The 72,089-nt window shown below is 35.2% G+C and overlaps 4 protein-coding genes across 9 annotated transcripts; 1 reads left to right on the top strand and 3 right to left on the bottom strand.

Annotated features, from left to right (window-relative positions):
• Positions 1-17,568: 17,568 nt before the first annotated feature.
• LOC140824096 (uncharacterized) lies at positions 17,569-19,972 on the bottom strand. Its single transcript, XM_073185696.1, has 5 exons — positions 19,852-19,972; positions 19,388-19,737; positions 18,426-18,532; positions 18,013-18,273; positions 17,569-17,923 (listed from the first exon to the last, which is right to left on the bottom strand). Exons 1-5 carry the CDS (start codon positions 19,970-19,972, stop codon positions 17,569-17,571), a joined length of 1,194 nt encoding a protein of 397 aa, XP_073041797.1.
• A 402-nt stretch (positions 19,973-20,374) lies between these two features.
• Positions 20,375-21,898, bottom strand: LOC140824095 (uncharacterized). Its single transcript, XM_073185695.1, has one exon. The coding sequence runs from the start codon at positions 21,896-21,898 to the stop codon at positions 20,375-20,377; it is 1,524 nt and encodes a 507-aa protein (XP_073041796.1).
• A 17,039-nt stretch (positions 21,899-38,937) lies between these two features.
• Positions 38,938-46,859, top strand: LOC140822942 (probable protein phosphatase 2C 60). Of its 5 annotated transcripts, none has more exons than XM_073183951.1 (11): positions 38,938-39,049; positions 40,072-40,194; positions 40,964-41,027; positions 41,713-41,821; positions 44,148-44,292; positions 45,073-45,189; positions 45,318-45,441; positions 45,535-45,611; positions 45,845-45,897; positions 46,312-46,366; positions 46,457-46,859. In XM_073183951.1, exons 2-11 carry the CDS (start codon positions 40,078-40,080, stop codon positions 46,655-46,657), a joined length of 1,062 nt encoding a protein of 353 aa, XP_073040052.1. In that variant the 5' UTR covers positions 38,938-39,049; positions 40,072-40,077; the 3' UTR covers positions 46,658-46,859. The 5 variants fall into 5 exon arrangements, with proteins under 5 accessions (XP_073040052.1, XP_073040050.1, XP_073040054.1 ...); XM_073183949.1 differs by having other exon boundaries at positions 38,966-39,077; XM_073183953.1 differs by lacking the exon at positions 38,938-39,049 and adding an exon at positions 39,449-39,522.
• Positions 46,860-53,267: 6,408 nt separating this feature from the next.
• LOC140822941 (magnesium transporter MRS2-1-like) lies at positions 53,268-57,786 on the bottom strand. Of its 2 annotated transcripts, XM_073183947.1 has the most exons (7): positions 57,671-57,780; positions 57,108-57,190; positions 56,404-57,007; positions 54,771-54,899; positions 54,355-54,690; positions 54,219-54,266; positions 53,268-53,873 (listed from the first exon to the last, which is right to left on the bottom strand). In XM_073183947.1, the coding sequence occupies exons 3-7, from the start codon at positions 56,986-56,988 to the stop codon at positions 53,643-53,645; spliced, it is 1,329 nt and encodes a 442-aa protein (XP_073040048.1). In that variant the 5' UTR covers positions 56,989-57,007; positions 57,108-57,190; positions 57,671-57,780; the 3' UTR covers positions 53,268-53,642. The 2 variants fall into 2 exon arrangements, with proteins under 2 accessions (XP_073040048.1, XP_073040047.1); XM_073183946.1 differs by lacking the exon at positions 57,108-57,190 and having other exon boundaries at positions 57,671-57,786.
• Between the last annotated feature and the right edge of the window lie 14,303 nt (positions 57,787-72,089).

Below are 72,089 nucleotides of genomic sequence, written 5' to 3'. Positions count from 1 at the left end.
GTATTCTGTTTCTGCAGTAGACGTAGCTGTAGAAGTCTGCTTCTTACTAAACCAGGAGATCAACCTATCACCAAGAAATTGACAAAAACCACTTGTGCTCTTTCTATCAAGTTTTCAACCTGCATAATCAGCATCTGAATATCCAATAAGATTAAAAGATGAATCATTAAGATACCATAGGCCGACATTTTGAGTGTCCTTCAAATATTTCAGTATGCGCTTAACAGCAATGTAATGTGACTGCTTAAGGTTAGATTGAAATCTTGCACAAATGCAAACAACAAACATAATATCAGGTCTACTGACAGTAAGATATAAAAGTGAGCCAAAAAAATAACGATACTGAGTTACCTCTACTGAAATTCCATTTTCATCCTTGTCAAGTTTAGTAGATGAGCTCATAGGAGTAGAAGCAGCAGAACATGTTCCATGCCAAAATTTTTCAGTAGTTCTTTAGTATACTTAGCCTGATTTATGAAGATTCCAGTATCAAGTTGTTTGATCTGCATTCCTAGGAAGAATGTTAATTCTCCCATCATGCTTATTTCAAATTGTTCCTGCATTAATTTAGAAAACTTTGCACACAATTTGGGGTTAGTTGACCCAAAGATAATGTCATCAACATAAATCTGTACTAACAGGATGCTCTTATTTTTAACTAAGGTGAACAAAGTCTTGTCTACTGTGCCGATTGTAAAATCATGATTGACTAGAAATTGTGAGAGCATGTCATACCAAGCTCGAGGTGCCTGTTTTAAACCATACAGGGCTTTGTGTAATTTAAATACATGATTCGGTAAAAAATGATCGATAAAACCTGGAGGTTGTTCAACGTAGACTTCTTCTTGTAGTAGACCATTTAGAAAGGCGCTTTTCACATCCATCTGATAAACTTTGGTGTTCTTGAAAGCAGCAAAGGCTAAAAATATCCTGATTGCTTCAAGCCTTGCTACTGGTGCATAGGTTTCATCATAGTCTATCCCTTCTTCATGTCTGAAAACTTGAGCTACCAGTCTTGCTTTATTTCTGACCACAGTGCCTTCTTCATTTAATTTGTTCCTAAACACCAACCGGGTTCCAACAACAGCTTGATGAGATGGTCTAGGTACAAGAAACCAAACTTCATTTCTTTTAATTGATTCAGCTCTTCTTGCATAGCTTCGATCCAACTGGGATCTAGAAGAGTTTCTTCAATTTTCTTTGGTTCATCCTGAGAGATAAAAGCAGCATGCATATATTCACTAATAATTTGCCTTCGGGTTCTTAATGGAGCTGCTGGATTACCAATAACCAAATATGGAGGATGAGATTTTCTCCAGACAAAAGGGTTTAAAGAAATTTCTTCATGGTTTGATGGATTCGAATCAGGCTCAGCTAAAGCAGTAGCAAATTCTGGAATGTTCACTTCTGGTTCTGGTATATCCTGTGTCTGAACAACTAGTTCTACCAGAGGAATGTCTGGTTCTGGATTTTGAGCATCTTTAACACTAGGTTCTGCATCATCTTCACTGTCCAGTTCCAGATGAATCATGTCTAACCTGTTACTTAGATTTGACGTGTTAGAAATTCCAGGAGCACTATTATCTTCATCAAAAACAACATGAATAGATTCTTCAACATTAAGAGTTCTATTATTGAAAATTCTTAAAGCTTTGCTTATTGCTGAATATCCAAGAAAGGGTTCAGCATATGATTTTGAGTCGAATGCGGAAAATAATTTTTACCATTATTGTGCACAAATCATTTACAACCAAATACATGAAAATAAGATACATTAGGCTTACTCCCTTTTCATATCTCATATGGAGTCTGGTTATGCCTCTTGTAGATCATAGTTCTGTATTGTATGTAACAAACTGTGTTGATTGCTTCTGCCCAAAAACGCTGAGAGATGTCTGCATCTGCTAGCATTGTTCTAGCAGCTTCTAAAAAGAGTTTTGTTTCTCCTCTCAACCACTCCATTTTGTTGAGGCGTTCTGGCAATTGGATATGAATGATGAATGCCATGTTCATCCAAATATAACTCAAGAATCTTGTTAGTAAACTCAGTTCCCCTATCACTTTTGATTTTAATGATAGAAATTGATTTTTCATTTTGAATCTTTTTCAGAAACATGATCAGGAGGCAAATGGTTTGATATTTTCCAGCAAGAAATATAACTCAAGTAAATCTAGAAAAGTCATCAACAACAACAAGTGTGTACTTCATTCCCCCTAAGCTCATTATAGGGATTGGACCAAATAAGTCCATATGCAATAATTCCAAACACCTTGAAATTGATTTACTACATTTATTCTTGAAGCTAGATCACACTTGCTTACCAAGTTGACATAAAACACATACATGATTCTTAACGAAGTTTATATCAGGCAAACCATCAACAATGTTCTGCTTCTTGAGGTTATTGATTGATTTGAAGTTCAGGTGATTCAATCTCTTGTGCCATAGCCAAAGTTTATCACTAAGAGAAGCAACTAAACATGTAGGAACATTAATGTGATTTATTCCATGAAACTTTGTATGTGTTGCCTTCTCTTTTTCCAGTTAATACAGTAGACTCATTAGCGTTTTTAACTGTGCATGTGTGCTTCTGAAAAGCTAAAGAGTAACCATTATCACACAGTTGGCTAATGTTAATCAAGTTGTAACAAAGATTTTCAACTAAGAGTACATCATTAATAGTAATGTTACCATGGATGATCTTATCCTTACCCACGGTTTTACCTTTTGAGTTGCCCCCAAATGTTATCTTTGGTCCAGTAAAACTCATTACTTCTGATAGTAGATTTTCTATCCTGTCATGTGTCTGGAACATCCACTGTCCAGATACCATGTGGAGCTGCTGATTTTGGCTTTCATATCCTGTTCCTGCAAACACAAATTTTAGTATCTGGTACCCAATCTATTTGGGTTCGATCCTTATCAGTCCTTTAGGAACCCAAATTTGTACAATTCTTGGTGACCTTGTACTTTGGGTATCCAAAGAGGTGTGTGCACCATAAGGTCTGTTATTTCTAACAGAATGCATCTTAAAATTTTTTTCTTCCCTTCTGTTTTTGTTGTCTGACCTGTATCTCTTCTGAACAGGTCTAGAATTATAGTGCTGGTAGTTTTTAACCTTCATAGAGGGTTGTCCTCTTGAATTGAATCCTCTGCTGGATTTAGAACCCCGGTGAACTCTTCCCTTAGGTTCAACATAAACTAGACCATAATGCTTCCTTCTGTTCGTCTGATCTACAGTCCTTTCAGTTTGAACAGTTGGTACTACTGGTTCATATACCACACTGGATTTAACAAAATGAATGTATTTCCCTTTGTTTGTATTCAGTTCTGGCTTAGTACTTGTTTCAGAAGTGCTTTATATATTGTTGAATTCGAGACCACTTCTGTCACCGGATTGCTTTTGCAATTCTTGCATCTTCTCTAAAGAAACAGAAGACTTGTTCCAAGCATTTACCAAAATAGATAACTTTTGATTCTCAGATTTCATCATCTAGTAATCTGCATTAACCCTATCATTCTCAGTTCTTGACTTACTCATCTCAACTTTTAAATCATTGCAGCTATTGTCTTGCAAGCAAGGGAACTTACTGACTTGATCCTTTAAGTTTTATTTTCAATCTTAACTTCCTAGAATGACTGAGAAAGTTTCGAGTACCTTCCACCATGTCATGTAGCGCTTTAACCAAATCAATTTGTGTAAATTCATTCGAGTCAAAATCAAATACCTCTCCAGATGTCGAGTTGGATTCAATGTCTGCCATGAGACATTTGATCTCTTCTGTATCACTATCAGTAGAATGACTTTCTGAGTCAGAAGACTCAGAGCTGGAATATGCCCATTTAGATTTGCTTTCCTCTGCAATCATCGCTTTGCTATCTCTTCTGGATTTCTTGTCATTCCTCTTGTATTCCTTTATCTTCTGATCATCTTTCTTTGGCTTCCGGCAATCAGCAGCAATGAAGTGCCCAACTTTTCCACAATTGAAACATTCCATGTCACCAGATGGTGAATCTTTCTTAAAGTTTTGGTTGGGACCCTGGTAAGATCGATGATTCTTCTTCATGAATCTGGAAAATTTCTTCACAAATAGTGACATTGCATCGTCGCTGGATTGTTCAGCAGTCTTCTCATATGTTCTTTTAATGGCAGTAGCAGATTATGTACTTGGAACAATTGCAACAGTAGTAGTAGTAGTAGCAGTGAGAGCCTTGGTAGATAAATTTGTTGAAGGCTCCTCTCCGCTTCTTACTTCCAGTTCAAACTCATTGGCTTTTAAGTCTGCAAACAAGTCATGTAATTCTAACTTGTTCAGATCTTTAAATACTCTCATAACCATAGTTTTTACATCACATTCTCTGGATAAAGCTCTCATAACTTTGAGTGTTAATTCTCTGTTGCCATATTCTTTCCCAAGAGCTGCCAGCTCATTAACCAAGCTGCTGAAACGTTCATCAAACTCATTCAGAGTTTTTCCAGCTTTCACTTCGAGATTCTCAAATTTCTGCATTGCTCCAGACAGTTTATTCTCCTTCGTCTGTTCATTTCCTTCACAGATTTGATGAGTTTATCCCAAATCTCTTTAGCAGTATAACACATCTTGATCTTATTGAAGGTATTTTTGTCGAGAGTTTTGTAGAGAATTTCCTTCGCAACATTATCAATATTGGCTTTCTTTTTATCTTCGCCATTTCATTCACTTCTGTGCTTCTCAACCATCTGGGGTGCTCCCTCAGTAACAAGAACATCAGTGTTAGAATTTAAGATCTTCAATTGACCATCTGTGATGACAAACCACATGTCATCATCTTGAGCTGCAAGATGAGCTTGCATCCAGATCTTCCAGTCATCAAAGTCTTCTTTTGAGAACATGAGAACCTTGCTGAAATGTGCCATATCTATTGTAAATATAGAACAAGAAAAATCTGCTCTGATACCACTTGTTGGAGATCGATATAGAGTTTAGAGGGGGTGAATAAACTTGTTTCCTTTGTTGGTTGATTTTGCAAAAGGTGCTAGAATCATGTAAGAGATTATAGCTTATCTTGTTCAATAGTAATTCCAGCAGATCGCAATAATAAGTGCGAAAACAATCCAATGGAGTACGGTGAAACACAATAAAACAGTATGCAGTAGAACAGTGATTGTTTCTGGAAGTTCGAAGATAAAATCTTCTACGTCTCCCCTTTTTCTGTTTCCAGAAGTTATCACTAAAAGATTTTGGATATTACAGTACAACACTTGTACACACCCACTTCAGTAGGGCTTACCCTTAGCCTGCTCAACTCTTAGTTACACAACTCAGTAAAACGAATACAACACGGTTCTGGAAAAGACTCTTTTCCAGTTTAAAACTCTTTTCAAAGATGTAGCAAAGTGTTTAGCTTAAAGAGATTTTACGAAACAGCAGCACAATATGATCTTAGAAGATCGGATATTGATAATGAAGCGTGTGCTGCTTTTCTGCTTGTTGAGCTTGAAGATAAGTAGTTGATGATAGCTCAAACTCACGTTGGAATAATCGTTGTTTTGATAAAGATGATAACATTGTTTTTTATATAGGATTTAACCTAATATATATAGAAAATAAGAGTAAAACGTCTATATTCAGAGACGACTTCTGAAACTCTTGAGCAAGATCAGCTTTAGTACCTGAAATAGGTCATGCAGAAAGCTACGAAACAATCAGTCATGTTTCATACCAAAACTGGTAAGGAGCGATAAATGTCTTTGTTCAGGATTAATGGTGCAATAAATAATCGTACTAGATAAAGTAACGGTAACATTTAATAAAGTACCGTTCATTTTTAAGTTCTGATCTTGTATAAGCCGAGTTCTACTCATATTTATCTAAGTTGAGAAGTACTCGAAGAGTGCTGCTTTGTTAAAGTGACACGAGAACTTCTGCTTTTATACTATCTTCTGATTTTACTAACGCGATCTACTGGTTTTGACTCTTATCACCACAATTATATTAAGTCTATCACTTATTAACATTAATTTAATTGTTTATCTAACTAAAATTAAAAATAAAAATATATACAATCTATCTTTTTTAAAAACGAACAAATCCTTTACTATATAAGATCATAAAAAAAACTTTTTATAACCAAAGAGGAAATCTTGTTTGATATTTAACCATCATGATCTATCTTGATCTTGAGTTCTTTTGGATCTTCTTCTGTAAATGGGCTCTTTTTAGGGTTTTTTCGCTCACAGGCTTTCTCATGCTTCATTACACATAATATCTTCATCCCTGGAAAATGAGTTGTTTTTGCCTCCACAATATTTAGTATTATATTCATTATAAATATCATTAAAATGAGTTTTAAGAAATTTTCAAAATTCCATTAAAAAATCTTATCAAAAGAGAGGGTCAACTGATGACTCCAATGCCTGTTTCAACTGTGACAAAACTGGCAACTTCATAGCAGATTACTCTAAACCAAAGAAGGATGACAGGAGATCATCTGATAAGGGCAAGAGATCTTTTGACAAAAGAAATCCAAATATAAAAAGAAATTTTAAAAAGCATGATCAAAAGGTGATGATAGCTGAAGAAAGAAAATCAAAATGGCCTGATTCGGATTCTGAATCATCTGAATCAGAAAACTCAAGTAGCTCTAGTGATGATGAAGAAGTAAAGTTCTTAATGAGAAATGATGTTGAGCTGGAATCTAACAGTAACATGTATTTAACTTCAACTAAAATGATTTTTCACGAGAAGACCTTATCAATGCACTTTTATAACATGGTAAATGAGTACCAAAAACTTTCTCTATCATTCGATGAAATTAAAGCCAAGAAAAATGAATTTCCAGACAACACAACTGAAACTGACTAGGAATAGTCTAGTGAAATGTTGAGTCTAAAGGCAGATATTGCTAAACTAAACATGGATAGTGAAATGTTATAGGATGAGAACCAGGAGGTTAAAACAGAAAATTTTAAGTAAGTGAACTAGTTTCATCATGGAATAAGTCTTCAGTTACTTTAGTTGAAATGCAAGAATTGCATAAACATGTTGGAGACAAAACCGATCTCGGTTTCAGCAACAATGAATGCATTCCTGAAACCAGTACTAAAAAAAACTGAATGTATGCAAAAGAAAATATATTCACTTTGTGAGATCCAGTATGATACATGAACATCAAGAACGTTTCCATCAAGTTAAAAATCTTATTTAGGATATGAACAAAAATAGAAAATTTGGTATCGGTTACATACCTGAGAGTTCCAATGCTAAGCCTAACTAGAATCCCTTTCAAACCAGTTCAGCCAAGTATAAATCAATGAAAGGTAAACCTAAAAATTATTTTAATTGCAAACATGTTCAGAAACGATATAGCCTGACCAATGAAGTTAAAAAAGTAAACAACATGTGGTCTCTACTGAATGGAAAACACATAACACACATGTCCAATCACAACCTATTTGGAACACACCAATGGAATGACAGTTAAGTTGTTCCAAATTTGGGCTCCAAAAAGACTAATCCCCTCTCTGGACCCAAATAGGTATATGTACCAAAATGTTTATTCATTTGTGATTGCAGAACACCAAAACTGTACCAGCTAAGAAGACAGTCTGGTACTTTGACAGTGGATGTTCAATACACATGACTGGAGAAGCTAAACTGCTAGATGAACTGACTCTTACTGGACCTAAGATCACATTTGGAGATTCTTTTAATGTAGAACCATGGGTAATGCTAAGTTTATACTTGGTAAAATTATCATTGAAGATATATTACTTGTAGGAAATCTCAAGTATAACTTAATCAGTATAAGTCAATTATGTAACCATGATTATTCGATTGAGTTCAGTAAGCATAATTGTACTGTCATAAATACTTTTGGATGTATTATAATGACAAGTGACAGATGTGGTATCACACACAAAGTTAGTTGGACAACTCAACCGAATGAATCAATAGCTTTCTAGCATCCAACTCTTCAAGGAACTAGCAATGACACAAAATGTTAAATAATTTAAATTTCAACGCCATCGTAAATCAGAGTAAAATGATGTAGTCAAAGGTCTGCCTAAAATTGATTTTTCAAAAGATAAAGTCTGCCCAGCATCTCAGTTTGGGAAGAAAGTTAGGTTATCTTTTAAAAATAAATGGTGTAACTCATCAACCTGAGGCTTAGAACTGTTACACTTGGACTTATTCGGTCCTATCTTATTCATAAGGTTAGAGGGAATAAATACATTCTAGTTATTGTTGATGACTTCTCAAGATTCACTTGGATCATCTTTTTAAAATCAAAAGATCAAACTGCTACTCAACTGGTCGGTCAAAATTTTCAAAAGACTTTTAAATGAAAAATCTCAAGGAATTGACAAAATCAGGTCTGATAGAGGAATTGAATTTTTTAATCAATCTTTTTCTGTATTTTTAAAAAATCATGAAATCCGACACGAGTGAGGAACCTGAGATATTTGGCAAACAAGAACAAATTAGACAAACTGATGCTACAGTTGACTAGTGTGTTGACCTACAAAGAAACGATGAGATCCAAACTGACACAAATTAGACTGATGTCAACACAACTGAACACAATCTAATTGAGGTCAATCCACTGATTCAGTTCCACAAAACACTACAAATTAACTCTATTATAGGTGGAACAAGAATCATCCTCCCAATTCAGTAATAGGTAATCCACCTGCCCCCATAAGAACCAGAGGGCAGATGATCAATCGATTTCTATATGCTGCATTTATTTCTATTATTGAACCAAAAAGGTTGATGAGGCACTAACATACCGTAGATGGACTGATGCTATAAAATAATAGCTCAATCAATTTACCAGAAATATTGTCCGAGACTTAGTTTCAATACCCTCTCATCAATCAGTTATAGTTACACGATGGGTCTAGCTGAACAAACTCGATGAAGATGGAACTATGGTAAAAAATAAAGTAAGACTGGTGGCTCAAGGATTCAGGCAAGAAAAAGAAATTAATTAGGATGAAACCTATGTACCAGTAGCCAGACTGGAAGCCATTGGAAGTTTCTTGAATATACCTCTACAAGAATTTCAAAGTGTATCAAATAGATTGAAGATTGCATTCTTGAATGGACAATTGCAAGAAGAGGTCTATGTGAAACAACTACTAGATTTTATAACCATTTATTTCAAAATCATGTTTATGGTTTAAAAAAAGTTATATATGGTTTAAAATAGTACCAAGAGTTTGATATGAAACTTTATCTAAATTTATAATAGGACATGATTTTGTTATAGGCTCTGAGGATAAGACACTCTTTAAATTCTCAAAAACGATAACAAACTTTATCATTCCAAATCTATGTTGATGATATCATCTTCAGGTCAACTAACCACAAACTATACGAAAATTTTTCCACACTAATGCAGAAAAAGTTTGAGATAAGTATGATGGATAAACTGACATTTTTTCTCGGAATGCTAGTGAAGCAATTATAAAATTGTATTTACATCAGCAAAACTAAGTACACGAAGGAACCGCTCAAGAAATTTGGCATGGAGACATGCTTTGCAGCATCGACCCCAATGAGTTCATCAGTCAAACTGGACAAAGATGAAGGGGGAATATCAGTTGAGGTAATCATGTGTCAAGGTTTAATAGGTTTCTTGTTGTACCTTATTTTCAGTCGACCTAATATTGTCTTTGCTAATTGTATATGTGCTTGATTTCAGTCTGATCCTAAAAAATCTCATTATTTAGCTGCCAAACGTATTCTTAAAATCTTAAAGGTACACAAAATGTGGGCCTATGGTAGCTAAAAATTCCTAATTCAATTCTGTGGGATATTAATATCCAAATTATGCAAGATGCAAGCTTGATAGAAAAACTATCAGTAGATCATGTCAATTTCTAGGAGATAGACTGATCTTATGTCTCGTAAATAAGCAAACTTCTATGGCCACATCTTCAATTGTAGCAGAATACTTAGCAGCAGGCAGTTGTTGTAGCTCAACTACTTTGGATTCAACAACAATTACAAGACTATGGAATCACAGCACAAGAATCTCCAATCTTCTGTGATAATACAAGTACCATAGAAATCACCTACAATCTAATCTTACATTCCAGGACCAAACATATAGACATCAGACATCATTTCATAAGATATCATGCATTAAAGAAGGACATAAAGTTGGAATATGTCTCGATCAAACAACAATCGACGTATATTTTCACCAAACCTCTCCCTGATACTAAGTTTTCTTTCTTTAGAAATGTCTTAGGACTCATTAATTTATTTTAATATGGTGTTTAGGGGGAATTTTGGGTTACTGAAATCGATGTATATTTTGTGTCTTAGGAGCATCAAGTTTTGTGTGACATTGTAGCCAAGTCGTTGTTGGCCAAGGATAGATCCTTTGATGCGATTAGTTTGGAAAAATTTCAGGTTATGACTGTCATTATCAAAGAGATTCAAGTAAACTGGTCTTCTGTTCTCTTTACTATTCTGAAAGCAATGGTTCAGTCGACCAAGCAATCTTGATTTTCCTACCAACCATCTCATTGAAGAAACTGGTGTGATTCTAAGTGAATCACAGACCCTTAACAAAAAAAGACTACTGAATGTGTCGTCAATATTCACTCCCATGCCCAAGGGTTTTACCGCCAAACTGGTCAAAGTGAAGAAGTAATTGAAAACACCATCTAAACCAGCAGCTTCCACAACCAAAGCTGGTCAGTCTAAGGCTGCTAATCCCAAGCCCAAGAGGAAATCGTTCATGCCTCAGAGTGATACCGATATTACACCTCTACCAGTGATCAAGAAAGCTAGAACCACAAAGACCAAATCGATTTCTTCACCTGGTAAACTGGTCTCAGTACATACTGAAAAGGATATGCCACAGAAGATCTTGACTAACTCTCAGACTACTGCTGCTGAACCAACTGTCAAAGGCGCATATAGTCCGCCCAAAGAAAAGCTGAAGCTGGTTGGATTGGTTGCTCCACCTACCATTATACTAGTATCTAGACCCAAAGGAGTAGTTATTAGAGACCCAATTGTATGTACAAGATCCGGGCTAGCTTATTCTTACTCATCCAAACAACTTGAAGGAAAAAGGAAAGAGAAACTGGAAGAAGCTGAGTAGTTGCTGCCTCAATCTGTTATCCAGACTCAAATCGACCTCTTAATGGATTAGGTAAATGAATATGCATGAAAGCAAGGATGAGTTTTATGATTAATGGTATCAATTCAAGACAGTCACTCCTTCCAGAAAACTGAAGAATAAAGACACACTGAAGAAATTTATTTCTTTGGAGAAGATGGTCATGAAAGCTGTGAAAGCTATCTCAGTCACGCATGTTATGAAAAGACAAAACTACTTCTTCAACCTCATGTGCATCAAGAGACTGACTATGATTTGTGAGGAACTGAAGAAGAATTACAATCTCATTTGCCAATTTCTCACGATGACAGGGCCACATTCACTCAGCTGGATGTAGATTTGAGCTCTTTTCAAATGCAAGTCAAATTATGAGAAATGTACTAACAACTTTTCATTCCAGTTGACACCAAGAGCAGCAAATCCTCCAAGAAATCATTGGAACTGGATCCGAACCATCCAACAGCAGCTAAAAGCTCATCAACCCCTTCATCCAGCTCCACTCACAAAGATGTTATCTCAGCTGAAGTCTCAGTTGAACTAATTTCAGAAGCGCCGGTGTCAACTGACATAATTGTAGAAGCCCCATGGATTGATGTTGATCGGATCATTCAAACCATGACAGCATCACACTTGCTAAATCAACTTATGGGGATAAGGACAACATCCAAAGAAGCAGTCATTGAAGAATCAGCTCCCACCTACCAGTGTCGTGATTTCAGAGACATTCTTTGTGGTTGAATCTCTAATTCCTCGTCTTGCTCCAATATCTTCAGTTAACAAAGATTCAGCTACTACAAAAGTTCCTTTAGTTTCTACAGAGCCCGAGACTGGACCTTCTCAACTGGTTGAATCATTGGACATTACTGAACCAAGCAACTAATTGATCCAATTTTCTACGCCCAAAGAACACATTCCTGCTGGATCACCAGAGATGGAGGGAGATTGGAGAAGAGTTTCAAATGGATGACATTCTTACTAATCTCACCAGTATATCAGCTCTCTTTCTCAGGTCAAGACTGAACAGATATTTACTGATACTGACATTGAAAATCTGAAAGACAAAGTGGTCAATGATCTCAAGAATTTATCCAAAGATGTCCATTCCTTGTTCATTCAGCCGGATTCCATGAGAAAAAATTGCGCCTCAACTTCTCAACCTATCTAGTTCTCGTTATGCACTTTCACAGAAAATGGATTTGGTTTATATCCACCTATCTTCCAAAATTTATATTCAGTTCACACACAGATTTTCTCTAAGATCGACAATATGTTAGCCTAGATGGATTCAGTTGTGCATATTGTATGGCAGTATGTAGCTACTCCTAGTGTTGACAAAAAGAGGGAAGAAAAAACAGAACGGTCTGGATCAGTACCTGAGAACAGAAATGCAGAACACAAATGAATTTTGTGTATAAGTTTCGTATAATATATTTTCATCAGTTGCTTTTCAGTTTTAGTTGTCTACATCAGATTTTTTTTATTTTTGCATTATTTTGTGAACACCAAAAAGGGAGAAATTGTTGGATCAAGAATTTGAAATATTTTGGTGCTTAACAAATAATATTAAGGCAAAACTGATTTAAGAGAAATTTGTATAGTTAAACAAAACTGATACACTTATAAACTGAATAAATAAGTATAAAGGATTTCAGTTTATCAAACCTCGGTTTACCCAGAATCATTCTATGTCAGAACACTAAACTGATGTCCACATCAAGCAGTCTGAACAAATTGACCGCAACAGTGTACGAGTCAATGGTTGATCGCAACATTGTAAAAACTATCAGAAAAGCGTTAACATAGACTAAAAACAAGCCAACAGACACTTTTGATTAAACGGGTCTATTTCTGAAAGTATAAATAGAAGAGAAGTTGAGTTCAAGAAAGAATCGATCATTCGTTGATAAGATTAAATCTTCAAAATCCTTCATATACCTGAGCGAAACCGAACCAGTTTAGCACACCTTAAAAGAATTTTATCTGATCATTTAAGGATCATTTCGTTCTAAGTTAGTATCTTTGTGTATTACATTTGTATAGCAGTTTGCAGACTGTCTATTATTCTATTAAGATACTAGGAGTTTCAATTTGACAGTGTTTATGAACAAACTGAATTAGGATCTTGCAAACTACTTGTATTATCTAACATCTTCCAATGTGAAGCTTCCTAGAGGAAAAAAGGTGACATATGAGCTTCAGTTATCCGAATATCTAGAAAAGTTTACCCCTTCTCATTTATTTTGTGATTTGTTCTAATATGTCTAACTAGCTTCTTTCCGCATTTATATGTTAGAAAACAGACAGAGACACTCGAGGATATTCAGTTTAGTTGTCAACCCATTTAAACTAATCGAAGAAACTTACATATTGTGTCAAGTGTTTATTCAACCTCCTTCTAAACACTCAGTTGATCCTACAACCACTTTTCAAACCTCTTTTTCATGCATAAAATTCGTTTTGCTAATATGTCATCATATGGCTTCTGCATATGAGCATAGTTGAAACGACCGCTACTTTTTTTTCTAATCTTAAATAATAAATTCTAAATTACTAAATAAAATAGTTTAACATAATCATGAACCATCGTAATAATTTAGCATATGAAATCTCAACTGCATAAAAAAATCATAAATCATCCACTAATCAATAAAATAAAGCATAATAAATATCTCTAATAAAATCATGAGTATAAATCTTTAAATCATAAATCTATCTAGCTAGTGCGGAAACATAAAGGTCCTCGGGTGTGTACTGCTGCACTAGATCCACTCAAGCGTCAGTGCCCCCATAAATCATCAAATCTTGCATCATACAAACCTAGTGAGTCTAAAGACTCAGCACGTTCTAAACATGGATATCAAATAATACATATACATGCACATGCATTTAAAAATCATATTTTTATTTAAAATAATCTTTTGAACATAAATAACCATTTAAAAATCATTTTAGCATAATTAAATCATAAATAGTAAAATCATTTTAAACTAAATTTAAGCATAAATAAATCCATTAAAAAAATCATTTAAAAATAGCTTTAATCATCATCATAAATCATATATCATAAAAATAATTTTTTTTATCATAAACTTTCAATCATATATCATTTTGGGTGAAGTTTGATCCTTGAAAGTGACTAGTTTTTATCATCGGTCGACTAATCAGTCTTCAGCTCCACATGGCCCATGGGGGTGTGCACTAGGCTCCACCATGGAAATACGATCGTCGGGGTTCCCTCGAGGGACCTTCTCCCATAGACGGGCTCCCTCTGGGGCCTTTTCCCATATATGGGCTCCCTCTGGGGCATTTCCCCTCATGACATCCCCATAAAATTGTAAGTTCATCGTCCTCAACATAAACGGATCTCCCACAAATCATATATCATATCTTTTGTCACAGTCAATTCACATCACTCATAATATTTTTCCTTTTTCTTTAAAAGTCACAAAATACGACAGCTTTCCAAAAATAGCATTTTAAACAGTATAAAGTGCACAGCTTTACCATAAATTATAAAAATACATATTATCATTAAAATCATCATTATAAATCATAAAATATCATTTTACAAGCATTATGATCCTTCGGAATGCTGCAAAGCGTTTTCGTATTTTTCTAAGTGTAAAAAGATTGTTTTGCCCATGTACGTAAAAATTCTCGAATTTATATTCTTCTCACATTTAATGATATGGAATTATTCTAAATAATTATTTAAGCTTACATGAATTTTCTCATATTTTTATTTGGTATAAGACAATGACTTTTAAATTAATCTTTAAATAAGACATATTAACGCGTTTTAATCTCGAATTAAACCAAATCTTAATATAAAATTCTCAAATTAAAAACTTAGACTTTTAATAATTATTTAAGCTTAAATATAATTTTTCATAATTTTATTCCGCATAAAACTAGGTGTTTCAATTAATTCTTTAATTAACGTTTCGTGCGACGATAAAATCCTGAAAAATTCCAAAACTCATTATTTTGATTCCCAAATTTTTAACATAACATTTTTAGTATTTATTCTACCCTTCCAAGTCATGAGTCACACCCGTGGACCCATGGATTCAATTTTTATTATTAAATTCGAAATATTGACCCATTATCGAAACCACCGAGCCATTTCCCAATTTACTCTAGCCACCTCGAGCCAAACCCTACCCAACCCACCTAGGAACCCTAATGACCAAGCCCAGCTCCTGGAACCTAGCCCTAACTCGCTCAAACCTTGCTGGACAGAAGACCCAGAACCTGCGCTCATGGAGAATCACGCTCAAGAATTCTTAGCCAAACCTGGACCCTTCCATCCGAGCCACCACCGAGCCCACACGTCCCTAACCGTCCCTAGACCACGTCCAGACCCTACCCAGACCAGCCCAAGCCCTGGAACTCACGTGCGAACCACCAGAAGCCAGCACCACAACCTGCGCACCATGGAGCTTCCTCGCGCTTCTCACATTTATCTCGAGCCAGCAGTGGCCCAAGCCACCCCAGCCCCTGGCTCGAATCTTACCCATATCCCAAGGACCTTGATGAACCATGTAGCCAGACCCTAGCCGAGCCACAGCCCCTGGAACTTTCGACCACACCAGAAACACGCGTGAAGACTCCCCTCATGCTAGGACTCTTCCAGCCCACCTAGCTCGAGCCCTAGCCACCCTAGGACCCAATCTAGCCTTCTAACCTGACTTTAGCCAAGCCCTCAACTAGCCCCCAAGCCCCATGCAAAACTCTCGAGCCCCTTGAACAACAACCAGCATACACACTTTTTTTTGTTTTTAAAAAATCTCGGCCCTTCTTATGAATTATTGCCCACGAATTCTAGCCTTGTTTTCTCTATTATTGTCACGTCCCGATACCGAGGTGAGTTGACATCCGGCGTTGTTTTACAATAAATCAATCCTAAATCAACAAGCCTCTTAGTACAGTGTACAACCATACCAGTCTTTTTCATAAAACATACATTGTCTTTACAACGTAATCAACTTAACAAACGGGTGCGAAAGCGAACAACGTAAAAATAAAAGATAGTCAAATTCCAAAGTATGTCTTGATCAACTGAAACCTTGTTACCATCCCCAGAAATGCATTTGATCTTCTTCTTCAACTTGCTTTTCATTCTTATCTGGGAGTGAGAGGTGTAAGGGTGAGTATTTTGTGAAATACTCAGCAAGTGGGCACCGATCGATCACAATAACACAAGGATATACATATGTAGATCTTAACAATTCGAAATTTTCCGTGTCTCAACAAACGTCGGAACAATAAATAGACAAAATGATAGATACGACATAACTTATATATATTTATTTAAATATTAAATGAATTTCATGTCACAATAATTATTCATAACAAAATCAAGACATGATATTAACAATGAGCAAACATAACTTATCATATGCATATAGACATATCATATATTATTCGTATTGCACTGTTATTTCATCTTATTATCCATGTTGTTACTGATCAGTACCCTATATGTAATTCCTCTAAGGGGTGAGGCCATATATCGGTTATTATTACCCACCGCATCAGGGCCATAACTTGTCATATCTTATCATGTTTTAGGAAAATTTTCCTTTTTACCATTTCTAATTTGAATCATAACAGTGCCTTTAAACATAATTCTTAGAATATACCAATTTGGTGTTTAAGAATATATATTAGAATATAACATGAAACGAAGACAACATAATTTTGAAACGAAAGGAACATGTACTTGAAATTGATTTAAACATGCTTAACAATTTATCGAAACGAAATATTCATATATCAAATCGAAGAAATACATCATTTCGATCGAATTTTCGAAAACATACTTAAATACTTTAAAACATAAGCCCACTTACAGAAAGGTGCTCCAAAATTACGGAAGAAACAAGCTGGAATTTATCGTCCGAAAATCCGTAAATTAGCTAAACTCGTTTGAAATCCGAGTAGTTTTCTTGCCAAGTGTTTCACAAAATTTGACCGTATGGATGAGGCTGAAATTTTGATACGATGTTTAACACATGTGAAAGTGTAATATGAACGGTGGAGATTAGATTTGATAAACTGTTGGACTGGAAGTTTCTCTCGAAAATGAACAGAATTTCTAGCTCGAAAATATCACTCAAGAAAATGCTGATGGTGTTCAAGCTTCATTCATGCTCTAGTTTGAGAGGTTTATGGTGTGTCTTCCCTCATTCTCAAAACATCTATTTATAGGTAAGATTGGAGAATAATTCTTATAATTTAATGAATGCTTTAAAATATTTTAATTATTTTAGTCAAAAATTTGGGCACAATTATTTTTCAATGTTTTGAACTCTTGTTTTTCAATGTTTTGAACTCTTGTTTTTCAATGTTTTGAGATCATGTTTGTCAATGTTTTGAACTCCATAATAGCTAATCAATATAATATTAATACTAATAATTAATAATAATAAATCATATTCTTACATTCCTCTCTCCTTATTGGAAGTTTCGTCCCTGAAACTTGAGTTCTCTAGATTTTCGAACAGATAGGGATATTGCTCGAACATCTTCTCTTTTAGTTCCCAAGTAGCTTCTCTTTCGGTATGATTAGACCACTGTATCTTAACATAGGAAATGTTGCGTCGCCTTAATACTTGTTCTTTGGTGTCCAAAATTCGAATTGGAACTTCTTCATATCTTAGTTTTTCATTCAGATTACTTTCCATCAGGAGCGGTTCAGTTTCAAGAACATGACTTGGATCTGGAATGTATTTTCTCAATTTTGAAACATGAAATACATTATGAATTCTTGACATATCTGGTGGCAATGCTAGTCTGTATGCCAATGTTCCGATTCTTTCTAAAATTTCAAAAGGTCCTATGTATCGAGGATGTAATTTCCCAGCTTTATTGAATCGAACAACTCTTTCATGGGAGAAACTTTTACGTAAGCTTTTTCTCCAACGGTGAACTCCACTGGTCTTCTCTTTAGATCAGCCCAACTTTTCTGTCGATCTTGAGCAATTTTGAGTCTTTCTTTAATGATTGTTACTTTGTCCACGGTTTCTTGGACAAGTTCAGGTCCAGTTATGGATTTCTCTCCTACCTCATCCCAGTATAGAGGTGATCGACATTTTCGGCCGTACAGAGCTTCGTATGGAGTCATTCCAATACTGCTATGATAACTGTTATTGTAAGCGAACTCAATTAAAGATAGATATTCACTCCAATTACCACTAAATTCTAAAACACATGCTCGTAGCATATCTTCAAGGGTTTGTATTGTTCTCTCTGTTTGGCCATCAGTTTGAAGGTGATAAGCTGTACTGAGAGTAACCTTAGTCCCCATAGCTTGTTGAAAACTTTTCCAGAACCGAGATACAAATCTTGGATCTCTATCAGACAGAGTGCTTGCCGGAATTCCATGTAATCGCACAATATTGTCTATGTATATGGTAGCCAATTTTTCTAGATTATAATTCATGCGGACAGGTAGAAAATGTGCAGATTTTGTGAGTTTATCTACGATTACCCATATTCCATTATGACTTTGCCTAGACTTTGGTAAACCTACTACAAAATCCATGGAAATATGTTCTCATTTCCATTCTGGAATTTCCAAGGGTTGAAGAAGTCCTCCAGGCCGTTGATGTTCAACTTTAACTTGTTGGCAGACCTGGCATCTAGAGATGTATTCTGCAACATCCTTCTTCATTCCGCTCCACCAAAATTTTTTCTTTAAATCTCTGTACATCTTTGTACTGCCGGGGTGGACCGAAAATTTTGATTTATGTGATTCAGACATTACTTCCTGTCGAAGATTCTCGATGTTTGGTACACACAATCGTCCTTTCATCCATAAACCCTTCTCGTCTATATGAAGATCTTGTGACTTCTTTTATTTTACTTTTTCTTTAAGTTTTGTCAAAATAGGATCTTGATTCTGTCTTAACTTGATTGTTTCTTGAAGGCATGGTTGTGCAGAAAGTGAAGCTAGGATCACTTTATCCATGTTTTTCCTACTTAAAGCATCAGCTACCTTATTTGTCTTGCCCGGATGATAGCTTATTATTAAATCATAATCTTTTAACAATTCAATCTATCTTATCTGCCTCATGTTCAATTCTTTCTGTGTGAACAAATACTTGAGACTTTGATGATCTGTGAAGATCTCGCATTTGGTGCCATAAAGATAATGCCTCCAAATTTTAAGGCAAAAACTACCGCAGCTAGTTCGAGGTCGTGAGTAGGATAATTTTTCTCGTAGGGCTTCAATTGTCTTGATGCATATGCGATTACTCTTCCTTCTTGCATGAGTACGCATCCTAAACCCTCTTTTGATGCGTCACTGTAAATGGTAAAGCTTTTGTCCTTAGTGGGTAGAACCAGTACTGGTGTAGATGCAAGCTTTTCCTTGAGCGTTTGGAAGCTCTTTTCGCACTCCTCACTCCAGTTAAATTTTGAGTTCTTTTGCGTGAGTTTTGTAAGAGGCGTAGCTATTGAAGAGAAACCTTCAACAAATTTTAGATAGTAACCTGCCAATCCCAGAAAGCTTCGAATTTCAGTTACTGTCTTAAGAATCGGCCAGCCAGTGATTGCGTCCACCTTTTTAGGGTCCACAAATACCCCTTCTTTTGAAATGATATGGCCTAAGAAAGTCACACTTTTTAGCCAGAATTCGCATTTCTTGAATTTCGCGTATAACTCTTTTTATCTTAACATCTGAAGAGTCAGTTGAAGATGTTCTTTGTGATCATCTTCACTTGGGGAATATACGAGAATGTCATCGATAAATACCACCACAAATTTGTCGAGAAATGGCTTGTATACTCTGTTCATGATATCCATGAAAGCTGCTGGAGCATTTGTCAATCCAAATGGCATTACCGTAAACTCATAATGGACATATCTTGTTCTGAAAGCTGTCTTTGGAACGTCTTCTGGTTTGACCTTCAGTTGATGATATCTTGTCCTCAAATCAAGCTTGGAAAATACTGTGGCTCCTTTGAGTTGATCGAAAAGATCGTCTATTCTTGGAAGAGGATATCTGTTTTTGATTTTGATCTTGTTGAGTTCTCTATAATCGATACACAATCTCATATTTCTATCTTTTTTCTTTACAAATAAGACTGGAGCTCCCCAAGGAGAGACACTTGGTCTGATTTGTTTCTTGTCTAACAACTCTTGGAATTGTTCTTTTAGCTCATTGAGTTCTGCTGGAGCCATTCGATAGGGTGCCTTTGATATTGGTGTAGCACCTGGTACCAAGTTAATCTCGAATTCTATCTAACGGTCCGAGACCATTCCAGGTAGCTCTTCTGGAAAGACATCCGAAAATTCTTGTACCACTGGAATATCTTCTATCTTGAGCTCAACTCCTTCTTTTACTTCATATACCATTGCTAGATAGACTATTTCTCCAGACTTCATGGCTTTCCAGGTTTGAGATGCAGAAAGGAAGGATTTACGTTTCTTAGCCTTGCCATGGTATGTGATTTCTTTTTGGCTTGGAGTTCGGAGTTTGATAATCTTACGCCAACAATCTACTATTGCATGACTCTTGGATAACCAATCCATTCCCAGAATAACGTCGAACTCCACCATGTTGACTTGAATCAATTCAACGTTGAATGTGTGTTCATTGATATATACTATGCAGTTCCAATATATCTTATGTGTTTCAATTGTTTTACTGGTGGGAGTAGCAATTCTAAAAGGTTCAACAAGTATCTCTGGTATAAGCCCTAACTTCTTAGTGAATCTCTTAGAAATAAATGAATGAGTGGCACCACAGTCAAACAACACATAAGCTGCAATTTTAAGGATTATAATGGTACCTTCCACGACATCGTTTGCATCATCTACCTCTTCTTGAGTTATGGCAAACATACGAGCATTGGTCTTATTCTCCTTTGGCTTGTTGGGGGTAGCATTAGTGTTTGACCATGTCATTTTCTTTAATGGTTCAGGACAATTAGCAATTCGGTGTCCCATATTCCCACAATTGAAGCAAGCACCAATGTTCCTTCGACATTCTCCAATGTGTTGGTAGTTGCATAATGGACAAGGTTTTATGCTTGAGAATGTCGTAGTTGAATTGGAAGGAGTTCCCTTGAATGGTCCACTCGATTGGTTTGACCTTTTAACTGGTTGTTTACGTCGTTTATTTTTATTTTCATCTTCTCGTCGCTTGATATCATTCTCAGCTCTAATGGCTGCTCCCATTAAATCATCAAAACCTGTGGGTTGGTAAACTGCCAGAGATGATTGGACACGGCTGTTCAGACCACGTTTGAAACGATGCATCTTCAGGATATCATCTGCCATGATGGCAGGAGCATAGGTTCCAAGGGAGTTGAATTTAGAATTGTACTCCACAACAGACATATCTGGGGTTTGAGTAAAATTCTCGAATTCACTCAACAATTTTAATCTCAACTCTGCTGGATAGTATTGTTTCAAAAGTGCTTCTCGAAATTTTTTCCATGTGATTGGTCCGACTTCTGTCATATTTGCTGAGATTGTCTCCCACCATTTGGCCGCCTTTTCTTCTAAGAATGGTGTCATCACAGTCACTTTTAGTTCATTTGGCACTTCAAGAAATTGGAGTTGTGTCTCAATATTATTGAGCCAGCCTTGACCAACTTCTGGGTCAGGGTTGCCGTCAAACGTTGGGACTTGATTCCTCCGAAGAGATTCATAATGGTGTTTGATTCCATTCGATGGTGGAGGTGGTGGTGGCTGGTTAGTGTTGGTATTTAAATGGCTCATTCCTTGGAGAGTTGTTGCCACAATGGTTGCTATGGCCATTAAATCTTCTCTGCTAAGGCCAACTCTTGTTGGTGGTGGTGTATCTTCGTTGTTATTGTTGTTGCAATCATTGTTGCAATTGGCATATCACGGGTTGCGGTTGCTACGATGTGGCCTCTCTGCCATTTCCTACACGCATGAGAATTTCTCAGAGGTTTGAATAATTATGTACAAAAATATTGAAGATTATCTCAAATATGAAATCAATCAAGGAATAGATCAAATAAACTTTTTATTGATTCCAATGAAAAGGAAAAGCAATACAAATCAAAGTTTTCAGAAGTGCAATGATTAGAAGTAAAAGAAAGGAAATGGATTATCAATCCTTATTACAAATAGTCACGACACTAATTACTCAATCATCTAAAATCTCGTCATCTCCTAGTACTTCATCTTCCATCTATTCTTCTACCGGTTCTACTTCCGGCTCCAATGCTATAACGATGGCATTCTCAAGATGATGAACATGATTCTGTAATTGTTCATTTTGCATAGTCAAATTCTGCACCGAATTCTGCAGTTCTTGAATGGTTGCCTCATCTTGCTGACGGCGTTGTTTTTCCATTAGTAACATTTGTTGAATCTGAGACTGTAGTGCTTGGGATTCCTTTAACATTCGTTGGCGTAATCTATCCATTTCAAGGGCTATTGTTTGGGAAGCCTCTAGTTTGTTCTTGGTCATTTCGTGCTGTTTTTCTTCTGAGTTAAGATAATAAGCAAACATTTGCACGTCAGCCTGAAGATGATCTTTGATATCTTCTAGTTCTTGTTTTTCCTTCTTCAAGTTTTCATATACCAAATCTTTGGCTAACAATTGATCGTGATATTTTTGTTGTTCCTCGTAAAGTTGCGCTCTAAGATGTGCCATTGCAATTTCGTGGTCGTTAAGGGCGAGTTCACGCATACGTTTGGGTATTTCAGCACGAGTACGGGGATCCATTTCCTGAAATAAAACAAATGGAAAGTCTTAGAACAAGGAGTTATTATATTCACGATTATTATCAAAAACAGCAAAACGTAATTTTTGGATGCTTCAACAATAGAATTTTGCGATTTTCAGATGTCACGATAAGAATTGTGAATATTATTCATTGGTAGGAAGTCGCTAGGGTCTTGCCAAAAACTGACTTTATCAAATTTCCTATGGCAATTTCCCAGCCGGATTATGAACATGGAGGGCTCTGATACCACTTAAATGTCACGTCCCGATACCGGGGTGAGTTGACATCCTGGCGTTGTTTTACAATTAATCAATCGTAAATCAACAATCCTCTTAGTACAATGTACAACCAAACCAGTCTTTTTCATAAAACATACATTGTCTTTACAACGTAATCAACTTAACAAACGGGTGCGGAAGCGAACAACGTAAAATAAAAGATAGCCAAATTCCAAAGTATGTCTTGATCAACTGAAACCTTGTTACCATCCCCAGAAATGCATTTTCTCTTCTTCTTCAACTTGTTTTTCATTCTTATCTGGGAGTGAGAGGTATAAGAGTGAGTATTTTGTGAAATACTCAGCAAGTAGGGGCCGATCAATCACAATAACACAAGGATATACATATGTAGATCTTAACAATTCGAAATTTTCCGTGTCTCAACAAACGTCGGAACAATAAATAGACAAAATGATAGATACGACATAACTTATATATATTTATGTAAATATTAAATGAATTTCATGTCACAATAATTATTCATAACAAAATCAAGACATGATATTAACAATGAGCAAACATAACTTATCATATGTATATAGACATATCATATATTATTCGTATTGCACTGTTATTTCATCTTATTATCCATGGTGTTACTGATCAGTCTCCTATATGTAATTCATCTAAGGGGTGAGGCCATATATCGATTATTATTTTCCACCGCATCAGGGCCATAACTTGTCATATCTTATCATGTTTTAGGAAATTTTTTTTTTTACCATTTCTAACTTGAATCATAACAGTGCCTTTAAACATAATTTTTAGAATACACCAATTTGGTGTTTAAGAATATATATTAGAATATAACATGAAACGAAGACAACATAATTTTGAAACGAAAGGAACATGTACTTGAAATTGATTTAAACATGCTTAACAATTTATCGAAACGAAATATTCATATATCAAATCGAAGGAATATATCATGTCGATCGAATTTTCGAAAACATACTTAAATACTTTAAAACATAAGCTCACTTACAGAAATGTGCTCCAAAATTACGGAAGAAACAAGCTGGAATTTATCGTCCGAAAATCCGTAAATTAGCTAAACTCGTTTGAAATCCGAGCAGTTTTCTTGCCGAAGTGTTTCACAAAATTTGACCGTATGGATGAGGCTGAAATTTTGATATGATGTTTAAAACATGTGAAAGTGTAATATGAACGGTGGAGATTAGATTTGATAAATCGTTGGACTGGAAGTTTCTCTCGAAAATGAATTGAATTTCTAGATCGAAAATATCACTCAAGAAAATGTTGATGGTGTTCAAGCTTCATTCATGCTCTAGTTTGAGAGGTTTATGGTGTGTCTTCCCTCACTTTCAAAACATCTATTTATTGGTAAGATTGGAGAATAACTCTTATAATTTAATGAATGCTTTAAAATATTTTAATTATTTTAGTCAAAAATTTGGGCACAATTGTTTTTCAATGTTTTGGACTCTTGTTTTTCCATGTTTTGAACTCTTGTTTTTCAATGTTTTGAGCTCATGTTTGTCAATGTTTTGAACTCCATAATAGCTAATCAATATAATATTAGTACTAATAATTAATAATAATAAATCATATTCTTACAATTATGATGTCATGTTTTGGCTATAAATCCTTCATATTTTATCATGTTTTGGCAGCGTGTCCGTCGGATTCAAAAACGGTTTCAAAACAAGCGTAGAAACGTTAAAACTTCGAAAATACGTAGTGTACCATAAAATAATCGAACCCACATATTTTTCATGCATAAACAATTAAATCAAGCATAATATGATTTTTATGATGTTAAAAGAGTTTAGGAAACGTGCTTTTGTGTTTATAACGCTCGATTATTCGATCTCCGGCGAGGGTGCGACGTTGGACGACCGGACGACGAAGAACACAAGTTTCTTTCCTTCCCAAATTTTCGAAAATATTGTGAGTGTGTGCAAGGTGTTCTCGTCTGTTTTGGAGGCTGAATTCTCAAGTTTTGAAAACCTAAAACACTTATTTATAATTTAATTAACATATTAATGAGCTTTGATTTTGGGCTTGCAAGCTTAAGGGTAATTGGGCCTCCTTAAATTAATCAAATTAGGCCCAATAACACTTATTTAATTAATATTAAAAGATTATAAATAATTTTCCATAAAATAATATTTTTGATCTTTTAAAACTCTTTGTTTGCCCAAAACCGGCTTCCCGGGAAAAATCGAGCTCCACTCGTAAAATAATTTGAACTCCATCATTTTTAGTAAAATTAAATAATTTATAATCATATTAGGAAGCCTTGCAATTATTTAAATAAAAATACATACTCTTGTCTTGTTCGTCCCCAGGTCTCCTTTTCCTTGCCTATTATCGAATATTCGGGTAAAATCCTTAATTTCATGTAATCATGTCATATAATCATTTAATCATGCAATCATACATTTAAGTCATATAGTAAACATCATGCTAGCATTTAAAAGCAATTAAATAAAAACAATTAAGCAATTAAAATAATTTTGCATACATGCGGTTTACGTTGACTGATTTTTCGGACGTTACAATAGTTCACTACAATATCTACATGGTTGTTCTCCATCTAGTATGAACTTTGTAAGAACCGTTTCCCACCAATTATCACTGACATCTGTATAGAATATCAATTTATTTTCATCTTGAGGAATAATCATTTTTGGAAGATGATAAGATCAGGTAAAGGTGAAAGAGTGTTTATAAGAGGAGTTGAATAAACACTAACAATTTTCACAACCTTTTCTCGTTTTGTGAGTCAGTTTAGTGATAAACTGATACTCGAGAATCTTGTAAGTCGACATCAATCAGTTAACAATAAAATTGCGGAAATAAACTGACTGATAGATAGAATAAAACTGAAATAAGAAGACACAAGATTTTATGGATGTTCGGAGACTTCAAACACTCTTACGTCACCCCTTCTATCACAAAGATATGATATTCACTAAAAGGCTTTGATCGATACAAAGAGTTGTACAAACCCACTTCAGTTAAGGACTTAACAATGCCAAACTGAAACTCTTAGTTACAAACAAGTTTACAGTACTCAAATGGACTGAAATAATTTAGCACAACTGATCTCTTCAAGATCAAGTATTAAAACAATGACATTTTGTGCTTGTGAGCTCGAAGTATAGCCTTGAATGCTATGAATCTATACAATAAGCGTGAGCAAAGATTTCAGCTGAGTAAGAATGGTATAATAATCGGGTTGATTCAAACTTGGAGAGATCAGAGAGTTTCTCAGCTGCTCTTCTCTGCAATTTATAGGCTTTGCCTCCAACGGTAATATTGAATACGATTTGAAACTTTCTATCCGTTGATTTTCATTTCAACATTCTTCTGACAATCGTACACTGCAGATTTTCTGAAATGCGGCGATCCCACTACTTGTTGCAGTCAGCTTTTATACAGTTGTCGGTTGAAAGTCCTTTTCCTTAGCTGAAGACGTGTACTGCTAAAAGATCAGCTGATAGAATGTAGCTGATAAGCTCACAACTGTTTAATATGTTCGTCTATTTTTTTCGATGTTATTAAAGCATCATCAATATAAACAAACATAAAATTAAAATAATATTTAAAGAAAATATTCATTTTTCATTGAAATATCTGAGGTGCATTAACCAAACCTGTAGCGTCCGAAAAACCAAACCTACGTAAACCACATGCATGCTAATTATTTTTAATTGCTTAATTTTTTTATTTAATTGATTTTAAATGCTAGCATGACATTTATTAAATGATTAAAGGTATGACTGCATGATTAAATGATAATATGGCATGATTTCATGAAATTGAAGGATTTTACTCGAATATTCGATAATAGGAATGGGAAAGGAGACCGATGACGACCAATACGAGAATATTTATTTTTCGTTAAATAATTTCAAGGCTTCTTAATATGATTAAAAATGAGTTAATTTTTTTAAAAAAATGTTAGAGTTCGAATTCTTTTATGAGTCGAGCTCGATTTTCCCGAAAAGCCATTTTTGGGAAAACGAGGAGTTTTAAAATATCAAAAATATTATTTTTGAGAAACTAATTTTATAAATTTTATTTTTTTAATTAAATAAGTGTTATTGAGCTAATATAATTATTTAAAATAGGCCAATTGCCCTTAAGCTTGCATGCCCAAAACTCAATCCCATTAGCATGTTGATCAAAATTATATATAAGATACATAGGCTTCCCAAACACGATAATTCAGCCCTTGCAGCCGAAATCACACACCATTCACTCTCAAAATTCAAAAATAAGGTCGGGAAGAAAAGCTAGGATTCTTCGTCGTCCGATCGTCCAACTTCGCACCTTCGCCAACGATCGTCTATTCGAGCATTATAAATGCAAATGCACATTTTCTAAACTCTTCTAAATATCATACAAATCATAATATGCATGATTTAATTGTTTATGCATGAAAAAATTAGGTGTTTGAATATTTTTACGATAGAACCTTTATTTTAAAAAATATTATGTTTTTACACAATTATGGAACACGTTATGATTTCCAACAAATACGCTGACAATAAATGATGAATATGGACAAAACATGATAAATTTTAAGGCTAAATAAGGCTGGAAACCGTAGGGAAAAAACGGGAGGACCGAGGGGTTTTCTAGGTGCAACTTCATGCATAGCTTGGTTCAAGTGTGCGGCTACTGTGCATGGGTGGTTGGGGCTCGGCTAGGGCTGGTTCAGGGGCTGATTTGGTCACGGTTTAGGGTTGGGTCCTAGGGCGGCTATGGGTCAAGGGAGGGGCTAGGGAAGAGTCCTAGTGAACTAGGACTCACCTCTCATGCTCGGTTATGACCGCAACAGCCAAGGAGACTTGTGGCTGGCCTGGGGGTGAGCCAGGGTGTTCTTTCAAGGTCCAAGGAAGATGGTCAAGGGTTAGGTCAGAGGACTGGTGTGTCCTGGTTCAGTGAAGGCTCGAGCAAAACGTGAAAGAAGCTCCAAAGGTGCGCGACTACTACTTTCTCGAGCAGATGGTTTGATGCATGGGTTCAAGGGTCTAGGGCTGAGCTTGGTTGGGTCTGGGCATGGCCCAAATTGGGTAAGGGTCAGGTTGGTTTGGTGGTGGCTCGGCTGAAAGTGTCCTAGGTTGGCTAGGAGTCTTGGACGAGAAGGGTAGCATGCGCACAACAAGGGCCTTATTCCAGGAGGCTTGTGCATGGCTTAGGGTCAGGTTCTATGGGTCAGGGTCGGTCAGTATGGTGCCTAGGTGGGTTGGCTCGGGTTTGGCTCGACCATGGCTCGAGTAAATTGGGACATGGCTAGGGTTGTTCACATAAGGGTCATATTTCGAATTAATAAGATTAAAAATTGGAACCATGGGTCCACGGGTGTGATTCATGGCTCACAAGGGTAGCTTAGGTAATAAAAAGTCTATGTTTAAAGTTTGGGAAGAAAATATTAAGTTTTGAATTTATTCGGGAATTAAACGCCTCACGAATAGTTAATTAAATAATAAATTAGAAAGCCTAGATTTAAACATTATAAAATTATGAAAAATTATATTTAAACTTAAATAATTATTTGGGTTAAGCCCATGTCACTAAAAATAAGAAAAATATAAAACCGAGAAATATTACGTCTAGGAGCAAAACGGTCATTGCACACTTGGGAAAATACGTTAAAGTTTGACAGCGTCACGAAGGATCATAACATATGTTAAATGATATTTTACGATTTTATATGATGATTTTTATGAAAATATGAGATTTTATGATTTATGATAAAGTTGTGAAATTTTTACCAAGATTCTAAAAAGCGTGAAGCGCCCCAAAGCGCGGATATCGAGCTTCAAGCTTAAGCGAGATTAGCACATGCTTAAACGTGAAAAAACGTTTTTTTATCTTTAGTGTAATTGTAATTATTTCAAACCAATAAATAGATAAAATAATACATAAATATGATAAATTTAACTCTGATGCATTAGTTCTCATATTTATAAAGCATAAAAATCTCAAAATTACAATCTTTATTTGTTTTTGCAATTAGAACACATTAAAAAATACTAAATATTTGTCAAATCATATCAGACATTATTAATCATAGTTAAAATTAAAAAATAAATATCTAAATTATAAACCTAATTATTATAAAATAAAAAGACATACTTTTAAAATTAAAAAATTAAAAATAAATAGATGCGATTAATTGTGTTTAAGCACACTTAATTAAACGCCTTAATTACGCTTAATTTGGTCAAACTATAGTTTAACCGCTTTTCTCCGAAGCGGGTCTTTTTTGTCGAGTTTCAAGCTTAAGCGCGCTTAAGCAGGCTTTTTAGAACACTAATTTTTACTGTTAAAATATTATTTATGTAAAGTTATGATATTTCACGCTTTTAAAATAAAATAAAAAATATTTTGAGGGATGTGAATTTACTGTGATAAATGATATATGATTTTGTGGTGATGTCGTGAGGGATAAGGCCCTGGAGGGAGCCCATTTACGGTAGAAGGCACTAGAGGGAGCCCATTTTTGGGGAAAAGCCTCAGAGGGAGCCCGTCTATGGGAGAAGGCCCCCGAGGGAGCCCGACTATCGTATTTTCACGATAGAGCCTAGTGCCCACCCCCATGGACCTATGTGGAGCTGAAGACTGATCAGTCGACCAAAGAATAAAAGCTAGTCACTTTCGAGAATCAAACTTCAGTCCAAATGATAAATGATTGAAAACTTTACGATTAAAATTATTTTATGATATATGATTAAAATCTATTTTTTTAAAATGAGTTATTTAAGTTTAAAGCTATTTTTAATGATTTTAAGATTTATGATTTATTTATGCTTAAAATTATTTCAAATGTTTTATTTATTTTTAAAAGCTATTTTAGATAAAAGTATGATTTTCAATTCATGTGAATGTATATGTATTATTTGTTATTTATGTTTAGATCGTGCTGAGTCATTAGACCCACTAGGTTTGTATGATGCATGATTTGTTAATATTATGGGAGGAGCTGACGATTGAGTGGATCGAGTACTGCAGTACACTTCCGAGTGACCTTTATGTTTCCACACTAGTTTGTTAAAAGATTTAAAGGATTATTATTAATTATTTATTAAAGATATTTTGTTGGATCAGGAAAATCCTCTAAAAACGTGATGAGCTGCAATAGCTCGTGTTCTAAGAATTTTTACACGGATGAATTAGATCGAGTTTGAAATAAAAATCAAGCGGAAAATACTCGAAGTAATCTTTCGTTAAGAAAACTAATCGGTTAAAGCTTTTAATCTTGTGTAACTAATTAACTGAAGATAAGGGGGATCAGTTCTCGCATGTATCAGTTCAGTTATGGTGAGAACTGAACTGATAGATCTCGAACTGATCAAGTCAGTTTAAAGCTAGGGGTTAACAGTTAGAGTACACAAGATATGTTTATGGATGTTTGGAGACTTCAACTGCTCCTACGTGTCACCCCTTCTACCACATCGGATAGGATCCATTAGAAGACTTGATTAATTACAGCAAGTATAATAACCCACCCAGCTTAAGACTTACCCACTGCCTAACTGAACTTCTAGTCTAGACTGAAGACAGCACCTTCCAGCCAACACTTCTTTTAACGTCTATTTGAGAAAGACTACATATACATGTTTTACTTCTGTGTAAAAGACGGGATTTGAGTGGTGGTGAATGTGTGTGTGTGTGTGTGAGAACTGATCTCTGAAACTACCCGAAAGGTGTTCTCACATACTGAGAGAAATATGCTTCTAATCTAAGCTGATAACACATTGAAGTGTTCCCTCTGGGCTGATTGCTTCTCTCTTGTAAGCTGATATGCAATATGTGTGTCCTTATTCTTTTCACTTGTCAATTCTCATCTTTTTTATTTCCACTGAGCTTCGGCTTCTATTTAAGGCGTTTGGCTAAATGTACAGTGAGCCTCAGTGAAAGAATTCGTTGCAGTTTGAATTTGTTCCCGCAAATAGATATATGGAACAATTGGCTTTAAGCGTTGCTGCAACGTCTCTTATGGTACATTGATCGTACAATAGCTTTTGTAACTTTGTGCACAGCTGGATTAAGCTTGTCGTATCTGCAAACTGGTTGTTTCCTAACTGATGTTCTGAACTGGTGAGGTGAAATCAGTTGACTCATCAGCTGAACAGATTTTACTGATTCAATTGAATTGGTCAATTTGGCTCTTCATCAGTTGAAAACTTCATTAGCTGGCCGGACTTCTGAAGGTCTTCTGCTGAACCACCTATCAACTGGACAATCAGTTGAACTGGTTCAGTTCGATCAATCAGTTGGCACTTTCAATTTGTGTCTCGATAGCTTCAGTTTAAGCTTGGTAACTGATCAGTTTAAGTCTGATCAGTTTCAGTTTCTGCGCACTTATGTAAAATCATTAGAAACAAACAAACAAGTTTTGTTAACATCGAAATTAAGATTACGAACATGAAATGTTCCAACATATTTTTATGCTTTATTTTATGTTATTTGATCTTTTTAAAGGTTAATTTAGGAAGTTTTGGTTAGTTATGATTTAGGGAATTTTATTTGTTGCACTCGAGATTTAAATTGGTAAATTATTATGATTGTTGAATATGTTAAGTCATTTAGTATTTTCGAGTTTATGATTTGTGATTGTTTTTTTTTTTAAATAGTGGTCGTTTCAAAACTCATCGGTAATACTTCTCGAATATAATGACCTTGCAGTATGGAACAAACTGTCAATTTCTTGCTTTCTTATTTCATCCGAATCTGATAAACTACGGATTTACAATCGAACAGAGGATATTTTGGCGTTGCATGTACAACTGATTAAATCTTCTCTACTAGTATAAAATATTAATCAAACTCCCAAATTTTATTAATTTCTTTATAATTAATTACTAATATGAGTTTGTTCATTTTTATTCACCATAATTTCTTACTAGAAATCCTGGAATGCTACATATTTTAAAAATTTCTGGCCTAGTAAACAAATAAGGATATTTTTTACCTGATTAGAGAGTTTAATCGAGGTTTTTATGATCTATGGAGTAAGGCAAAAACTTGTGTGAGACTGTTTCAAATGTCGTATTTGGTGAGGCAGATTTCTTATTTGGTCCATCCATGGAAAAAGTATTACTTTTTATGCCAAGAGTATTATTTTTTATTTTGAATATCAGTAGGGTTGACATGTCTCACATTTAAATATTCGTGAGACCGTCTCATAATAGACCTATTCATAGAGTAAATAACAACTTGTATTATGATTTGTAAATTTATCTCAAATTTTCCCAATATCTTTTTGGTAGGTAACCAATAAATTTATCAAATTGGGTTCTATTTTAAGATCTGTTTGGATACCAAATTTGTAACTTAAAATTATTTAAACTAAATTCAATTTTTATATTATTTTTATTTTATTTTAAACTAGATGCTTCATTGACACGAGTAAAAATAGTGAAAACATTTTTATTTAATTTTTAAATAAAATTAGAAACAAAAATCCAAAAATCAGAAATTTTAGATTCTAAAAAAAGAAAATATTTTTACAAAATCATTTAAGTATGTTGTTTCTTCCCCTCGGTAATTTGATTTTGTTGTGAAAAATAAAAATTTATGGTAAAAAGTAAAAATCTCAAACTCTCAAATTTACCAAACTACACAATTTATAAAAAATTTCTCTCTACTCAATTGTGAATTTCTTCACAAATGGTGAGGCTATTTATAGAATTTCTTTGGTAATAATCCAAAAAATAAAATACATCATTACCTACCTCATCACACACAAACTTCTAATTTTTACAACTCTTTTTTTCAACATTTAAATATTCAACTATTACTTTTTCCACATTCAAATCTTTTATTTTCAACACTCCCCTGGTGATATGATCATAATACGATGAATGTCTTCATTACGTGTTATTGTACTGCCTCGTTAAAAACCTTACTAGAAAAAAACTCATTGGGATAAAAACCATAGTAAGGGAAAAAGAGTGCAGTCACGTAAACTCCCCCTCATGTTGACACGAACAATTCTTCACAAATTCCGTAGATTGCGCATCTCGATATTATATATGTGCTTTCTGAATATTGTCGTAGTAAGTTCATTTGTGAAGAGATCTGATGAGTTTTCACTTGATTGAATGTGACGAACATCAATACATTTATTCTTCTCAAGCTCCTTGGTGAATGCGAAGAACTTAGGAGGAATATGTTTAGTTCTGTCGCTTTTTATGCATTCTTCTTTCATTTAAGCAATACATGCATCATTATCTTCATATAGTATCACATGCTTCTCGTCAAATGATAATTCGCATGAGATTTGGATATGTTGGGTCATTGATTTTAACCACACACATTCACGACTTGCTTCATGTATTTCAATAATCTCGGCATGATTTGATGAAGTTGTTACGAGGGTTTGTTTCTATGAACACCAAGAAATTGCAGTGCCTCCACGAGTAAATACATATCCAGTTTGAGAACGTGCCTTGTGTTGATCAGATAAGTATCCAGCATAGGCATAGCCAATTATACTTGGATTAGCATCTTTTGAATACAAAAGTCTCAAGTCTGTTGTTCCTCGTAGATAACAGAATATATGTTTAATTCCGTTCCAGTGTCTCTTTGTTCGATATGTGCTAAATCTTGTCAACAAATTTACGGCAAAAGATATATCAGGCGTTCTACAATTTGTAAGATACATAAGGGCACCGATAGCACCTAGATATGGTACTTCTGGACCAAGAACATCTTCATCATCTTCACATGGACAGAATGGATCCTTTTCTATGTTTAATGATCTAACAACCATTGGAGTACTTAAAGGATTTGATTTATCCATATTAAAACGTTTAAGGATCTTTTTTGTATAATTTGTCTGGTGAACAAACATTCTACATTCTTTTTGTTCAATTTGTAAACCCAGACAATACTTGGTTTTTCCAAGATCCTTCATTTCAAATTCTTCCTTCAAGTATGACACAACTTCTTGAATTTTCTTATTCGTTCCAATAATGTTTAAATCATCAACATATACAGCAATAATTACGCATCCGGATGTTGTTTTCTTAATGAAAACACAAGGGCATATTGAATTATTTACATATCCCTTTTTCATCAAGTGATCACTTAGTCAATTATACCACATTCGACCGGATTGCTTTAACCCATATAATGATCTTTGTAATTTCACAGAATAACATTCTTTGGGTTTTGAACTTTGTGGTTCAGGCATCTTAAATCCTTCAGGGATTTTCATATATATATATTACTATCAAGTGATCCATATAAGTAAGCTGTAACAACATTCATAAGACGCATTTCTAAATTTTCAGATACCACCAAGCTAATCAAATACCGAAACATAATTGCATCCATCACGGGAGAATATGTTTCTTCATAATCAATTCAAGCCTTTGAGATAAAACTTGTGCAACAAGTCGAGCTTTATATCTTACTATTTCATTTTTCTCATTTCGCTTTCGAATAAAAACCCACTTGTATCCAATAGGTTTTACACCTTCAGGTGGAAGGACTATAGGTCCAAAAATATTACGTTTATTTAGCGAATCTAATTCAACCTGGATGACATCTTTCCGTTTTATCCAATCCTGCCGATTTTTACATTCACCAAAAGATTTTGGTGCATGATCTTCATTATCATTTATGATGTCGATTGCCACATTATAAGAAAATATATCATCAATTTCTTATATATCTTTTCGGTTCCATATTTTTCCAGTAATAATGTAATTGATAGAGATTTCACGATTTTCGTCAGTTTGTGGTTCTGACAGAACATTTTCATCATCATTTGTTTCTTCAGGAACATCATTCTCTATTTTGTGATCATCATGTGTTTCTTCAGGAATATCATTCTCTATTTTGTGATCATCGTATTTCTCTATGAATTGTCTTTTTCGAGGATTTTTATCCTTGGAACCGACTGGCCTTCCACGCTTCAGGCATTTAATGACATCATGAGTATCTTCAATTTGTTTATTCTGAATTTCAATTCGAGCATGGGCATTTGCAGCATGTATATATGATTTATTTACCTCTTTTGTGTCTGTAAATGCATCTGGTATTTGACTTGCTATTTTTTGCAAGTACACAATTTGCTGTACATCTTTTCATATTGTTTTGTTCTTGGATCCAGATGTAACAATGATGATACATACCATGTAATTTCCTTTTCGGTATGTTTCTGTTCTCCCCCTAACATTGGAAAGATTTCCTCATTAAAATGACAATCAGCAAAACGTGCTGTAAACACGTCGCCTGTCTGAGGTTCAAGATATCGAATGATTGATGGACTATCATAACCGATATATATTCCAATCTTTCTTTGGGGTCCCATTTTCTTTCGTTGCAGTGGTTCAATAGGCACATACACCATACATCCAAAAATTCTCAAATGAGAAATGTCTGGTTTTTTACCAAATGCAAGCTGCGATGGGGAGTATTTATGATATGCACTTGGTCTGATGCGAATTAATGCAGCAACATATAAAATTGCATGTCCCCATATAGAGATATGGAGCTTTGTTTTCATAATCATTGGTCTAGCAATCATTTGCAGACGTTTAATCAATTATTCAGCCAATCCATTTTGTGTATGTACATGAGCAACATGATGCTCAACAATGATTCTCATAGACATACAATAATTATGGAAAGTTTGGGAAGTAAATTTACCACCATTATCAAGTCTAATTTTATTAATTGTATAATCGAGAAATTTCATTCCTCAATTTTATTATTTGAGCAAGTAATCTTGCAAATGCAACATTTCGAGTTGACAATAAACATACATGTGACCATCTGCTGGAGACATCAATTAATACCATAAAGTATCTGAATGGTCCACATGGTGGATGGATTGGTCCACAAATATCACCCTGAATACGTTCAAGAAAAATTGGTGATTCAGTTTGGATTTTGGCTGGTGATGGTCTTATAATAAGTTTTCCAAGAGAACATGCTTTACATTGAAACTTATTATTCTGAAGATCTTCTGATCTTTCAACGGATGACCATGTGTATTTTCTATAATTTTTCGCATCATTGTTGAACCAGGATGTCCTAATCGATCATGCTAATTGGTTAATATTGAAGAATTATCAACTACTATGTTTGATTCAATGAGACTTATATGTGTATAATGCAATTCAGTAGGGAGCATTGGTAGTTTTTCAATCACATATTTATTTCGTGATTTATATATGACAAGACATATATATTTCTCATTCCCTTCATTCAGTGTTTGAGTATCATACCCATGGGAGTATATATCATTAAAACCAAACAAATTTCTTTTCGATTGTGGTGAATACAAAGCATCATTGATAAAAAAAAATTATACCATTAAGTAACAAAAATTGTCTTTACCACATCCTTTAATCAAGTCTACAGGACCTGATATTATATTCACCATTGTTTTTGTTGGTTTTAGTTCCAAGAAATATCTTTTATCTCGGAGAATAGTGTGCGTTATACTACTTGTCAGGTATGCAAACTTCCATGGGATTAGTTCCTTGTTTAGCTTTGTTCATGGCATTTTCCATATTCGAACTTCAAAAATATGCAATGAAAAAATTTACTGACAATACATATGTAAATATAACTTATATCATAATTGTACAATAAAACATTATCATATGAATACATGAAAAATAAATTATTATACATTTATATTGTACCACTATATTGTTCACTATCAGAGAAATCATTGAGAAAATCTGCAGCATCAATATTTTTCATTTTTATCCCACCAACATATTGATCATTTCCAGAGAAATCATTCAGAAAATCAACATCATTAAAATGATTTGAATCAATCAAACGGTCACTGCGTTCAGTGAAGTTGGTCTATTTTTCTTTCTCCTTTATCGATTCTTTATAGAGCTTGCAAAGGTGCTCGGGGGCTCGACAAATACGAGAATAATGCCCTGGAGTGCCGCATCTGAAACAGGAACTTTCAAATCTTTTCGAGTGATTTTCATTAACAATCATGTTCTCATGATGCCTTTTCAGTAGGGTGGTTCGTGATGCCCTTTTGAGATAAGTTATAAAAATAACTCTCTATTGTTTTCAAAACCACGGCCTCGACCACGACCACGACCAATTCCATATCTACGTCCACGACCGACCACGACCTCGACCAAAACCTTGTCTTTGAATTTGAATTTGGTTTCCAGGTTTAAATTCATTTTTACTTACAAAATTTACTTCTGGAAATGCTGTTGATCCCGTGGGTCGGGACTGATGATTTCTCATTAGCAGCTCGTTGTTCTTTTCCGCCACAAGAAGACATGCGATGAGTTAAGAATATCTCGCAAATCCACGCACTCTATATTGTTGCTTGTAGAGTTATATTTGATGCGTGAAACATAGGAAAATGTTTTTTCAAGCATTTCCGATTCTGTAACCTCATGTTCACAAAATTTTAGCTGCGAGATTATTCGATACATCACTGAATTGTAATCACTGACTTTCTTAAAATCTTGGAATCTTAACATATTCTATTCATCACGGGCGGTCGGAAGTATAACTTTCCTTATATGTTTAAATCTTTCTTTTATTCCTTTCACAGAGCCATATGATCTTTTTCGATTAGATATTCACATTTTAAACCTTCATCAGATGTCGACACAAAAATATTATAGTTTTTGTTTTTTTCTTGTGATGAAGATATACCATTTTCCTTAATGGTCTCGCTTAGACCCAATGATTCAAGATGCATTCCTACATCAAGGGTCAATGACATATAATTTTTACCCGTAATATCAAGATCAATAAATTCGAGCTTTGCCTAAGTTTGTCATGGTAGTACTAAAAAAATTACGATGCATTTTATTAGTTAATGAATATTGCAATACAAAGTAATGGATAAACAACAAGTACAAGCATTCGTAAAAATAAAGAAAACACACGAGGAGAATATTCTCCAATAAATACAAGACTCGTGAGTATGATAACCAAAATAATTAAAAATAACCTTGAGAAAGCCATCTTTTTTTTTCAAAAATTTGATGAAGAATAATTTTTAGAGAATAAGAGAAAGTTGGAGTGATTGAGTGCTTGTGAGATCATATTTATAGGATAAAAACTAGTCATTTTGTTACCGTTTATGACCGTTGGTGTACAAAAAAATAAATGTATGTATTTGTATAATTTATTGTAATAATATGGTGTATATAATATTAGTCATGTTTAAATAATTATGTATATCATATCACATTATTATAATGAGGTGTCATAAATTATTTTTTTTAAAAATCTTATAGGCTTTTATACTTGTCGTATCTCTTACAGGAGTGTGGGATGCCGTCTTAACATTCTCTCAAGATTTATAACAAGCTTTTGAAAATTTTATTTTTATTATTTCTAATTTTATTATATAATAACATTATATTTTATATTAAATATATACATAATAAATAAATAACAGTAAAATAAATATTATTATTTTTGTTACTTTTTTCTTCTGTTTTGGAGCTTGGAAAAATATAGAGGACTTTTAGAGCTTCGTGCTGATAACGTGTTGTGAAAAATAAAAATTTATGGTAAAAAGTAAAAATCTCAACTTCTCAAAATTTACCAAACTACTACACTTTATAAAATTTTTCTCTCCTGCTCAATTGTGAATTTCTTCACAAATGGCGAGGCTATTCATAAAATTTCTTTGGTAATAATCCAAAAAATAAAATACACCATTACCTACATCATCACACACAAATTTCTAATTTTTACAACTCTTATTTTCAACGTTCAAATATTCAACTTAACATCCAAATCTTTTATTTTCAACAGATTTTATATATTATCCGAATCTAAAAATAATTAAATTTTTTATATGTATAAATAGGTATAGAAAATAGTTCGTAAATTTTCAATAATTCATCGCATATTACGTGGACGGATTACACAGTTTCTGTTTCATTATTTCATACATCTTCGAACGATTCGGTGTATCTGGAAACTCGGTACGCATTCCTTTCTGAATCTTGAAATGTGAGTTATTTTTTTCAAGGGAAAAAATATTTAAACAGTGATTCCTTTTTGATTCGTTAGCTCCTCTTGATTATGTTATCGGATTATTGTATGAATGTTTTCGATCACCGATGTTTTTCTTGATTCGTTTGCTTGGATTGTCTCAGTTCTTGGGGAGCAGTTATGGCGATGCATTTCATATAGTGGTGAAAATTGAACTGTATTAATTGGTTAACTTTCGTTTTTCTCCGCAAGCGAATTCTCGATTACGTAAATTCAAGCGCGACCTTGGGAGATGTTTTTTTTTAAAAAAAATATTTTAGACGCTTAAACATAACATTGAAGTTTTTAGCTTTATGCGATTCTGAATGAATTATTATTGTTTTTCTTAGAATGCGTAAATCGAAGCTTGAATTTGCTTAAATAGCCCCAATTCTAAATATGACCATTTCCAACTATTTTTAAGTTGCTCTCTTGTTATATCTTCTTGTTGGATGATATAGTGCTGTTTTAACTAATTTACTATGATAAATCAGTTAGCTGAGAGGTCTGTTGTGATATCAGGGAGAGTTGCTTGTTAGGAATTTAAGCCGATTAAATCGAGCTCACTTTTTCTTGTGAAGAAGTGAAGAAATGATATGAGAGCTGAGAATTTTTACTCTAGAACCACAACTCTAACCATCTTTCAAGTCCCCCGGAATTTGGTTTTATTATGGTAATGGTAACATCGAGCACAAGTCCAATTCTTTTTTCTTTCTCATTCTTTTCCCCGAGTTTTGGACAATACCGGAATCAATAGGATTTCTCAAAGTTGCGCTGATGGTGGATTAATGGAAAGTATGCACCCCGTGCATTCCAATTCTAATTGAATCAAGTATGAGATTATAAGTATCACCATGTTTGGACAGATAAGCTCATGCATGTGTGTTCTATAATCAGTATTCTGATCTCTATTGCATGAAAAGTGTGAAATTTGTTTTGCTCAATGCGTGATCATGGTTGTTTGTTTTTTCAGCTTAACATGGGTGCATATCTAAGCACTCCTAAAACTGAAAAGGTTTCAGAGAATGGTGAGAATCAAAGGCTTATATATGGCATGTCATCCATGCAGGGTTGGCGATCAACAATGGAAGACGCGGTAAATATTTGAGTTATTTTTAGCATCTAGGCTCTATTCCATGTTTATTTTGCTCTTTAACAATTTCATGTGTAGAATTGACATAGGCGCTCTATTTTTTATGGTGTGCATATTTTTTGCATCAGTGATAACTTAAACTCACTTCTGCCCTTCATTCTGATTGTCGGAATTTTTTCCTGTGTGAGATAGCATTAACCTTTCTAGCTATTGCTGTAGCCTCTCATTACCTGATAGATGCTGGCAGCGGTTGTGTGCTCATCTGCATTGATACTGTCCTCAGTGCAATACCATTTTCTTTATGACTGTTGAGAGAAATACTTGATCGTGTAGCATAGGTTTTGTGATGAAGTTTGATTGCTCTATATTTTTACATATCCACTAGGAATTTCTAAAATCTATAATCGTCGAGGAAATAAACAAGTTAAAATGTTGCTTGAAGTTCTAAAATTTTTATATTTACTACATTCACGGTTTCGCACAACTCAAGAAGTGATAGCAAATGTGTGGATTGGAAAAGATGGTGAATTGAAGACAAAATTGTGATTGGACCAACTTACGCTTTTCTTCTAGCCTGTGGGTGTTCTTGTTGTTTTTTCTCTCTCTTTTCTAATGAATGTATGACACGTTGTATTGATTTAGATTGAGCATGTAAGTCAAGTAATATGATCGTAGATGATTATAATTTTGAAGAGTCACGGAAATCCTTTAATTGTTGAGCACTTTTTTCATAACACGCTGGACACTTCTCCTGACATGAGGTATTCTACAGCATGCTGCTTACACTAATTTGGACAGTTCCACCTCTTTCTTTGGAGTTTATGATGGCCATGGAGGTAAACACTTATCTAGTGACTTCTCAATCTTAGTGAGCTGTTTTCTTCTCTTTCTTTATTGTCAGCGTACTTAGCTTTACATGGATTTTAAAATAGTCATGATATTCAGTATACGATCAGCTTGCCATCAAGGAAAAGTAACAGGTTGGCTTATTAGTATCCATATGCTATTGTTTCACAGTTTTGGTTCAGCATATGTGTACTTAGGACGGGATGATTCTTATTCCATATTTGAGAGAAGCCATAATAGAAGCGACTAAGATAAATTCTTCTAGAAATTTTTGTTCATGATCCTGGACTAGCAAGGCGATGGAGAACTTTCATGTTTCAATGCATGTGATAAGAGATTGTCAATCTCTTGGGAATAAAGATGGTGATGGGATCTATGCATTAGTGTTCAAATGCATACGAAAGAAACAAATCGTTCTGCTTTTCAAACTACTGTATCTGTATGTATAAAAGTAGTTAGTGGAATACTGTGGTTTTTGTTATTTTAAGCAATTCAGTGGATTGTAAGTCCAGAGTTTGGGTCATTAGCCTTCAAGGGAATATGAACATCCTGTTGGGCAATTCAATGAAGAAATAACTACTGGATGCTCAAGCAAATACTGTAGCTGTATTCATATTAATCATATACAGCATCTGTTACAATGCATTTATCTTCTTAGTACATTCCCCTCTGTAGGCAAAGAAGTTGCAAAATTTTGTGCCAAGTTTCTCCATCAAGAGATGCTGGAACATGAAGCTTACCGGGCCGGTGATCTGGGAACTTCTGTTCGACAAGCTTTTCTCAGGTTTTTCATGTCATGTAGATAATTTTACATGTTAAATGCCAACTTGGACCCTGTGGATTACATAAAACGCAACAGTGTAATGATTTATAATTTTATGCCTCGTGTTCCTCCACGCAGTAATATTTATATATTTATAGAAAAATATATGATTGTTTTGTGCGGTTTTGTAAATTTGCTTGAGGAAGAATGAAGGGTACTAGTACTTACTAGAATTAGTTGAGAATGATATGAAGTTTTTTAGATCCATTGTTTTATAGAATTTAATTTGGTGAAGAGAATAACAATGACTTCGGATAGTTTCAGCGCTGCATGAATACTAGTACTAGTTTTGTTTAACCACATTTGATGATTTAATCTTTTCTCAATATATTTAACTTGGAATTGGCATCCTTTGTTTTTTAATTGTATTCATGTATACATCAGTTATCTAACTCCGATAAAGATAATTAAATTAAATAAATAATTTTGTGCCTACACCTTGATGAAATTAGAATCTCCTCGTAGTACAATCGGGTTCATATGCATGTCAAAATTTCCTGGGATGCTGAGGCCTTCAAATGCTTCCGTTATTAGTCAATAGTATTATACTATAACTCAAAAATAAAAATATATATATTTATGTAGGAAATGAATGGTGAGTAAACCTATTTTGAAAACAATGGTGAGAATCAGAACTCATGTAGTGGATGAAAATGACCTTTGTACTGGATGCATTATTCCCAGCAACTTAGGCAACATTTGATTTTAGTGAAGAAAGCTTTTCAAAATTGTTAAATTATTATTTTTAAAATCCTGTAAGTTTTTGGGCTTCGGTGTTATTTTAGTTAAAGAAAGTTTTTGTTGATAAGAAATGAAAATTTAGTTCAAGAAGTTTGAACCGCTTAAGCTACTTTCAACTTAAAAGTTTTAGAAAGAGTGTTTAGCATTTTGAAGGAATTTTCCAATTATTAAATATGAATTTTGAAAGTTAAAGTACTTTATGATATAGCAGTGATGTTTAATGTTAAATTTAGAAAGTGATTATAATATCTACTTGGAAAACGTAAGCATGGGAAATTACAAGCATGTACATGTGTTTTATTTGAAATGAAATGAGAAATCACGTGCATTGATTTGAAGCTGTGAAGCCGTATTATAAAATGTTCTGAAAAATTGTCGATTATTCCATGCTTGTTGAATTTTACCATTTGTACGTGGTGCCTGGGACAATTTATGTTGTTGAACTAATTAATATTCATTCATGTAGAATAATGTTACTTTTTAAAAATGGACATATTCAATGTATTTCATTGACTTTCATGATTAGTTTATTTCGAAAATCCTCGTTCACTATATTTAAGAATTTTTCCAGATTAGATTAATTTTTTATCCATATATATGCATATTAACTAATAAATGACGAAGCAAAACAGCATATTCATATTAACTAGTGACCGTGGCACACACTTTTGCATGTGTAATGTAATATATGAATATTAACTAATTTAAATGCAACAATTGAAAGCATGTCAGAGATGTTTAGAGATTATCCGGAAGAAAAGTTCATAATAATTGATTAAAAACAATCACTTTGGAACAAATGAGTAAATCAAAACTGTGCAATATCAGATTGAAAAGGGAATGGGTATCTTAAAATATTTTTAATTAGTTAGTAACCAACTTTTGTAAGCAGTTATTCTTTTTTTAGATAAGTTATGATTAACTAAAAATGAGGGGGGTAAATGCAAATATGCAATTTTTAAGTTGTTATACCAAAACAGTTTTTCTAAAGGCCGCAAAAATTCTAAGTAAAACAATCACTTTGGAACAAATGAGTAAATCAAAATGAAATGAGTATCTGAAAATATTTTTTAATTAATTAGTAGTTAAATTTTGTGAGTAGTTATTGTTTTGTAGATAAGTTATAATTAACTAAAGATGAGGGTCTTAAATGCAATTTTTAAGTGGCCTTACCAAAACAATTTTTCTAAAGGCCTCCCACTTTATAATATAGTAATAGATAGTAATAGATATAGTTATAGATGAGATTGATGTCAGTATCAACCCTTTCGTTCGAGCTTATAACTTACAGATACACCGGTTCAGGATTTAAATTATCTCAATCACTTGTCAAAGCTAAGCCAAATGTATCTTTTAACAACAAAATACCCACATGACCAGCTTTCATAAATTTTTACCCCAACACTTTTATGAATTTTTTACAAAAACTATTTTCAAAATATTTGAGCTGAAAATAACACAAGTCCCAATCACATGTAATCGTAATAATTATTTTCAACATACTTGTAGCTGTGATCTTTGTAATTTACATTCTGTCTTAATGCAGAATGGATGAAATGATGTGTGAAAAGGCAGGACAGAAGGAGTTAGCATTATTAAGAGGAAAAGTGGACAAACCTACAGATAACATAGTAGCCTCAATTGAGCGAGATGATGTTACTGGTCAAGATGGCAACTGGCGTTACGAGGAGGTGAGCTTAGTATTTTATTTATCCCAACAGGATATATCGTATACATTTGACCAACAAAGCCTTTTACACTGGCTGTAAAAATTTGGTTAAATTTATGCTTTCCTGTAGATACATGTGCCCATGTTTAAGTGTGAAAATAACTCATCTCTGATATATGTGGTACGATAAATTTCGGTGAAAGCAAAAGGAAGTAGGAATAAAGCTGTATTTATAAGAATGTTTTCAATTAGAAATATGTGTGCACATCCTGGGGAGAATTTTTATGGACACACTGAAATGGAATACCAACAATTGGCCATTCTAGCACGCAATAACTATACAGGAATGTTATTATGAATATCTATGAGATAAAACCTTACTACTATCAAGATTAGTCATTTCTCAAATTCGATTAATTGTTTGAAATATGGATATTTCTGGCCCTCCTTTTCTTTTCAACCAGTACCATTGCCCATCTGAGGTACATGCAAGTGTGAAATAATTATCCTTGTTTGTGAGTACTTTATTTGCATTGAGGTGTGGATCTGACATCAGCGAAGCTTGTCCAGCTTTCTGTTGACAAGAATTGATCTGATAGCATTAGTCTACGTGTGAAATACATAGTAGTAGTAAGTTATTGTTTTAGTCGGAACCTTCCATTTCAGAGATTGATACTTTGTTCCTTCTTATGAACCTAAACTGGGCAGATAACAGGTTTGTTGTATGTTTGGATGTTTTTGTTTAGTAAATCTTTTATTTCATTCATTGTTTTCTAATACCTTCTAAATATGGGGAATTCAGTTTGATAACAAGGGACCAACTTCTGGATGTACCGCTTGTGTTGCAATCATTCGAAATAATCAACTTATTGTTGCTAATGCTGGTGACTCTCGGTGTGTGTTGTCACGAAAAGGACAGGTGAATTAGTTTTTCTTTTATAAGAATAAGATTGAATTGTCTGTCTCAACTCGTAGGGTATCATGGTAACTAATCCACCTCATCCTTGGCGAATGCACCGGTTGATAATATATCCTACTTTGATGCAGGCATGTGATTTATCGAAGGATCATAAGCCAGATCTTCATGCTGAGAAGAAAAGGATATTGGACGCTGGTGGATACGTCCAATATGGACGAGTCAATGGGAGCCTCAATTTGTCAAGGGCAATAGGTAAGTTGGTGTGATTGAGTCTATTATTTGAAGTGTTACATTGATTTTTTGATGGTGGACTGCATGACTGCATGACTGCATCACATCTTTCAGGTGACATGGAAATGAAGCAAAACAAATTATTGCCTGCTGAGGAGCAAACTGTGACAGCTAACCCTGATATAATCACTGTATGTAGAATCTTTACTTTGTGCATTAATTTATTATTTAATTTGATTTGACTCTCTTCTTCCAATCCCTGTGGATAACAGCGTTTAACTAGAGTCAGTCGTTTTCTGAACTGGTACTCTATAATTTCAACATTATTGGCAAGCAGTCAGAGGAAACTTGTGTGCTTTTGATCTTAATTTTATTATGTAATCTATTTATGAGTACAGATTTTCTTATTGTTATCCTAAACTAGGTTGAGCTTTCTGAAGATGATGATTTCCTCATAATAGCCTGTGATGGGATATGGTAAGTTTGTATCTTCAACTATGTACACATTATTATGCATTATCTTATCTTTGGGCACAGGGCACATTTTGTGATTGTTAACTATGTACACCTTATTATATCCATGAGAAGATTCTCTATCCCATTTTCCTCTCTTTTCTTTATGCCTTTGATGTAAGAGAAACAAATTCACAATTCGAATTTGTATTAGCAAAAGTTATTATAATATCTTACATACTGTAGACTTTGGCTGCTATTATGTCAAATGTCATCATTCGTAAACTCTTTGTTTCTTTGAACTCAAATACACAAATTTTTGCTTCCGGAACATGGCACAATTTTTTGTGTTTATTTATATATCTGGCACTTTGACACTCTACAGTCATATTCAACTTGTTCATTGCCTTGATGTTTTTTTTTTGTGCGATTTTATAGGGATTGCATGTCTAGTAAAGAGGCGGTAGAATTTGTCCAAGAGCAGCTAACAACTGTAAGTTTTTGGTAGTTTCTTCATTGAACTTGGAACTGTTGATACATTTCACGTAGGAGAACACATCAAGAGTTGTCGAAAATCATGCAGGAAAAGAAGCTCTCTGTGGTTTGTGAGAGAGTCCTTGATAGATGTTTGGCACCATCATCTGGGGGTGAAGGTTGTGATAACATGACAATGATTCTCGTTCAGTTCAAAAAAGCTTTTCAGACAAGCACATCCTCTGAAAGGCAGATGGGGTCAGACGAACAGCAGATACAACCCAAAGATGACAATTCAGTAGTTCCTTGAATCTTGCCTTGTAAAACACGTTTAGATTCCAGTTTTAGTCGTTTGTTCTTTGAACTATTTATATTAACATATTTTTGTAAATGTTAGTTTTATAGGCACGTACGAAGCTTTCTTAAAAATATACTTGGACCATCTTTATTGGGTGGTCAAACACCGAAACAATTTGTGATTGGTTAATTTCAATATGCTATCATATATTCAATGTTAGTAGACTAGTTTGCTCCTGGCTAGCTGATGTTATACTGCCGGGCTAGGGGGGCATTTAGTTCCCAGCGCCAACATGGCTTCTTGAAATTTACTCCAGTCGGGCGTAATTCTTGCACCACGGATGGCACAAGAGTCGATGCTCGGAACAGTGTTGTGCCCTTTCTGGCACGGTACTATGTATGGTTGGAAAATAAGACTTTGTAGAAATTGTGTTATTTTGCTATAGAACATGAGCCCATTCGTTGGAGATGACCTAAAAAAGTATATAAAACTGTGATGGCCAACCAAAACATGAACATTTTTTCCTCATTAATTCATTGTTGGAATAGGTCTTTTGTGTGACGGTTTCACGAATCTTTATCTGTGAGACGGTTTCACAAATATTTATCTGTGAGACGGGTAAATTTTACCGACATTCAAAATAAAAAATAATATTCTACTCAAATAAGAGACCGTTTCACAAAATACGACTCGTGAGACCGTCTCACACAAATTTTTGCCTCATAGTTGATATGATACCTTCACCTCTACAACTGCTACTTCTGACGTTGACTCCCTGCACTCTTCCTCGACAAGTTTAAACCTCTCAGGTAGTATCACCACTCCTGTGGTACAATCCACAGTGATGTGAAACTTCCCAACACAAAAATTGATTGTTTTTTCCTTTGATTATCCTCCTCACTTAACAAATCATCATCCACTAACTTATCCTCAGTAGCTGATATTCAAAACTTGAACTTACTCCCCACCTGATTTGCGGTGACTGGAATATCAATTGTGGGTTCATCTATCAACTTAGCAGACTCTTCTCTTTTCACAATATCTCTTTGTCTTAACGGTCGTCTCTTCTGAGTCCTAGTAAGTGGCCTAGGGAACTTTTTGTGTTGGGCCACTCTCCAAGACTCACTAAACTCGTATCTGGCAGGAAAGACGGACCTGGGCTTTGCTCCCCTGCCCTCCATAATTTTTTCTTTTATAACTTCATTCACACACGGCTCTCTATCTTGATCAGCTAACTTTTTCCTGGTTTCCACCATTCGCGACTCAACTCTATATATGTTTCTCATGTCCGAATATCTCTGGTACTGCTCACAAGATGATTCCCCTCTGAATCCTTGATTCTCACGCACTGGTCTCTCAAAGTAATGTTGGTTCCTCGGCCGATAGGCCACGGATTCACCAACATTTCTGGGGAAACGCTGCTGAACTGTTCTTACTTGATCAGCATTATGCCTTCCATGAGCTTCAAACAATTGACCCTTTGAGATCCAGCATTTTTTGATTAATTGATCTTTCACTGCAAAGGATCAGCTTTTTTTTTTTCATTGAGAAGATCCCTCAAATCTGTCACATTCACATTAACCAAAGCTACTAGGGGAAAATGACCATCATCCACCGCCCTAGACTCTTGCTTGTTAGGGAACTTCACGATTCCCTTGTTAATTATGTCCTGTAAAATGTTCTTGAAAGCTCAACAAGATTTAGTAGCATGATTATAGGAGTTGTGGTACTTACAATACTCTCGACTTTTCAGCTCTTCTTTGGGTGGCATCTTATGATCAGGTGAGAAGGTGATGAATTTTTCTTTTACCAAGAAATCGAAAACTTCCTCGATTTTTGACACATCAAATGTATACCGCTTCTTTTCAGGTTCTGCCGTCTTCTTTTTTAGTATGGGAATTGTGCAAAAACCAGCTGATTGAATTTCTGTCAATACCACATCTTCTACCTCCTGATAATAAGACCCCGTAGCAGTTCTATGTTTGTATGACTCTTCCCATAACAGTTCTTCGCATTCAGCAACTTTGGCAGCAAGCTCAAAGAAATCCCTGAACTCCATACCTTGGAATTTCCTCCTTAATTCAAAATCCAACCTTTTTTGTGCCATCTTCACGAACTCGGTATCAGGTAGGAACACCTTGCACCTATTCTTCATCTTTTTGAACCTGTCAATAAAAGACTCTACAGATTCTCCTTTCTTTTGGGTGACTCTGGACAAATCAGCAATACACACTTCTGGCTCTGTTCTATGGAATTGAATGTTAAATTGTCTTTTCATCTCTTGCCAACTCATCACCGAATTTATGAGGAGTGAGGCATACCAAGCAAATACAGTCTCAGTGAGAGAATTCGGGAATAGCCGCAACTTTAAATTGTTGAAGTTCTCCAAGTTAGCTAGTTCCTCGCACTGGATGGTGAATTTGGCTATATGTTCTATGCTTGACTGGCCGTCCTCCCCAGAGAATAGGTTGAAATCATGAACTCTATAACCCCTTGTATGGGTTATTCACGTCTATATAGTCTGGATATGGTTTGTGGAACTCCGGACGACCTATCTGTCTCAAAGCCGGCCCATACAGCTCTTGAACATCTTCCCTCACCACATCAGGCTCGATCATTGCTGGATTTCTGTTGGGGAGCTGATGGTGAAAATGGTTTACCCCTCGAGTCTGAACCCCTGTACTGTAACCAGCATTCCATCCTTGGAAACTTCCATCAATTCCCTGATAACCCAAGTGTGGTATATCATCATACATTCCTGGTTGATACAAATGATTAGTGATCGCACGGACTTGGTTGACAGGTTGGTTCGAACTCCCTGCCCCATCTGTGCGATATGGTCGAACTCTCCCACCTAAGGTTTCCTCCCTTTTATGTGGTGGTGTGCACCTTCCTTCCTGTTGGTTTGGGAGTGCGAACTCTGGGTGGCGAGGATCGCCAGCCTTTGAATGTCCCACTCCTTGGTCGAATTCATGGACTTGGTTATTTCCCTGGACTTGGTTGCTTCCCTGGTTCCCTTCTTTTTCACTTACATTCTACTCTTTGTTGGTTGACTGGTTCAGGTTACTCAATATTGTCTTCAAGCAATCAGACACAGCCTTGGACAGTGCTTGTGATATTTCTTCAATTTTCATTGCAGTCAACTCTTCAACCAAACGGTTTGAAATATGAGCATACATCTCTGGAACATTACTTGGATGCAAATCCAACTCCCTGGTCGGCTCTTCAGCAGCCGGCTATTTTGTAGGAGCGTGAACCTCTTCCTGGCTAGGTTGAGACTCCCCATCCCCTTGATTGACGTTTTATTTCCTTCTTGGCGGCATAATGCGGTCCCACCGGACGTGCCAAAAATTATTTGCACAATATTGATATTTGGAGGCGTGCCAGGTGCGAAGTTGCACAAACTTGTGTGAAAAACAATAAAATCTAACTTCTAAATATTCGAGCGACGTGAATTCTAAATTCGACCGTTAGTTCTAATCTCCTAAAACAAATGCAATGCCAAAATGAAGAAAATTATTGGAAATTGATGGAAATAAATTCCTAACACAATTTTGAATTTACACAAACTGTAGAAATTCATCAAAACATGAAAAATATACTAAAATTGTTGTTGAAATCTAAAACAAGAAGATCTAGAATGTTAGAACAACTACTGGAAAGCATGAAAATTAATGCTTGAAGACTGAAATTTAGCAGAGCTTTTTGAATATTTTGTGCGTGTAGAGTTGTGTGTAGTTTTTCTGTGTTTGCCGATGTCCCTTTTCTTCCCAGCGTCTGTGCGGTTCTTCTCCACTCCCCCATGATCTCCTCTTATACGTTCCACGATATTTTCTTTTTTCCCATGATCTTTTTGACTTATCCGAATTAATTTGAAATGATGGAAATTTTTCCGCCACATTAGATGTGCTTCTTCATAATTAAATAATTTTTAGCCAAAACAATATGTTATAAAAAATAGTGAGTTTCCTCAAAAAATAATATGGTATAAAAATAAATATTTATCAGTATTAATGTATTCACCTATCAAAATAAAAATTAATTTCAAGATCTTTCGAATACTCATTAAAATTTAAAATTTTAATGTGAGCACCCTTGAAAATATAAAACACATTTAAATGTTTGCATCAATTATGATATTTCACTATATTTCCATTTTGGTGTTCCGTTTTTTCTACTTAAATTCATATTAAGTGATTCCTTATTATTTAATATTATTTATTATTTATTTTTTTAAAATAATATTATTCCTCATTATTTTCAAATATATTTATCTGAATATATTGATCTTAAAATAGTATTAAAGGAAAAAATATTAATATATTTGTATATATAATTAAAGTAATAATTTATATTAAAAGATAAGATTATGAATATATGTGATTTCACTAAAACAAAATTATTCGAGAAACTTATATGTACAATGACATACACAATAATAATAGCTAAACAATAAATAATTGGATTAGTATTCACAAATTTTCGTAATGCATTAAATAAATAAAAATTAAAATAATTATTTGAAAAGAAATAAACTATCTTGAAATTTGCTACAATATATTTTTTATTTTAAAAAAATATTAACTTTATACTGATGTGTAACATTCTTAAAAAATGTTTGAAATCATTAGTTTAATAAAATTGTTTGTCTACATATTTAAGAAAAATTACTCTCAATTTAATTTAATTTTTTTTTACCTAAATTAGTTTGAATAAATCTACTCCAAGATCTATATGAACGAGACAGGTTGATCTGAACCATATTTTTAGTGAAAAACAATATATTTAGTATAAAAAATAATATTTTTAGTAGTCGTGTTGGATAGAAGATATGTCTCACAAAATTGATACATGAGTAGGGGTGAGCATTCGGTTAATTCGGTTACCGACCGAACCAAATTAGCCATAACCGAACCGAACTGAATCGAAATATTTAGCCATAACCGAACCGACCAAATTAATTTTCATAACGGATGAAAATCGAACCGAATTAAAATCGGTTAATTCGGTCGGTAACCGAATTAACCGATTAGTTTAAAAAAATTTGTGATTTAACTTTAATTATATATGTAATTTTTTTTAACACTACACTTTACAGAAATGCATAATAACATAAAATCACACACATCACAAATGTATAAGTTTTATTTGAACACAATTATTACATATTATATCGATTTTAAAATTAAAAATTAAAATATTTATAAAAATTGATAAATAAAAAAATTTATTAAATAATAATATTTATTATATCGGTTAATTCGGTTAACCGATTTCAAAATTTTGAAAACCGTAACCGAACTGAATTAACCGATATAACCGAATTTTTTTAATTTAAAAACCGAATTTCCGTAATAACCGAACCGAATTTCCGAATTGGCTCGGTTCGATCGGTTAAATTCGGTTTAACCGAAATCTTGCTCACCCCTGTACATGAGACATCTCATACAAGAATTTGTGTTCTAACATCTTCTTACATTTAATAAAGAAAAAATGTATAAAAAATATTGTACGTTCATATCAAGATTTAAAAGATGGAAAAATAATCAATAAATCCCCATCAACAAAATTTTCTTTGTTGTTAGTCCCCAAGTTAGACTTTGTTTGTTGTCACTCCCTGAAGAAAGTCTGCCATTTGTTTGAGCTCCATAATTGAGGCCAAAATACGAAATTACCGTAATTATTAGTTTTTCGATAATAAGAAAAAAGAGTCTAAAGAATCTGTGGTTCTTTTTTCTCTCTCGAGCGACTTTATCTTGGACCAGAAAAAATAGTGATCTCCGGTGAAAAGATTCATGATACATAAATTATCAGCGATGACGAAGAGGAGAAAATCTTTCAAAGAGAAAGAAGCGGCAGACGCTACTAAGAAGAAGAAATCGGCTAAAGTGAAGAAGAATATGGAATCCTAAAAAAGTTCAAAATTGTGCATTATGAAGTGTAAGATATGGACCTTACATTTTTAGAGTATCGTCGGGACGAAATTATCTGCTATATTTAATGTTTCAAATCGTGATATGATATGTTGAAATATTAAAAAGTAAATGCACTAAATATCATACATGAAAAAAATATAATAAATCATAATCCAAGTATTCGATTCATCTATTTTTTAATTAAAAAATATCAATATATTGTTTTAATAATTTAAAATGCTTGAATTACAATTTATTGTCAATTTCTTAAAAAAACAGATGAATAGAATGTTATGTCTGTGAATTATTATTATTTGGTATGATGTTTAACCATTTACTATTTAATAATTTTTACAAACAATGCTTGTAGTTTAGCATAGTTTGAAGCATCAAGTGTAACAGAATATTTCGTTCCGAATTATAACATTTTATGTTTGTAATTCAGTTTTAATTTGGAAAAAAAATTGGTATCTTTGTGTTCTACCTTCAAATTAAAATAAATTGCTTTTTTCATATCCAACAGAATTTAAGCTCACGGAGAACGAATTTGACACAAATATACCGTTAAATACGCTACCTTCATGCGCTTTAGTACGACATTTTAATGATCATCTTGAAAATTTATTTTGAACCTTATGCTCAGTCGAGTAGTTGTTCTCCATAATAGGTGAAACACAATCGATAATTATATCTAAAAACAAAGGCCATAAACATCAAAGAAAATTCATCTCACAACAGTTGCGGATATATGATTTCACACAACTCTGGTCATTTATAAAGTAAATTACAAATTCTCCAGAATGTAAAATAAGGTTTGTGAAATGAAAATTAAAGCATGATAAACTGAATCCTTTCATCTGCAACTCCAAAACTACTCCACACAAACATAATGCTACTTTGTTCCTTTTGAAGTCTCCTAAACTATTCAACATAACCTGGATCCACCCTGATTGTAGAGAAATAAAAACAGGATATTTTCCACCGTTTCCATATTTTCTATACATCCTGCTGTGATACAACAAAATACAAACAGTAAATGAAAAATAGTACTGCCGAGGGGCTAGATTGTTACCATGCAGCTTCTACAGCGGCATCAGTCTTTTATACTTGAAAAACCACAAAAAAGTACAAAAAATGACAACTCCGCAAACTCCTGTGATTAACAGGACCCACTGGAATATAGCCGAGTCGTCGAACATTGGCATTGCAAAATTCATGCCAAATATCCCCGCGACCACACCAAATATCGCGACAACGAAAGTTGCAGTAGTCAGCAACAGCTCGAACTGTATAAGCTGGTTTCGAACATTATCCTGTACAGAGATTACAAATTTATTTCTGGTTGAGATTGAAAAGCTAAATTTTATTGTTTTTCGAATTTTGCATATTGTAGATGAATCTTGAAACCAGAACAATCATATATTAACACCACAACCAATAAAGAAGACAATATCGTCAAAAATGCAGAGGGCATTGACTACAACAAGAGGAACTGCTAAACCACAACGATATCTCACTTTAGCATCGTCTATGTGCATGGCGCATTCAGGTAAATATATGGCTTACGAAACATATATTTTGCATTTACACCAACAGGTTACTATCTTCATCTCAGAGAGAACAAAAGCACAGGAAAGGTATGAAAAAGAGAGACATACCAGCTGTATGTTTATGAAATCTTCAGTATCATCTATGTACTCCTTCAGCTGAAATTAGATAAATATTATTTGATAAGTGCATTTTTACAGAATAGAAATATGAAAAAGAAAATTGTCAAGGTCACAAAAATGATACCGAAGTTAATTTGTTGAGGGTGCTATCAATCACAACGAAGTATGCCTCCAACAGCATTTCAAGCTCTGCTATACTCTCTGTGACACTTTCTGAGCTCCTCACACTCTCATATCTTGTCCTCGTGCTAAGACATTTCTCAAGCTTCCTATTACTGTCAGGTGGTGAAGAAACAGGAGAAACGGGAGCAGAAACAGACAATGGGCCATCATTTGATCTGTATCCCGTCAAAGATTGTTCACAATAAAAAGATGATTCCGTGCGACTTTTCTTCTCAGTAAGATACATTTCAGCCATGTCACCATCATCATCCATTAGCTGCTCTATTTCATCCCTAACCTAGATGACAGGACAAACCTTCTCGAAAGCAGTTATTTTGTGGAAGATAAGATGATGAAGTTAACTGGTAAGCTACATACCTTCTGAACTCTACGAGTCAATGCAACAAGTCTGCTTTTCAGTCGACGAACCCTTTCCAAATTCAGAGTACTGATCTTCGATGTTAGCTCATCCAACAGTGGATAAGCTTCAATCTCTAACTCTGCTGCCTGAGCAATTCAATGAAGTACAAATCCATATTCAATACTGAAGTACTTTGAAAAAAAAAACAGACATACAAATGTATATGTAAATCAATATCAGGCTTAAGTTAGGCATGTCAAATATGTTTTGACCAAGGGCTTGAGTTTGTGTTTCAATGGCCTATGTGGCATAAAGCTGAAATGAGCACTTTAGAATAGGGTCTTTAACAACAGTCTCTCAAACCACCTATTCTCTAATCTGTTAATGTTATATAACAACCTCCTTTAATTTTAATGCTATAGTTCTTGATTTTTTTTGCCTCCAAATCCACAATACTGGAACAAACATCTTAAGTGTTTAGAAAAACGTCCGGCGAAGCAAAAGTAAGTGTAATTGTTACAACAGTAGTTACTGTTTATACTTTTAAGTTTTCGACAAATAACGAAAGTAATAGTTGCCCAAAGTGATGTGATACCTTCAACAATTGATTGAAGACTAGCAACCAGGTAAACCTTTACTTCTTTTACCTGGTTCCCTTACCAGCAAAGCACGTGTTCAGTGACATCATATCAAACTCAAATCTAATACCCTAAGTTTAATCTAATGACTCATATTTGACACATTAGAACTATCAACATTAATATTACCTGTGTGTTGAGATATGGTCCTTTGGATACACGATTTGGGCACTATCCTAATGGTAGCATCTCATTAACCCCTACAAACCTAGTATTGTATCACATTACGTAAAAAATATTGCAGGTAATTATTTGTCAGCAGATGCTACTATAGACTCTTTATCGTTAATTGGCCCTATAGGCTGCTTTAGCTTTCAGATCTGACTATCACCCAACTAAGTAAACACATCAAATTACATGAAATGCAAAGCATGTTTGTTTCTTCATTCAATTCAAAGTTTTTATCTGCATCTTGCCACAATTGCAATAAGATAAATTTATTGAGGCCGCACTTAGATGAGAGGGTTTGATTTGGAAAGGGATTTGAAGTATGAATTTGAAATGACACTCATTTTGGTTTTATTCAAATCCATCATAATCATAATTTCTTCTACATGGATTAACAAGTGATGGATTTGAAATGACACACATCTTGGATGTATTTCAAATCCATCATAATTATCATTACTTCTAATGGATTGGCAAGGGTTAAATTTCAATATAAATTCATCCAAACAATCAAATAGATTTAAAATCCATATCGTCAAATTCTTCCATCTAAACGCAACCTGAATGTTTACATATCAGAAAGTCGGTAGACAATGCGTTACACATTCGGAATAATAGATTAATATGGTAGCTTCCACTTTCTAGCATTTATGCTCACTCGATCTTACTAAGTGGATTGGTTACAATAAAATGAAAATAAGAAGTAAAAAAGATGACTATAGTTTCATAGAAATACTCAACCTGCCATGCTAACAAGTTTCTTCACAACTGAGCAATTTTCACGATATGCAACAATAAAAATTATCAAGTGATGACTACAAGGATCAAGTTTCAAGGTTTGTACCTGAGAATCCAAAAAAGTGCAGGCCGCCTCCAAAGCAACTTCTAGAGCTCTGAATTCAAAGGGCAAATAATCAGCAGATGTGTTTTCAAAGGTATTATCAAAATTTCTATTTCCTCTTCTTCTGCTCAATTCAAGACCTTCAGATTGCCAAACTCCTCCGACTCCTGAAGCTTGCAATCGTCTCTGCAACTCCACCACATATTGCAGTACGTAACTGTCGAGAGAATTTAAGAGAAAAATTTCATCTGCTGTGATGATACACCGAATCTGCTCGAGATTTACAACAATCGCCTTCTCTCTACCAAGAATAGTCGAGGGGTAAACAAATAAGGGATCTAGTAGTCTTAGGTCACGTGCTGGAAGATCACAACGCCGCATCATACCAAACTTGTCAATCTCAATCACTTGAGAATTCCCAGATATATCAACATGTATCCATGATCTAAGGCCTTGCCCACGCTTTTTCAGGCCAGATACATCAACTCCTTGAAACGGTAACCGGCCAGAGGACCTAGATGAAGAATCTCTGAGGTTTATAGCTGATGCAGGTTTAGGAGGGAGCAAGCGTTGTTTGAGGTCTGACATTACCAAAGGGATCTCAGTTCTGCAAAGAAAAGCTGATGCGTATCAAAGACATGTCAGATCATAAATGAACAAAGAATAGTTTTTCAGATAAGGACTAATTAATATATCCCTGTATATACCTTGAAATATCATCACGAAATTTGACAAGGTGAGGTCCGTTATATCCAACAAACACTAAGACCAAATAATAATGCTCCAAGCTCTAAATTTAATCATCCATCATACACCAGAAAACCCACTATTGAAGATTCAAAAACAAATTGAAGCTTTAAACTAAAAGACAAAAAACACACAAAATTAATGCCAGTGATGTGCCCAACACGTGATTCATACAAGTAAAACCACAAAATCTTCGATCAAACGGTCATAAATCCTCGCTATTCCTCCTTGAAGTACCTCTTACCAGAACAGTCAGCTACAACATAAGTTATAAAACTTAGCTTTAAATACAACCAAGTAAACACATAACTCAGTGATCCCAAAAATATTGAAAATATTAACTGAAACACGCAATAACAACGATTCCATTACTGGACCACAAATCAAGCAATAAATCAGAAAATACCTCAAAGGGTTTTCCACTCCCAAAATTCATCACAAAAATAAATAATTTCGGATAATCATACCCATAAACATGTACGCGCGTGCATTTGCAGTCCAGAGGTTGGGAAGAAGAAGGTACCTGAAGTGTCAAGCCAAGGCCGATGGGGTTGCTGGTTGCTGAGGCAGGGAAACGGCGGCGTTTTAGGCGAAGCAGCAAACAACCAATCAACACGCAACTGCATTTTGGGGACAAAATAATATGTTGACGCAATCTAATCTAATTTTAAAAAAAAAAAAAAAGAAGTTTTTGTAAAACTTTGTTTATATGGAAAAACTCGGTTGAGACAGTTTCATGATTATATTTTGTGATACAGATCTCTTATTTAGGTCAGTCATGAAAAAATTTATTTTTATGCTAAGAGTATTATTTTTTATTGTGAATATCGGTAGGATTGATCTTATCTCACAGATAAAGATTCGTGAGATCATATTCTTGTTTATTTAGTTTTTTTTTGAATTTATTAAAATATATTTTTATAATAACTTTCATTGAATGAAATAAAGAATAATTTGTTTTGTTTATTTACTTATTTTTGAATTTATTAAAATATGTTTTTATAGTAATTTTTATTGAATGAAATAAAGGATAATTTTGATCAAAATTATCAATACAATTATCATAAAGGGTTGATGTATTATTAGTTAGTATAAATATATATTTATGTAACATCTACTAATTTTAAAAGCGCGGAAATATATTTTTTTAAAATAAAAACTCGCATTTTCGAAGACAATAAAAATAGTGCGTAAATATAAACGAGTAAATATTGTGAAAATCATCAGCGTATAAAACCAGCGTATAAAAATGTTCATATAATCTCAAATCTCATAAAAACAAAATGCAGAAAACATGTGGTCCTCGGATCGTGTCACCCACCAGGTCTGTCTACTCAGTGTTCAGCACCTCCAGTCTTCTCAATAACAAGCTCACCTGCATCACACACGCATAGTATGTCTAAAGACTCAATACACATGTACCGTTAATAACAATTACATATACATAGCACACAGCAGTGAAAAATATCATACTCAATATATATTTCATGAACTTAAAAGCATAACATAAACGTGTCGTATAAAATCATGTCGTGTCAACTCATGTCATCTCATATAATCATAGTGTCATCATAAACTTAAACATTTTCTTTTAATTGAATTCAGTTCATTAGTTGTGACTTTCGTATCAGCTCTATCGATGGATCCATTTACAAAACTGTGGTACCCGGTGGCGGGGGATATCAGCGACAGCATTACCCGCCCACTGAGCTCGGGCCTCAGCCCATCATATCTCATGTCATCGTATACATATACATCGTCAGTCACGACAAATTCTCATCCTTCAAAAATATCATCATTTTTATCACTTAATAAAACATGCATATGCGTAACTTTTTCTTTAAACCAATCATGCAACGTATTTATCGTAATTCCATAAAAATCATGAACATGATGCATAAACATTTAAAATGCCATAAATTTGTGCTCAAGGCGCTGCACGACCAAAATCTCACTCCGGGTGCAAAATGATCATTTTGCCCCTGGAAACCCAAAAATTATCGTTTTAACCCTGAACCTCTAAAATTGACCCAAAACTTACCAAACTCCTTAAAATGTCCCGAAACATTTTTAAAAGCTTTCCTAAACGTAAACTTGAGCCCAAAACCAAACTTATTCGATTCGTTTTAAAACTTGGATCGATGTCCCATTTTTAACCCGAATCGAAGCAAAAGTTAACTGAATTTTAGTATGGTTGACCCGTCTCACAGATAAAGATTCGTGAGAGCGTCTCATGAGATACCTACTCATATTGGTTTGAGTTAAACGCAAAGGAAAGTTCTGGTAAAACTACAACAATGCAACTTTTAAATATTAGTTTTAATTGAATATTTAAAAATATAATCTCAGACTTGTTATGATTGGTAAAATTTTTAATGGTTTGTATGTTCTATGTCGATCGCATCTCAATCTAAAATCGATCTTCACCTAGCTATAAATTTTAAAAGAAATATCCATACACTATTCCTTATTTTTATTTCATGACAATTAATAAATATTTAAATGATTTTTTAAAAACAAAGGGATGCGCCATATCTGTATGAACAATATAGTATTTATAAATATTTTAAAAATTATTATGAATAGATTTATCTTAGATATCCGCTTTCCCTGTTTTTTTTTCTTTTAAATTTAAATATATTTTCGAAAGTTGCCTTCCTTTTCCGAAGAACACATTACACATGATGATACTTTCAGAAGCACTATTTGTTCTTTATAATGTAATAATTAATTCCAAGACACGCTGACTATTCACCGACACAGAGAACCTCTATGTTTTTTGAGTGCCAAAATTCACATATATATACAATTGCAGGCATGATTTGCATATTTCATCTCGTTTTGTTGGTAATTTTTCCAGGAAAGATGTACTGATCGGTTGATTTAAGTTTTGGCTTTACAGATACCTCTGATTTTAATCTATCGATTTACGTATGTAATAATGTTTTGACTTCGTTAAGGAGGTTTGGGTTTCTACATTGAATGATATATCTTTGTTCTAAGTTCTACCGGTAGATATAACTTGTGATTTGTTGGTATGATCAGTTTCATCAGAAGTGTATTGGAAGTTCATGCAATTGTTCTTTAGATGCGAGCCTCCCAGAAATCTCAAACATCTGCCAGCGTTCACGGTTTCTACAGTCATATAGTACTGCAGCAGTTATAATCTATCAAATTATCAAGTTTCAAACCATATTGATTCAAGTGGAAGCAAAAGCCAAGGCTCTGAAATTTCATTCCAAATACACCACCATGGTATTGTTTTGCATCTCTTCTTACTTGCATTAACATTGGCATAGTTTATTTGTTACTATTATCTGTCATTTTAATGTTATTTTGGTACTTCTTGCAGGTAGTCGCAAGCGGGATCTGATCTATGATGAAGGCACTTCTTTCACCGCCAAACTTGCAAAAGTAGACACCCACGGGAGTGTAAAACTTAAACATGATTCAGTCATTGTGCCACTAAAACCTCATCCTCCGAAGACAAAGGCTGTTCCTAAAGTTGCTTTGACAGGAAAATCTGCTCCTAGGCCTCAGACAGTGGGTCAGCGATACATGACTCGTCGCTCGACTAGACTGATCACTCGCCTCAGCAATACTCTTGATGATCCGGTTGTCCTTGTCGAGGATGATTCACCCCCTGTCTCCAAGCAATCGAGTCCCAAAAGTTCTAGTGCCAAAACTTCGGATAGTGATTCAGCTTTTGAGGCTGATATCAGCCCTACCATACCTGGAGAGGGATCTTCTTGCGCTGGGACCTCTGGTGTTAAACTTACAGGTGGCCCTAATGTTTCTGAGAAACGAACACACGATTCCTTCGCTGATGATGACACATTTGTCTTGAGTCTTCATCTACTACCTGGTTTGTTTCAAATCCTCCTATCTCCCTTCCTGCTGTGGCTACTCTCTCCATGGTAAGTCCCTTCGCATGTTTCTCTGTATTGAATACTTATCACGCTTGACTTTGACTTTGTTTACTTGGCAGGATCTTACATCTTGAAGAGCACGACTCAGACTTATCGGTGAGCCGGAGAGCCAAGTTGATCTGAGCTTTTCAGACAAAGTTCCTTTGTGACTTCTGATTTTTATAGATGCAACCCATCTATAGAAGCCCTCCCTCATGCCAAGATGGCGGTTCGAAACTTTACAATTTCATACGCTGAGGACATCCCCCCAGAGCAGGGGATTTCGTGACAGGAAGAACTGGTAATAGACACAAAACCGTCCATTTCCTTTTTGCGTATGGCATCGCCACTCGCTTTGATCCTGATTCGACATTAGAAGTATGTTGATTTTTCCCCAATAACCGAATACTTTTGTCTGTAAATACTGCATATTCTACGAACAAGGAAGCTATAAGTAATGAAACTATGAATTCGTTCTTGTTTTATATTTTATTTTCCCAACTAAAAACTCTCGATTCTTCCATCCAGTGCCAAAGTCACTGAATGGGAATCTCAACGATTAGCGATGCTTTCATCCATCTCTATTCTCAAGACTTCTCAAGAGTTTGCTGCTTCAGAGTTTGACATACTTGACGGTCTTTCGACCATATTTTTGCAGTCGGATGCAGCCTTTGCCACTAGTGCCGATATGATATCTCATTGCATATCTTTCCAAAGCAGGCGTGAGGGGAAAGAGGATCTAGACAAGCATGACAAGGTGGTTCGTAAGAATATTGCTGCAGCAACGGTCAGTTATGTTGCGTAAGAGGCTGAAGTTAAAAGATTGGAGGAGTAGATTCAGAGACGCCGAGCCAGAATGGTTGCTTTGCAGGATGAAGCGGAGACTTTGGAGGCTGTTTTGTTGGACAATAGGAGAAATTTGTGGGCTATCGGTCAGCAGCTACTTAATCTGAAGGAGGACTATCAACTCTGGACCAGAAAGCTTCAGGAGGCCGAGAACACTCAGTCACAGTGTCTGGCCAAGTGGGAGCAGCTTCGTACTTTATTTCTGTGAATTTTGTTTTTTTAGTTGATTGTAACGCATTAGCTGGGGATAGTTGTTTATGTTTTTGTTCGGGGGAACTTACTTTGTAGAAACTTTACAGGCGCTTTTCATATTTTTCGATTTGATTCTCTGCTCTTCTACACCCTCTTTCACTGGTTATTCTTGTATACATAGATATGTTTGTTTCTAGCAAGTGATCAATGGTTGAAGATTGGCCATGAGTTGGCCTTGGTTCTTCAGTGCATTCGATTTTCACGCCTTGATGTCTTTCGGATCTTCCTGAACCACATGTACCTTTCAACTCTTACGTGCTCTTATGTGCTGCATCCGCTCAAGACGATTCCCTTGTCCCTAGCATTTATGCATTGCACTTCAGTCGGCCCCCTTTCCCGCATACAAGTATATGCATTTGCACTTTAGTCAGACCTCTTTCCCGCATACACGTTTACTTGATGTTCTTGCATATATTTGTTGATTGTTGGTTTGATGATGTGATTGTTGGATGAAAAGGATGTGGGATGAAAATTAGTTGAATTTGATGTTAGATGTTGGTTGGAGGAGAAGTTTTCTGTTGATTCTTATACTCCGCTCCAAATAATCTCACTCATTTCAATAAAACAATATGTTAGCTTAAAAACTTACCGATCGCGATTATTTCCTCCCCTGAATCCCTATCGAAACAAAATGAATCCAATATGATAAAAGTGGCCTTCTGGCCAACTTTAATTGACCGTTTTCATTTTTGAATCATAACCAACAAATATTTATATTAGTGGCCCTAAGGCCTACTTCAAATAAACTCCTACAACATGAAGCTAAAACATACAAAAATGGCTGGTTAGCCTATTTTTCTTCCAAAGTCAACTTCTGAGTCCTCTTGGGGTTCGCATAGCGTCCTTGTTCTCTTCTGTTATCTATTTATTATTCGTTGTTCCGCTTGGTGAGCTCAACTCTCTGCTCGGTGTATTTCATTCTTGCCATAGTCTAAGTGGCCTAAAGTCCCACTTCACGGGTCAGTCACTGCACATGCAAACAAAAAATTCATATACTGGCGGTACGGTCTACTTCACCATGGTTTCTCGTACCATAAGAACATTAGAAATATCGACCAAATGCATAGATAATAAGTGGCCATAAGGCCGACTCCCTACTGAAGCAAAGTACCTTCAAAATAATGAAAGTGGCTTACCGTCCCACTTTTTTGATTAATTTTATTGTTGAATCATAAACAACAGATATTTACTTCAGTGGCCCTAAGGCCTATATCACATAACATCTTGAAATAAGGAACTAAACATATACAAAAGTGGCCCGAAGGCCAACTCCCCGCTGAATACCAACATTCCTGTTTGCTTTATTCGTTAGCTTTCTCTATTTCTTCCTTCATACTTGGAAAATACGGCTTGAGATACTTGCCATTTATGCATCTTTTGTGTGAATGACCATCTAAACTTGATAACCAATATGCATTTCCGTCTAACACCTTATGTACTTTGAATGGTCCTTCCCAATTGGGAGATCATATGCCCAGCTCCCTATCCTTTGTTCCTAAAGGAAATATAGCCTTCCACACTATTTCTTCTTCATGGAAGCTTTTCTTGTTAACCCTTTTGTTGTAGATTCTCGCAACTTTCTGTTTCTGTAACAGCAGAGCATTGTACGCTTGGATTCTCAGCTCATCCAGTTCTTCTAACTCCATGATCATTGCTTCATTATAATGTTCCAGAGAAAGTTTGTTTTGCATTGCCACTCGCATTGATGGAACCATGATCTTCAATGGGAGCACTGCATCGTGGCCAAAAGTTAGGGAAAAAGGGTTCACTCCAGTGGCAGTCCTCTTGGATGTTCTGTATGTCCACAAAGTTTCTGATAATAACCGTGGCCAATCCCTGGGATTTTCTTCCATCATTTTCTATAAAATCTTTATTAAAACTTTGTTCGATGCTTTGACCTGTCAGTTGGATTGTGGGTAATGAGGGGATGAATTTTTCAATTTGATTCCATAGTATTCCGCGATTTCCTTCATATATGAACCCGTGAACATAGTTCCCTAATCCATGGTTAGGGACTCTGAAATTCCAAATCTATGAATAATATTCTCTTTCACAAAGTTTATGACATCCCCTTGTTCCGCTTTCTTCAAAGACACTGCTTCTACCCTTTTGGTGAAAAAATCTGTGGCCACAAGGATGAACGAGTGGCCTTTAGATGATGCTGGGTAGATTTTCCCTATTAAGTCTATGGCCCAGCCCTTGAACGACCATGGTTTGACAACTCTTTGGATGTTCCAATGTTTCTGACATGGCTGGTGTAGGACCGAGTGCTTACCGCTTTACCAAAAGCTATAGCTAGTAGTAATGGTGCAACTCAAATCTTTTAAACCGCACAGCAGCACAAGCACCATGGTTTGATCGCTCTACCAAGCAAGGACAATTATTGCACCCAACAATCTCCCTCCCAATAATTGCACTCCTTGCAATCAATGGGAATCGAACCCATGACCTTGGCTCTGATACCAATTTTAGGACCGAGTGCTTACCGCTTTACCAAAAGCTATAGCTAGTAGTAATGGTGCAACTCAAATCTTTTAAACCGCACAGCAGCACAAGCACCATGGTTCGATCGCTCTACCAAGCAAGGACAATTATTGCACCCAACAGCTGGCATCTCTTAGCATATTTGATGCAATTTTTCAGGATGGATGGACAATAGTAGCCATACATCCTTATCAACCATCTCATATTCACTCCAGATTGATGCGCTCCACACACTCCCTCATGAACTTGCTTCATGATCTCCAATGCCTCTAGGAAACCTATGCATCTGAGGAGAAAACCATCTAAAACTTTCATGTACAAATCTCCATCCACTAAGACGTAATTAAGAGCTCTCAACTTTAAACCATGTGGAATATCACTCGGTTGATTCTAGCACATGTTTTATGTCATACCTCCAGTCACTAGCTAAGTTTATATCCAAGTTGAGCGTGTCTACCTGAATCTCTCTTTGCTGAATTGAAGGGTGGTTTCTCTTTTGAATCAACACTAGCCTGTGCGTAAGTTCTCGAGAAATTTTCAATCTCGAAGCAACCTGTGCCAACTCGTCTGCCTCCCAATTTTTTTGTCTTGGGATGTGTATTAACGACACTTCTTCAAAATCATTTAGAAGTTGGGATGCCGCGGTATAGTATGGAGCCAATGACAAACTTGTGCATTTGAACTCTCTTGATAGCTATTTGAGTACCAGCTGAGAATCCCCTGATATGAACAATTATTTCGCCCTAAATATTTCACAATTTCCAATCCAATGACCAGCGCTTTGAATTCCGCCTGATTGTTGGTGCATGGAAAACCCAAATTAAAAGATAGAGCGGTTTTCACACCTCTTGGGGAGGTGATCACAATACCAGCTCCGGCTATCGTCTCTATACTTTATCCATCAAACTTCAACTCGAATGGTCAAATTTCCACTCCACAAACTGGAAACCCAACCTGCTCTCCAATAAAATTATCAAGTGAAGGCCGATCAGGTAAAAAACGGCTATTGCTTGGCCTTTTACTGATTTTTGGGTGTAGTAGGTCCATGTAAACTCGGCCAATGCTAAAGAGCATTTGCCAATTCTCCCAGATAGGATGGGTCTATTAAGCATATATTTAATCAAATCGGTTTTAGCCACCACAAGCACTCTTGATTGAATCAAATAATGTCTTAACTTAGAACATGCGTAATACAGTGTTAAGCATAGCTTCTTAATCACAGAGTATTTTATCTCTACTGGAGTAAGGAATTTACTCAAATAATATTGCACATTTTATTCGTGATTATTTTGAACTAGTAGACATCCAATTGATTCATGAGCATCAGAGATGTATAATTTTAGGGGCATTCCATACCTAGGACGCATCAGAACAGGCGTGTTAGATAAATATCTCTTGATCACATCAAAAGCTTGCTGATGCAAATCTCTCCACTTGAACTCCCCGCTATCTTTGAGCTTCAACAACTGTGAAAACTCCTTCGTCTTCCTTGCAAGGTTAGAAATGAAATGTCTCAAGTAATTTACTTGCCCAAGTAAGCGTTGTAACTCTCTCTTGTTCCTAGGCGGATTTTCCTCCATGATAGCCTTCGCTTTGTTTTTATCCACCTCAACTCCCCTTTGATGCACCAGGAATCCCAAAAAGTTTCCTGCTTTCATGCCAAAGGCACATTTTAATGGATTTAACTTCAACTCATGTTGCCTCATTCTTTGGAAGCACTTCCTCAAATGTTCGATGTGATCAGCAGCTTGTTTAGATTTCGTGACAATATCATCTATATATACTTCAATGTGTTGCCCTATCATATCATGAAAGATCGAGTTCATAGCCCTATCGATTTCATAGCCCTTTAATACGTGGCTCCTGCGTTCTTTAGCCCGAATGGCATGACAAGCCACTCAAACGTACCAACAGCTCATGGGCATCTGAATGTTGTTTTGTGAATATCTGCCTCTGTTATTTTGATATGATTGTAACCTGAGAATCCATCCATGAAGGATAACAATTCATGCCTAGCCACGGAATCAATCAACATATCAGGTATCGCCATTACATACACATCTTTGGGAGTTGCACAGTTCAAATCTCGGAAGTCAATGCATATTCTGACCTTTCCATTCTTTTTCATGACTGACACAATGTTCGAAAGCCATTTGGTATATCTGATTAGCTTTATAAACTTGGCCCTCAACAGTTTCTCGACTTCCTCTTTTCATTTCAACTCGACTTCTTTTGACATGTAGATAGATGGCTGTTGAAATGGCTTGAAACCATCTTTGAGTGGAAGTCGGTGTTCGACCAATTTCTTGTCTAACCTTGGCATGTTATCATAACTCCATGCAAAACAATCTTTGTACTCCTTCAACATACTGATCAAATCTTGCTTCAACTGCTCTTCCAGTAACTTACTCACATACACCACTTTGGGATCCTCAAGCTCCCCCAAGTTAATCTCTTCTAACGGGTCTTGTACCTCGTGTTGGCCATCTTCCATTTGCGATGACGTCATCAAAAATTCATCAACTTGGAGTTCATCATCTTCGTATTCTTCTTCTTGGACAACCTCGGTTCCATAGGTGTCCCATGCTTCCTCCTCTTCTAATTTGTTCAGCACTTGCTGCACATGCGCCTTCCATGTAGAGGTTGCAGCTATCTCTTTTCCTCTTTGGTTCAACACAATCATCAACCTCCTCAATCAGCGGCTGAATTATCGGCCTAGGCGGCATGATAACAGTAGGCTTGAGGATTCTTTCCAACACCGAGCTTGGAGTTGGTGTTTGCATGTACAGTGGATTTTTTTTCTTACTCTTGCTCCGAACTTTGATCGGCCCAAAATCCCCATTGTAATATGTAGCCTCAATTGCAATTGCACTCGTTTGAAAGGGGTGTCCATCCGCTTCTGCAACCTCCACATCGTCCCCTTTCCAAAATAACAACAGTTGGTGGATTGAGGATGGGATGCACTGGTTTGCATGGATCCAATCTGTAACGCCCCGAAAATTTAAGGTCTACACGAACCACATTCATATAAATTATTAGATTCCTTGTGTATTTTATCTAATGTTTTAATCGCATTAATTTATTATGTTGTGCATATTTGCATGTTTAAAAATATATTTTCTATATGGTTGCATAAAAATGTATTTTTAAAGGTTATTCGAGTTGCGATCGAGGAACGGAGAACGATGGCTGAAAAATTGTAAAATGTTTTTACTAAATAATTGTTTTTTATTATTTAAATTAAGGGTCATGCTTTTCATTATTTTTGAAAATATGGGGTTTTTAGGTGATTTTATACGCCGGGACGTAAATTTTATCGGTGTTGGTTTTTCAATAAAAACTCGAGCGATTTGGCAACCCGGCTAATAAATTCACAAACTTATTCAAGCAAAATTATTTTTAAATCTTTTAAATATTTTAATTAAGCATTAATGGGCCTAATTAATATCTTAATGGACCTAAACTTTTGATTAATGTTTTTAATTCTTATTTAAGCCTAAACCTACCCCATAACCCATAAAATTCCCACGCCCCACTCCCCTCTTCAAATCAAACTCTCCCTTGCAAAGTTTCACACGGCACACACAAAATAATTTGGAGAAAAATTTTAAAGCTTCAAGGGAATTCAAGCCATGATCGTTCGTCGCCGTTCTTCGATTCGTCAACGTATATTCATGCGTAAATTACGCAAATACACACCTTAAATCTCCTTTTCTCATCTATCACATCGTATTATTGTTTAAATTATTTTTGAATGAAAAGCATGAGGTTTTTATGAATATTTTCGAAATATTGCATGTATATGAGATAAACTTGTGAATTGTTGTTCCAAAATCATGTATATTGTGGTGTTAAGGGGCTGCCATGGCTAGGGGTTGTTAAGGGATGATTTTACACAAGTTTAGGGTCCTATTATCACACACAAAACGTTGCATCATGATAGAAAACAAGCTGGGAAAAAACCGAGAAAAGAAGAGTCGTGAGTTCTATGGCTTGTACAAAAAATTCAAGGAACTTGGCTAGGGTGCATGGGGCTTAGGGGCTCGACCAGGTCAGGGTATTGGGTCCTAAGGGACGTGGGTCAGGGTCAGGGTCAGGGTCAGGAAGGGTCCTAGCATGGCTAGGACCCCTTGGTTGAAGCCTAGGAGGAGTCCTTTGAAGTAAGGACTCCTCGCGCGCAGATTTCGGAAGTTGGGCAGGGAGGAGCGGCTCGGTGGGCTGGGCTAGGTGATCTAGAGGCTGCCTTAGGAAGGTCCAGGGAGGGTAGGAAGGGCTGGGATCAGAAGGTGGCTCGGTTGGGTCCTGGCCCATGAAAAGCGTGAGTTGTGGCAAAAAGCTAGGAAGCGCGCAGGTTGGTGCTTCTGGTTCAGGAGCTTCGCTGCTGTGTCTTAGGGAGTGGGCTAACCTGGGTATGGTTTGGGAGTGGTCCAGGCTTAGTTAGGGTCATGGGTGGTCGGTGGTTAGAGGGCTGGTGGAGTCCTAGACAACTAAGGAACCAAACACGTAAAGAGCACCCTACACGCACACACACATACAGATGGGCCTGCTGTTCAGCAAGTTTTGGTCGGGTTAGGTCACGATTTTGGGCTGGGCTTGCACAGTAGGGTCCCTAGGTGAGTTGGCTAGGTTTTGGTTCAAGGTGGCTCGGGCGTGGCTCGGGTAAATTAGGAGATGACTCGGTATAAAGGGTCAAAAATGATAATTTAAGAAGGAAAAATTGATCCAAGAGTCCACGGGGGTGGCTCATGACCTGGAAGGATAGAATAAATCATAAAAAGGTTATGGTAAAAATTTGGGATCAAAATAACGAGTTTTGGATTTATTCAGAATTTAATCGCCACACGAAACGTCAATTAACGAGTTAATTGAAACGCCTAGTTTTAAGCTTTATAAAATTATGAAAAATTAGGTTTAAGCTTAAATAATTATTATAAGTTTAAGTTTTTAACTTTGGAATTTTATATTAAAGTTTGTTATTTTTCGGGATTAAAACACCGTTAAAACAATTAAGAAAAGATAATTGAAAAAGTCTAACATTTAAGCCAAATAAAATTATGAAAAATTCATGTAAGCTTAAATAATTATTTGGGACATGTTAGAGTCATGAAATCAAGAAAAAAGTCGAAAACGTAAAATGTCGAGTCCAGGGGTAAAACGGTCTTTTTACACCGGAAAATTAGTAAAAGTCATGGCAGTGCCCTAAATGCTATTTTTATGAAAATATGATTATTTTTAAATGTTGAATTGTTCATGATTAATTGATGATTTTTAAATGTCTAAGTGATTTTTATGATTTAAGAAGACATTTAAAATACCTGTTGCATGCTTGGTTTCAAAAATGAAAAATGTAATGATATTCATGATTTTTCTAATGTGATGTGGGTGAAAAATGTTGAAGGATGTGAAGTGATTGTGACTAATTCGTTAATGGTTGCGACGTCGTGAGGGTTATGGTCCCAGTGGGAGCCCGACGATCGTGTTTCCATCATTGCGAATATGTGGTAACGGTTTTGTGGTAACGGAAGAATGGGAATATCGTGAAGGGAGAAGGCCCCAGAGGGAGCCCCGACGATCGTATTTCTACTCGAATCATGATAGGCCAGGGCCCGGTTGACCGGTGAGAGTGTTGCTGGTGTCCCCCGCCGCCCAGTACTGTGGTTTTATGTAGATGGATCCATCGACCCTCATGAGCATGATCAGGAAAGTCACAATTAACGATCTGAATTCAACAAAGGAAAGGAAAGAAAGGAAAAATGTTTATGATCATGAAAATGTTTGTCATGTCATGTTGAGGAAAAAAGAAAAAGGTTAAGGTTTATGATTGCATGTCATGAAATAGTATTTTACGAAAATGGTTATGTTTAAAGTTTTATGCATCATGAAAATATTTATGAAAATGTTTATGTTCAAGTTTATGCATCTTCATGAAAACGATATTTTAAGTACAAATATTTTTCACTGTTATATGTTGACTGTATACGTATTACTCGTTATAAAGATTATGGTGTGTTGAGTCTTTAAACTCACTAGGTGTGATGGATGCAGGTGGTATTGAGGGAGGACTTGATGAGTGATTTGACTGGACTGAAGGCGCACACAACCCGAGGACCAACGCTTCTACTTTTTCCGCATTTACGATTTATGAATCATGATTTATGATTAAAGATTTTTAAGACTATTTATTTATGCTTTTGAGAGATTTTTGAGAGTTTAGTATGGGCTATACTTTTCAAATTATTGCTTTTAGTTTGGTAAAATGTTTGACCATTTTATGCTTTAAAATATTTTCCTTTGGATTTTTAAATAGTAGTTGGATGTTTATTTTTAAAATGATGTCAAAAATATTTTATGGTTCGGCCGAAGCTAAGTGAGGTTTAAAAAAAAAAATTTCTAGCACTTTTAAAGAAATAACAAGGTCAGGACGTTTCACAATCTCTGTCTAACAATGCTTGGAAGTTGCGGACGAGTTTATCACAAAAAATGCACATACAGACGATATGCTCCCCACAGTAACATCAGTGGGGAATACTCCAATAGTCTTGGTGGTTCCTCCTGTAAATGTAGCAACCGAAACTTCTGTAGGAATCAAATCCTCTTCAGTTTTGCCTAGACTTTTTAACATTCTTACTGGAAGAACATTCACAGCTGAACCATTGTCAATCAAAACTCTAAACGTGGACTTTGATGTACAACGACCTTATGTTCTTGGTCATGGTCGGTGTAGGCTTCTCAAGTATAATTTGTTTAGGCTTATTTGGGTGATCCTCTTTTATAATCACTCTTGAACTCTCTTCAGGGAGTTTATTTGCATGTTCTTCCTTTTGCACTGATTCCTTGGGCATCAACTCCCCATTCTCTTCTTCCATCATTTTAAATCTCTCTGGTAGTATCACCACTCATGTGGCGCAATCCACAGTGGTGTGAAACTCTCCAACGTAAAAATTGATTGTTTTTCCTCTTTGAGCATCCTCTTCACTTAATAGATCGTCATCATCGTCTACTCACTTATCCTCAGTAGCCGATCTTCCAAACTTGGATTTACTCCCCACCTGATCTCTGATGACCGAACTATCAATTGTGGGTTTCTTTCTCAATTTAGCTGACTCTTCTCTTCTTGGAATAGCTCTTTCTCTCAACAGCCGTTTCTTCTGAGTCCTAGTAGTTGGCCTAGGGAACTTTTTGTGTTGGGCCACTCTCCAAGACTCATCGAACTCACCTCTAGTTGGAAGGACATACCTTGGCTTTTCTCTCCTGCTATCAATCATTTTTCCCTTTGAGATTTTATATGCATGCTGCTCTCTGCCTTGATCAGCTTATACTTTCCTGGTTTCCACCTTTCGTGACTCAACTCTACATCTGTTTCTCATGTCCGAGTATCTCTGATACTGCTAACGAGATGATTCCCCTCTGAACTCTTGATTCTCACGCACTTGTCTTTCGAAGAAATGTTGG

Source organism: Primulina eburnea, chromosome 2 (assembly GCF_022965805.1).
Source record: "Primulina eburnea isolate SZY01 chromosome 2, ASM2296580v1, whole genome shotgun sequence".
Lineage (NCBI taxonomy): Eukaryota > Viridiplantae > Streptophyta > Magnoliopsida > Lamiales > Gesneriaceae > Primulina > Primulina eburnea.
Note: the sequence above shows the minus strand (reverse complement) of the source record. Positions and strands in the feature narration are given on the sequence as shown.

What these genes read in the sequence shown, in the direction of transcription:
- LOC140824095 (XM_073185695.1), bottom strand. Translation starts at nt 21,898, where the DNA reads ATGGCCATAGCAACCATTGTGGCAACAACTCTCCAAGGAATGAGCCAT.
- LOC140824096 (XM_073185696.1), bottom strand. Translation starts at nt 19,972, where the DNA reads ATGCCATTTGGATTGACAAATGCTCCAGCAGCTTTCATGGATATCATG. An exon ending in TACTCATGCAAGAAGGAAGA is followed by an intron (nt 18,533 to 19,387) that starts GTAATCGCATAT and finishes CCATATACATAG; the next exon opens with ACAATATTGTGCGATTACAT. An exon ending in AACAAGCTATGGGGACTAAG is followed by an intron (nt 18,274 to 18,425) that starts GTTACTCTCAGT and finishes TTACAATAACAG; the next exon opens with TTATCATAGCAGTATTGGAA.
- LOC140822941 (XM_073183946.1), bottom strand. Translation starts at nt 56,988, where the DNA reads ATGTCAGACCTCAAACAACGCTTGCTCCCTCCTAAACCTGCATCAGCT. An exon ending in GCACTTTTTTGGATTCTCAG is followed by an intron (nt 54,900 to 56,403) that starts GTACAAACCTTG and finishes TGAATTGCTCAG; the next exon opens with GCAGCAGAGTTAGAGATTGA. An exon ending in TGACTCGTAGAGTTCAGAAG is followed by an intron (nt 54,691 to 54,770) that starts GTATGTAGCTTA and finishes CCTGTCATCTAG; the next exon opens with GTTAGGGATGAAATAGAGCA.
- LOC140822942 (XM_073183948.1), top strand. An exon ending in CAATTTGTCAAGGGCAATAG is followed by an intron (nt 45,442 to 45,534) that starts GTAAGTTGGTGT and finishes CACATCTTTCAG; the next exon opens with GTGACATGGAAATGAAGCAA. An exon ending in ATAGCCTGTGATGGGATATG is followed by an intron (nt 45,898 to 46,311) that starts GTAAGTTTGTAT and finishes GCGATTTTATAG; the next exon opens with GGATTGCATGTCTAGTAAAG.